The sequence below is a fragment of the Ambystoma mexicanum genome, chromosome 5p, assembly GCF_040938575.1.
Source record: "Ambystoma mexicanum isolate Mex_15411 chromosome 5p, UKY_AmexF1_1, whole genome shotgun sequence".
Taxonomy (NCBI): domain Eukaryota; kingdom Metazoa; phylum Chordata; class Amphibia; order Caudata; family Ambystomatidae; genus Ambystoma; species Ambystoma mexicanum.
Window position 1 is genome coordinate 1,120,880,340 of NC_090930.1, and position 72,089 is coordinate 1,120,952,428.

Consider the following 72,089-nt stretch of genomic DNA (forward strand, 5'->3'; position numbering starts at 1 on the left):
AGTTATCATCTGCATTCGACTGCGTCATTAGAGAAATCTTATGGGTGAAGATGAAATTGTTTCAGATTCCGGATCACTTAATAGCAATGATTGTTATGCTTCACTCTAACACCAGCTATAGAGTGAGAATCGATTGTTTTGGTCGCTTGACTGAACCTATACGAACCTACATTGGGGTCAAACAAGGGTGTAATTTAGCGGCAACCCTCTTTAATTTATACCTTGCTGACATAGGTGAGCTCTGGAGTCAGATGGTTTCCTTTCCAGCGAAATTGGGTGATCTATGCATAAATTGATGGCATTTGCCGATGATATAATTCTTCTATATCGCACTCCCTTTGGTTTACAACATAAACTACAGCGGTTTTTTAACTTCTGTGAAACCCAGAATTTGTCAGTAAATCCAAGCAAATCAAAGATACTTATCTTTAGTAACAAAAGAAAGGCGGTATCATTTAAATGGTCCATAAACAGTAATGAGATTCCTCGGGTTCCAGGACTCATTTATCTGGGATATAATCTGTCAAACACCGACTCAATATCTAAATGGCAGGCGGCAATCTCAATAAAAGCGATGCCATTGATCGGTCAGTTGAAGATTATTCACAGTAAGTTATGTGAATTTTCGCTTATTCCACTTATTGAGTTTTATCTACTTAAAGTTGAATCAATCATCTTATATGGGTTAGACCTATGCTTACTTTCAATTGGGCCGATACTAAATGCGCTGCAGGGGTTGATCTGGAAGAAGGTACTACATTTGCCCCTTTCTATGCCTAATTCGATTATCATTCATGAGCTAGGACTCAATTCTCTGGCATGTAAACTCTTGTGGCGGAGACTTGCTAATTTTGGAAAAATGTTAGATCCTGTTAAAAACTCACTATATGAAGATCTAGAATCCATGGTGATGAAAGGTATTCCTATATCTTTGCAGAAGGCAAATGCCAAATTACTTAATGCCCTGTCTATGATTGCACAGAACTTATCAGATTTGGTCCGATATCCTCAGATTGTAAAAAAAAAACTTTACGTGTGTGATTGGGCTAACACCGCTGATAAGATTGGACAATACAGCAATCATGAGGAATATGCGAAATTCCGCCATAAACAGCAACCTCTTCTTTTATATCTTACACAAGTACCCAGCAAATGGGTGAGAATTTCTTTTATGCGATTTAGATTTAACCTTGTATTGACTAAAGATCGCATGATAAGTTGGAAGAATAACATTGAACAAACAGACATGAATTGCAGATTATGTATGACAGGTGCTCAGGAAACCCTGAAACATCTTGTATTATACTGTACAGCCTTGGAATCAGAGAGGGTGAAACTTCTTGGCAAATATATATTTTCAGCTACTGGCGTTGCCTATGAATCCTTGTGGGTTCAATGTATGTGGGGAATTTAGGGTGCCGGTTGTACTTGCTTTGGTACGTCTGCTTCAAATTATAGAAAAAAGATTAGGCATAGTAAATGCTGACTGAAAAAGAAGAAATGAAAATATGGTTGTAATGATATTTAGTTATAGCCTCTAGTCTGAAAAGGGAATAAAATGTTCCTGTTCATCCCTATCATAATTTTGAATATCAAATGCGTGATAACAATTTATTTGGAAGCCTAAACTTGAATTGTGAAAATCGAACTTTTTTACATTGGACATGTCTGTCTGATTCTTTTATTGATTTTTTTATCACATATGTGTTGTTTTAGTGTTGTATCTGTTGAAAAAGATGTTTTGTAAAGCTTGAAGTGTTTTGATTAACTGAATTGTTTAAATTATATGTTGTAAAGATGTTCCATCAAACACAACAATAAAAAATAAATAATAAAAAAACAAAACAAGGATCGGGTTTCACTGTACGCTGACGATCTCCTCATTTACCTTAGTAAATTGACAACCTCATGCCTGGTGGTGTCTCAAATCCTTACGGATTACCAACGGTACTCCGGCCTCAATGTGAACACCCAAAAAACAGTGTCCTTTCCAATTCAAGGGGGAGTGAACATGATCCCCGACCCCTGCCCATACCCTGTTTCCATCTGCGGCTTTAAGTACTTAGGCATACAAATCAGTCCCTCATTAGAGGAATTCCTCCAACTGAATCTGCAGCCTGTCTTGGACAGGCTGGCCACAGACATTTCCCATTGGCAATCCTTACCACTGTCCGTAATGGGCAGGGCCGCAATTATTCAAGATGCTATCACTTCCGAGACTATTATATGTCCTACAGTGCGCCCCATTGCCGATCCCACGGGTATCTTTACAGCAATAGAAAGACCTATAAGGACTCTCCTATGGAGGGGAAAACAACCCAGAATTGCTCTTAAGACACTGCAATGGTCAATTTGGGATGGAGGGATAGGACTACCTTGCATTCGCACACATTATTTAGCGGCACAGACAGGGGTGGTAAACGACTGGCTACATGGGAACAGCGAACTCCCCCACATCAGTAGGGAACTATTGGCTATGTACCCACGCTCCCCCCTCCAGGTCCTGTAGGCTCCCCGGGACAAAACGGCTAAAATCCCACGCATGTCACTTCATATCCGCTGTACATGGGAGGAAGCGCACAAACACATCGTCTGGGGCTCCAGGCACACACTGGCCCAACCCCTGTGGCACAATGCAAACCTCCCTGAAATTCAAAAGATGGGGCCCCTGGGGCACTGGGAGAGGCTCAGGATACACACATTGGAACAAGTAATCCAGGGGGGACGCATGGTTGATTTCGATACCCTCAAGGAGCGCTTAGACCTGAGGCCTGGGGACCACTTCAGGTACACGCAACTCGCACATGCCATAAACGCTCAGTTTTCGGACTTGGGAGAGGTCCCACCTTGCTCCCCTCTAGAAATCAATGTCCTTATGGAGCGCATACCCTCTAGGGTTACCTCCACGCTGTATCAGGTTATCAACTCCTTTGTCACTCAAGAACTTACCACACTGAGGGAGAAATGGGAAAGAGACCTAGATAAGCTGGAGCAGGAGGAATGGGTGGAAGCTCTGATATTCCCCTGCGAAATAGGTATAGATGAGAAATTACGCCTGATCCAGCTCAGGATACTGCATCAATCCTATTATTCCCGCACCACGCTGGCCAAATGGAGTGGGGCGGCCGTGGAGTCCTGCCTTCAAAGCAAGCACGAAAGGGGAACCTTCTTCCACATAATATGGGAGTGTACTGTGGTACAGACTTTCTAGGAAGGCTGTGCGCGCTTAATCTCCGACACGGTGGGATCCCAAGTACCGCTTGACCCAAAGTTGATACTGCTCGGCATATGGGGAGAACTGGGCCTCACCAAACACGAAAAACTGTTAATGGCAGTAGCACTGGGGGAGGGCAAAAGGAAGATCACTGCGAATTGGGGGTCCGCTGCAACACTCGATGGTCTAATGAAGTTATCAGGTGTGCTTCCTTGGAGAGGCGAATTTACACAGCAAGGGGGTCCCACGCAAGTTTCAAAAGGTCTGGGAAAAATGGATGAACAATCGGTGAGACCCATTCCCTTTCACCCCTTCCCCTTCCCCCTCCTCCTTTTTTTTTCTCCCCGCCCCGTCCCTGCTGCCCGGGCCAACCCCCCCGTTCACCCACGACGCAGCTTCGACTGTAACATGTCTGTATGCATCACCGAGTTAACTGCCTATTGCTCACCTCACTTGTATGTTTCATGCACTTGTTAAAATTAATAAAATGTGTTTAAAAAAAAATACTGGCCTGAAGGCACAGTGTTATTAACACTTTGAAAGCAGAGCCATTCATGCAGTGATTTTTGATATGTGCACTAATTGTAGCACTCATTCTTGCAACATCAGAACAGCTACTATGACACATCTGGCAGTGGCCCAACAAAATCGCAGAAGACAACAAGGGACACTCTGGCCGACAACTAACCTAAGGCTAAGTGCTGCACCACCTCGTGTGTTTATTATGCTGCTGTGCCTTTGTATACTGCAATAGTGATATTGTATGTGTGTGAAAAGTCAGAAGCAGGGACGTATGTTTGTATGAGTGCTGTGTAACAGCTCGCTGGAAGCATGCATACTTACCCTAACATCCCCAACCTATCCATAACCTCTTCCTAAACCTCATTCCGGTTTCCCTACTTCCCCTTTCCTATCCAGCCATCGTCACTCTAACCCTCCTTTCTTGCTGGGGTTGCGGAGCCCTCTATAAGCATAGACTTGCAGCAGGTCCCAAACCCGCGTTGGGGGTTGTTGGTTCATGCCACTCCTGCGCCTCGGAGCTGTGGACCCTGTCACAGAACTGTATGCAAAGTTATGTTATTTTATGAGTTGTGTTGTGATGTAATATTTGAGCATAAACGCAACTGGAAAGGTACTTCGAACCCTCCATAAGTAGCATTTTCTGTAAAGTCGTGAATTGATGTGATTCACGGATGATGGTTTGAGGGCCATCTTTTTTTTGTTTAAGGCGAGGGGTGAGCCACTTTATTTTGGGTGTCCGGGCCTATTTCTTGTCCCAGTCCGACCCTTGACATGGAGCGAGGCTGATTCTGCATTTCTCTAATAGAAAGTTTTGTCTCCGAAATTCTGCCACTTTTCACAATAAAAATAATAATACATGTATTAATGAAGGGCTCCCTGAGGACATTTTACGCCCCAGACTTTGTGCGCATGTTATCGTCCCTGGAAAGATGAAAGGCAGGAGTTGGACCTGACATGGCGGAACTGACATGGCTCAATCTTGTAACCAGCACGTATAACCCAGCATATCCATTAATTCATGGTAGCCTCAAAACCATTTTCGAAAAGTCTCAACTTCCCGTTTGGTGAATCTGCATTTCGCTAAACGATTATTTTTCATGTCACAGATCACCTTTGCTAGCTAGGCAGTCAGGGCTTGCGGGGGGGGGGGGAGAGGGCAGGCAGGAGGGGACAAACAGGACGCGGTTGGATTACCTCTGATTCGCAATGGGAACAAAGGAAGGCCTTGCCTTGTAGGATTCTGCGCCCAGGGTCCAGTTTTAACAATAACGAGAAGCCGCCGCATAAAAGGTTGCAACTCTCTGTTACAGGCTAACTACACAGTGAACTGCCCCATTATCCTGGCACACGTTCCCGTTGAGCAGCTGCCGGCGGCAGCTGGATTCTGTGGCCTGCTCCGCTAGTGTCCTGTGGTCCCTGGAGGTCTCCTCTCAGAAGGAGGTTTGGGTTACGCAGCCCACGTGTAGGCTGGAGGGTGCCCGTGACACGCACGAGTGAGAGAGTAAGAGTTGAAACATTTAAGAGTGAAAACTGAGCGGTTTCGAAGCATTTTTTCTAAATATGTGACAAATTTAAAAAGATACTCTTTCCTTCAGTGTACATGTTTTATTGTTTTTAAAAAACACATGTATTTATTCGTCATGTAATTAATTGATATTACTTGCTCATTCAAGTACAATCTATTTTTTCCCCCGAATGTTGCTGGGTAATGTGGTGAATCATCAGAACACATTCAAAATTATACAAGGCCCCTCATTTTTGTTTTGTTTAATATCACCTATTTCTTTTTTTTTATCTAGAGCAACATATTATTCTGTTTACCAATTTAAGCAATCAATTGGTTTTTCAAACACTTCTTTATTTACGTTTAGTGGTAAAAAAAATGTGCTGTAGCTCAGAAGATACTCCACTGGTTGTTCATAGGAGCCACCTTAGTTCTGGTCTTTGTCATAAAATGTACATATGTGCGAAAAACATTGACAGAAAAAAACAAAGCAAAGAAGAAAGCGTAGATTTGTAATTTCTGTAGTTCTGTCAGAATATAGAGTGTTGTAAGCCCTACATGTTTCAGTCACCACATGGATGTGAGGCCTTTTTTTTCAGAAGAAGGGGCGTAGTGGTGGTGGGGGGGCTTTGGGTCAGGTCAGTTCAATGGGCCTCTATGAGGAAGAAGCGTCAGTAGAGTCTCGCTACAGAAAGATCGATATCCAATGATTAATATCGAGTAACTAAAGTTATGGTCACTCTTGATTATTTATTGTTGATTTGTTCTGAGCCAACTGCCTCGGAAACGAGGAATTTTACGTCTAATTGAAAGTAGCGGTCCCCTTAAAACCATATAAGCTTGTGGACGGTCCCGGGGAAACAAGAGCTACCGGTTACCTATTATGGAGAACGGATTGGCAGTGTCAGAGAGCAAATACACCCCTTTGTTCATGGACATAATACGTGAAACAGGAATATGATTTTCACATAATGTTTTTATTTTTGTTAGGATTGGCAATGGGATAAACGCAATAGTCACTGGGGGTGATCTACACATGAAAGTCTCTTCCTGTCACTGGATAGTCTATACAAAAGGTGTACGAAGGGGACAAATTACAGTGCATCAGATATCAAACATATATCAAGCATAAAGTAACGTGTATACATAGAGCCCGGGACTCTTCTTTACACAATCACAGCGATAGAGGGCCCAAAACACATTCACTTTCAAACATAGTCACAAGCATACAGGGACCAGCTCGTTATTTGTTATCCTTTTAGGCATATATTGCCTGTCTTACCTCTTTTCAGTTCCCAATGGTAAAGTTCCCATATGGCATTAGGCGAATGATCCAGAGAATGCAAAAAGGACTCCCGTATTTGGGAGCTAATGTTTGTGGTGTGATACATGCAGGGCAGTTTTTGTGTGGATAGCCAGACATTTTCACCCACTTGGTAGTCAGGGGAGGACCCTCTTCTCTTGTCCCCTTTCAGGGATAGTGCCAGGCTCACTTCTTCCAATAATATAGCGTGCAGCTCACTTCCTTCAAGGATAAAGTGCCCAGCTCACTTTCTAGTAGTTTCACAGATCCAAGAATCTCATCTATCTCAGGCCTGGCAGCCTTTCAGGCCTTGTAGGCCTCTTAGGCCTTGCAACTCTCTTAGGATCAACAGCTAACTCCGGTAATCCAGTCAGCATAACTGACCATGGGGTGCTCTTCGCTTCATGCGGTCCCCGTATTTGTCTCTTCCTCTGCTTTGGGTAAGTGCTGCACTACTACTAAGTTTCTCAGGCCTTTTTACGGGCCTCTTACATGGGCGACCTATGTTTTTTGGCCTTGTATTGATGGGGCTATCCTCTGCTTTGTTTTGCACTCTCTGATGAGCTCTAGGGCTTCACAGTCTGATTAACATCACCTGGGCGTTCGTCTCCATCCCTCCAATGCTTTAAAGGCACCAGTGACTATTTTGAAACCAAAAGTAAGACCAGTATTCCGCTCCTGGCTCCTTGTGGCTGCATAGGTGCTCCAGCTGTTTGCTTGCCCTTGCCCTTTCCAGTGCTCCTGGTCTTCTTGGAATGCCAGTGCGTTTCCATGAAGGTCTTGTCTGGCACACAGGATCCTGTGGTGAAGAGTGGTATGCCTCATTACCTTCAAGAAGGAGTCAAGTGCGCTCTGCCTTGCGCTTCTCACTGCGCCTGAATGTCTGGGAGCAAGGTGTGGGGTTGCTTGGAGGTGTTCACAATGCTTTCTGTCGTGGCGGTCCTGATCTGGAGAACAGGCTGCGTGGAAAGACCCCTACTGTAGGCCCTGCTGTGGTAACACCACCTGGGCCACAAGGAAAGCAATCTCCCAACACCACAGTTCCTGTGTCAGCCGCTATTTATGTGGTGTCGGACAGTGCAAACACTGAGAGTGGGTGATGTGTTGACTATGATCTGGAATCACGGCGGCAGGTCCATTTAGATGGAGAAAGGAGGAGCCAAGTAGCAGTCCAGAAAGGCAAAGGCTGGCCAAGTTGGCACAGAGAGGCAGTAACAGGCGGAGGGGACAATATAGAGATGGAGACAGGCCAATGGTAGGTAGAGGTTAATCAAAGAAGAATACAGGACTAGGACAGGTAACATGCAAGGAAGAAGAGGGTTGGTGAACCCACAAGTCAGGAAAAGGCAAAAACACAGCAAGCTAGGTGGACATCAGTAAACCCTTCTCACTGAGTACTGGGAAAGATTGTGATGCGAGGAAAACTGAAACATACGTGCTTTTACCAGCACTGGCATGAAAATGAGGCTCGGCCTCATCCTGTGTTTCAATGGGCATCCATCCAAAACAAGACAGATCTTTCATGTAGGGATCCAGGAAGCTGGTTGTCTGCACATGGGGGCCATCCCCAAAAAGGCAGCACCTGTTCCGAAGATGTGCTTTGCAGGCGGGTGCTGCAGAAATGGGGGGCATGTTTGTGAGCGGCAGTGCCCCTCAACCCGCCAGACCGGATAGTGCTGCCAAAACCTCCAGGTAAGGGAGCTGCGTCCACGCACTGAGGATACCATGACACGCTGCCCACCTCCAAGACCATGGGGTGCATCAGGTTTCCAAGGAAAACAGAGGAAAAACACCAGTTCAGATGAGGCGCGTGCACATGGGATGCAGGCTCCCAAGAATTATCGCAGACTGCATATCACTCCAAGGCGATCAGAAAATAGTATTGACCATTATGGATGCGTGAGTCACAGATTTCTTCTTCGATTTTGTACTCTGGGGCATTTGAGACCAGAAGGGGTAGCAGGAATTGGGTTTGCAACCTGATAGAAATCGATCAAGTAAGGCTTGAGCAGGGACACCTGGAAAATTGGATGGAAGTTCCAGGAAGCAGGCAGCTGTATGCGGACGGCATTAGGCGAATGATCCAGAGAATGCAAAAAGGACTCCCGTATTTGGGAGCTAATGTTTGTGGTGTGATACATGCAGGGCGGTTATTTTGTGGATAGCCAGACCTTTTCAACCACTTGGTAGTCAGGGGAGGACCCTCTTCTCTTGTCTAACTCTTCCTTAGCATACTCCTTTGTTACTTGTAACTGTGTCAGAGCCCTCATTGTATTTCCGGGATATGGTGGATGATTGTGTAAGCCACAGTTATCGGAATGAGTGTCAGCAAAGCAGTAGGCATGAGCTTTGGGTGCAGTCCGTAGTTGCTGAAGAAGGGTCTCAGTCCCATGACCATGTGCAAGGAGTTGTTTTATGCTACCTCCTCAATTGTCAAGAGTTCACTCCAGTTGTTTTGAAGGACATTGGTGAAGCAGTGCATGTATTGCTCCAGGGTCTGATTCGTGCTTTCTGTCTGGCCATTGGATTGAGGGTGATAACCGGACCTGAGGGCCTGGGCAATATTCACGTCCGAAAGGAGTACTGAGTTTCTCGATCAGATATGATTTCATCAGGCAGGTTGTGTAGACTGAAGACTTGGTGAAAAAATACTTCTGCAAAAAACAAGGGGGGTCCTGGGCATTCCTCTGCCGGACATTAGTCATGGTTACGAGAGACTTACCCATAGTCTTTAGCTCACTATCTTTTACAGAGGAGAAATATCTAAAACATATCAGTCTTTGTCCTGCCCTAGGGCAGTCCAGCATTGAAATGCTAAGCAATTCTCCTCTGAACAAAAGTACCAACAGCAACCCCAGACACGTGTTTTGGTCTGGTTGGGCCTCATCAGTAGGGTGGAGCTGTGCCTCTCTAAGAATAGTGAACAAGGGGTCCACGTCTGGATTAGCCTAGTAATTTAGGGTGAGAACCAAACGGACACCCCTTGTTTTTTGCATATTTAAGAAACTTTGGGTCTCACCCTAAGTTACTAGGGGAATCCAGACCTGGATCCCTTGCTCACTATTGCCACTACTGCACACCAATGCCACTTGTGTGGTGTCCAGGCACTCAGGCGGATCTGTAATGCAAGGAGGGAGGGTGGATGGTTAGTAGGGTTAAGCAGGAAAAGCGCAAGAGAGCTATGATTTGCTGTTGGGAGCTTCAGTCCGGAAACACTGTTCACTGAGCATAAATTTGATTTTCGGAGTTGGCCACCATGTGCTGTTGTGTGAAATTACATGTGGTTTGTTTTGTTGTTGTATGTGCCGACTGTGGTGCTGTAGAGGTCTGGTTGTTTTAAGTCCAGAGTTTGAGAGGTGTATGTAGAGGAGTGTTTTTAGTAGTACGGATTGTTGGTGAAAGCCTGGGAAATCCATCCAAGTGCTGCACACCTCCCACCCCGAAATCCACCCAAGTGCACCACTCCCTCCACCCCAGGGATCAATCCAAGTGCGTCACACCCCCCCCTGAAAATCCATCCAAGTGCATCACATCTTCCACCGCCGTCGTTCACCCAACTGCGCCACAACTCCCACCCCTAAAATCCATCTAAGTGCGTCACACCTCCCACCCCAGGAATCAATCCGAGCATGTCACACACCCCCGCAAAATCCATCTAAGTTCCTTTTCCTACCCCTGAAATCCACCTAAGTGCATCAGATTCCCTCCCTGACATCCCTCCAAGTCTCTCCCACCCCTGATATCTGTCTGTGCGTCACATTTCCTACCCATGAAATTCATCTAACTGCATCACTTGTTGCAGTCGTGATCTTAGTTGCCCTTTCTGGGTTTCACCTTAGTTGTCACCTCAGCGGTCATGATTCCTAAGCTTCTCCGAAATTCGTTAAGCTCTCTGATTTCTTAGTACAAACCCTATTTCTAGCTAGGTGATGTGTTCACTGGCCTAAGGGGAATCCGCAGGGAATGGTTAGTCGTCTTCCTCAATACCCTACGGGCCGTGTCTATTATCTAACTCGCACAATCCACTCACGTGTGAGATATGACTAATTGACACAGTTAGTCTAAGTTCAAATAGGCTGGAGCACAATTTGCCTAAGTGTGAGATAAGGCGAGCTTACAGTTGATCTAAAATCAAATAGGGATAAAACACAATTCACCTAAGTATGAGATATGGCTAACCAACACAATTTGCCCAAGTGCAAGATATGGCTAACTCACACAATCCGCTCAAGTATGAAATATGGCTAATTGACACAGTTGGTCAAAGTTCAAATAGGGCTGCAGCACAATTCGCCTAAGTGTGAGATATGGCTAATTAGAGCAATTCACTTGAATGTAGGTTTGGGAAGGGGCAGGCCCCCCAGGAACTTTAAAATACGGTGAGATGCATTTGAGGCACTGTGATGAGTCATGGGCGTGGGGGGGGGTAGTGAAAGGGGTGCCTTCCCGTCCAGCAGGACCCCATGCTAATATAACCAATTATAGTGTATCCATATTTTGTGGGTCAAAGCAGGGGTGGCATCGTTATTTTGCGTAGATATTAACAATCATAGTTAGAAGAGAAGGCTTGCTCCAGTCATGCCCAAGCTCCCATGATGACAGTTCACACTCCCACCAGCCACACTGTTTGTTCATTGTTCTTGGAAGTGTTGCAAAGATGTGTCTTGCACCCAAGAGGAATGTGCCCTACAAGGCCACGATCAAATGCTGGAGCCTGGTGTGCGTGTTATCTCACTTTGGCCAAAGTATGAACCGGCCCATTCCCAAGTGACCACGAGTTATATGATGTGATATTTATGACACGCTTAATACCTAGAGGTTTCCAAGCGCGGATCCGGGGATCGAACCTGTGTTGCTCCATGTTGTCTTGCTTCCAAGGCGAGCACGTTGACCCTGATCTATCCTCCTCAGACGATATAACTGACTAAACCCTAATATCCCAGAATTCCATGACACCAGGTGCCCTTTCACCACCAACCCCAAAGTAACAGGTCCTGAAATGTTCAAAGAGGATGGATAGGGTGTATTGTTTAAGCGACAATTGTGTGATTTGTACTGCAAGGTGATGGGAGGGATAACTTATAGTTCAAAACGAAGGCAGAGACCTTGGCGCCGGATGGCGCGGAGTGAGGGAGTGAAATGTGTGTGTGAAGGTTAGTGTGCCCTGGAACCTCCTGTGTGTCCGTCTTAAGGCCTGCCAAGTGCACAGTAGGAGTGATAAACTGTTTAGTAGGGGTATCATTCATTTGTTTTCTGACCTTCAACGCGAGAAAATGATGAGCCCCGCAGCACCCACGTGATGGAAGACAGATGGACTGGGCTGGGACCGACTGCCATCCGATATGGATAAAGGCAGCACCTGTATAGGGTCCATCCAATAAGCCGCACAGGTTTTTACTGTATTCATTGTGCCACTTAAGATGATGTTTCGCTTTATAGGTTTCTGCTTGTACCTCTATTTGGCAGAACATTCTTGACAGCAGAGTTATTTGCTGTTGTTCTCATTTGCGCATGAGATTAAACTTGTTACCTTTACAAGATCGACTTGGGCCTTTTTTCCCTAGCGGGTTGCATTATCTCTTGTGTGAGCATTCAGGGGCTTGCTTTCAATTGGTGACCTCGATGTGATCCCTGCACCCCCCGTACCTGTGGAGGCTTCCAGGCTGTTTATACAGAAGGAGCCTTGCCCGCCTACAGTGACCGGCCCTGAATGAACATGTGTTCTGAGTGGTTTAGCAGGAGCCATTTTAAGAAAAGTCCTCTCTGCTCTTTTGAAGCGGGGCATGGCTCCAAGGAGAGTGCAGGCCTGTGATGAAACCCTATGACTGAGGTGTTCGGGTGAGCATGCACACTTGAGTAGAGTCTTGTAAGAGATAACAAGTAAGGGCCAGATGCATGGGGAAGTGTGAAAGGTGTGAGAACGTGGAGATCAAGGCCATTGATGTAATGTCAATGTGGTTGGGGTTATTTTTGGTGAAAATGTGCATTGTTGGTTTAGTGGGTCACGGAGAAAGGAGGACAGGGGATGCCCTGCCCATGGTCAGGGCAGGGCTCTCACAACAAGAGTATTTTGGAACACATATCCACATTTTGAATAGCAAAGTATAAGGGGGAACAGCTATAGAAGAGAAAAGAGATTCTTGATCTTTGGCGTATGTTTGAAGACGCAGAGGCTCAGTGAAATGGGGTGGAGGTACAGAGACAGAGGGAGTGGATGTGTGGAAAGAGAGAAGGTGGGGTGCCAGTTGGGGGTAGGGGATTATATCCCTTAACACTGTATCCTGCAGAAGGATACACCAATCCAAGTTATGTACCCGCTGCAATAGCAAAACAAAAGAGTTGATGGCTGGAAGGTTTAGAATAAATCTTGACCTCTGGCATTGCTCTGGGCAACCCTCCAGACCATCGTTCTTCGCCTGCCAAGCCATTACAAAAGGGGAAAAACCATATGCAAATCAGGCTTGGTCCCACCCCCAAAGGGGTAGTCCAGCCCGAACTGCTAGGTCACATCCCTTTTGCACGAGACCACAAGCATCCCCAGACATGTTTCAGCCTTGTTGGGCGTCATCAGTGAGGAGTAGCTTGGGTCTCTAGGCCCAGCAGGCAAGGGACCCACGTCTGGGCATACCCTTCCCACTCGGGGTGACAATAGCAAAACAAAAGAGTTGATGGCTGGAAGGTTTAGAATAAATCTTGACCTCTGGCATTGCTCTGGGCAACCCTCCAGACCATCGTTCTTCGCCTGCCAAGACATTACAAAAGGGGAAAAACCATATGCAAATCAGGCTTGGTCCCACCCCCAAAGGGGTAGTCCAGCCCGAACTGCTAGGTCACATCCCTTTTGCACGAGACCACAAGCATCCCCAGACATGTTTCAGCCTTGTTGGGCGTCATCAGTGAGGAGTAGCTTGGGTCTCTAGGCCCAGCAGGCAAGGGACCCACGTCTGGGCATACCCTTCCCACTCGGGGTGACAATAGCAAAACAAAAGAGTTGATGGCTGGAAGGTTTAGAATAAATCTTGACCTCTGGCATTGCTCTGGGCAACCCTCCAGACCATCGTTCTTCGCCTGCCAAGCCATTACAAAAGGGGAAAAACCATATGCAAATCAGGCTTGGTCCCACCCCCAAAGGGGTAGTCCAGCCCGAACTGCTAGGTCACATCCCTTTTGCACGAGACCACAAGCATCCCCAGACATGTTTCAGCCTTGTTGGGCGTCATCAGTGAGGAGTAGCTTGGGTCTCTAGGCCCAGCAGGCAAGGGACCCACGTCTGGGCATACCCTTCCCACTCGGGGTGACAATAGCAAAACAAAAGAGTTGATGGCTGGAAGGTTTAGAATAAATCGTGACCTCTGGCATTGCTCTGGGCAACCCTCCAGACCATCGTTCTTCGCCTGCCAAGCCATTACAAAAGGGGAAAAACCATATGCAAATCAGGCTTGGTCCCACCCCCAAAGGGGTAGTCCAGCCCGAACTGCTAGGTCACATCCCTTTTGCACGAGACCACAAGCATCCCCAGACATGTTTCAGCCTTGTTGGGCGTCATCAGTGAGGAGTAGCTTGGGTCTCTAGGCCCATCAGGCAAGGGACCCACGTCTGGGCATACCCTTCCCACTCGGGGTGACAATAGCAAAACAAAAGAGTTGATGGCTGGAAGGTTTAGAATAAATCTTGACCTCTGGCATTGCTCTGGGCAACCCTCCAGACCATCGTTCTTCGCCTGCCAAGCCATTACAAAAGGGGAAAAGCCATATGCAAATCAGGCTTGGTCCCACCCCCAAAGGGGTAGTCCAGCCTGAACTGCTAGGTCACATCCCTTCTGCTGCGGTAGGGTCCCACATAGTGTCAGTAGTACCAGAAGCTACCGCTCCCCCACCCCCGTATACCTATCCGCCCGAAGTACCAATATAAACGGAGTACAGGTCTAGGGAGTTCGAGGATAGGTTGACAGGTTTACTAGCAGAACTGGAAAGTTTACTGACATCCCCAGGAACAGGAAGGGATATAAGTGCACTTAGAGAGGGATCGGGAGAGTGGAAATCAGGTGAAATATTGCTCAAGATTTATACAGAATGTATAAGACTTGTAGGTGTTGGGAAAGAAGGAGCCCGGGTGGATGGATTATTCTGGGAGAGGAGAATACGGTGTAGGGAGCAAATGTGGAGGAAGGGGATGCTGGTACGTTCACAGAAGACCTGAGTGAAGAAGAGGGTAGGGGTGAAGAGGCAGCTATATATACCCCCAAGTAGAAGGTATATGGGCAGGAGGCAGGTTGAGGAACAGGGCCGGCCGGATGGCATTAGTAAAGAGAAGAGGAGTTGTGAAGAAGGGTGTGAGAAGCAGAGCAAAAATGCAGATGCCTCTAATACATGAGGGGTGAGGGAGGACACAGTACGTTCCCTGGCCCCAAATGGATAAGAATAAAGCCCTCCCCTAACTTGCAGCAGGGGCGAGTAAGTGGATATATGAATTTGAAAAACAAACGGCAGGGGTTCCCCTAGCAATAGGGGATTTTAAGAGCCTATTGGTTGCCGTAATTGGGGATCAGGCTGGGGAGGTGGGGGTTAAGGCTGGATACTCGGGAGTAAACCTGGGGGATGACGCACATGATGGAGAGTCGTTTAATGGAGCTAGGGCAATGGTATGGGACCCACTATTTATTTATTTATTTTATTTTTTGTATTTGTAAAGCGCACTACAACCCTTGGGCAACGAGGCGCTGTAAGAATATGAAAGTAGGCTTACTTCGGGGTTTACAGGTGAGCGACCCCAGTTGGACAACAATTGCTTAGTTACATGTGTGTTACAAAGAGTCCGTAGACCCAGCACAGGTTATAGTAGTGTTACATTTTTTGGTACAATGCATGGTATGATAACAACAGAGTGCAAAGGCACGGACAGGTAAGAAAGTGAGGCTGTCAGATAAAGAGGCTGGTTTTAAGTGCCTTACGGAATGCTTCATGAGATTCCCTCAGTCTGATTTGGGCTATGGAGGGCTTTCCCGGATACTCCCGATTTGCACTCTTTGATGCAGTTTACCATGGAGGATGATGAGGACACAGCTGGATTTATTCTCGAAATGCAAGAAAAATGGAGAGTAGAGACTAGAGGGCCGTGGGACCAATCAATAGCATTGTTCTATTTTATCGTAAAGAGGGGTTTGCCGAAGGAAGTGCAGAAGGCACTGAATAAGATTGTGGGTATTGAGGCGAAGGGATGGCCGGAAATACAGAGCATATTAGTGCACTATTATAAATGGATTAAGGAGTCGGAGAGGGAAACAGCGCAAAGGCGTCAGGGGGATGAGGCAAAGTTGGTAGAGAAAAGATTGTGGCAGTTCAGATGCCTGTGCCAACGGTAGTACAGGTGGTAGGAACAGAGAGCCCACAGCAAGTTGTGAGTGCCACTATTGCGGCGCTCTGGGTGGAAGGAGGACAAGGACAGTGGGGCTGGGGACAACGGTACCCCAGCCCACAGTGGCAGCAAGGAGGGCCAAGCAAGGAAGAGGGGGATTTCGTGGAGCGAGGGCATGAGTGTTCGGACCTAGGGGAGGTGTGTTCGGACATCCTCAATGTTGGAATTGTTTAAGGTGGGGGCATTTTGCAAGGGAGTGCCAGAGCAGGTCCGCGGTGGGGTATAATTATGGGCCACAGCAGCAGGGCCAAGGGCCCCAAGGACGTCAAGGATTAGGGTACCAGCAACAGGGTCAAGGGTGCCAAAACCAGGAGTACCCACGGGTGGTAACACCAAACCTATAGTCAGCAACTACAAGTGCCGGCGCACAAGCACAGCATCTGCCACAGCAACAGCAGGGCAGTGTTGCCCGGTAATCAAGGTGCCAGGTGGGGCTGCCACTCCCTTTGGGGGAGCAGCAGTAGTAGGAGGTAGCCCCTTCTCATTCCCTGGAATGAGCACATATCCCGATTAGGACAGCCCACAGAGAGAACTCTCATGTCCTGTCGACGACTATCCACCCTGAAGAGGAACCCTTGGTGGGGGCAGAGATAGGAAACCAGCAATTCATATTTATGATGGTGTCTGGTGCAGCTAAATCGTGTATCATGGAAAGAAACTTTCCACTATCAGGAAAATATCTTGATGCGCAGGGATTCTCTGGGACTATTTCCAAGGTTCCATACACTGAGGAGCTAGATGTAAAGGTGGGAGGGAAGTAGGTATGGGCGCCCCTACTATATTCCAAGAGTTCCCCTGTCAATCTACTGGGTAGGGACCTGCTCAGTAATTTAAACATGACTATATTCTTCACAGATCATGGAGTAGTGTGTTCCACGCCTGGGATGTGTGCTGTAAGGGCGATGTTGATTCTCCACACAATGACAAGGGAGGTGGTGGTCTGCAGGATTCCTGTGGACACGGACATGTTTGTCTATGGTATTACAGTACTTGTGAAGGCGGTGCCCCAGATTGCCAAGCAATGCTGGCGAGTGCCCACTGATATTGTTTATCGCCCAGCTGTGTCGCCTGAGGTGGTGGCAGGAATGATACTATCGCTAGACCTGCAGGGGTTGTTAATTTTGGATAGAAGGATTGTCCTATTAGGAATGGATATGGACGGGTGTGAGTGGCGCACAGTGCTCTGTGTAGACCGAACATTGCAGCTAAAGGAGGTGACGGATGACAAACTGTTTGAGAATAACGACAAAGGGGGAAATAATACTGAAGATTTGCATCTCTTGTGACATAATGATACAGTATTGAAGAGTGCAGTGTCCTTTAATGGCCTTAGTAACTCATCCCCATTTTTCTATGAAGATTTACAGTACGTGCCCTCACAGTTATGGACTACAAATCCACATGATGTAGGGTTGTTGACAGATGTAACACCTGTGCGTATAAGCCTGAACACGGTGCGGTGCTGCCCAGGGTAAGACAATATCCACTGTCTAGAGAGGCGGAGGAAGACATTAGAAAAACAATACAGGCCCTAGTGGACCAGGGGATTATCGTGCCATCTATGTGCCTGTGCAATACAGCAATATATACAGTTAAAAAGTCTACAGGGGCAATTGGCGAATGATCCAAGACTTGCTCCACCTAAATGATGTGGTACAGAAAGAGTTTGCAGTAGTTCCGAATCCTATGACAATTTTGTGTAGCATCCCCAAAGACGCCACATATTTCACTGTAGTGGATCTGATAAATACATTCTTTTTGATTCCACTCCATCCTGAGTTGAGGTACCTCATGGCATTCACACAGTCCCAGATGCCGTTCGAACATAATAGGTTACCGCAGGGGTACTGCAAGATCTCAAGTATATTTAACAGAATACTGCATGCTGATCTTGGAAACATTCAGCTGCCTAGCACAATTGTCCAGTACGTGGACGATTTGCTAGTATGCAGTGACATTGAACAACAGCGCTGAAGGGACTCCATTACACTCCTACAATTACTGGCCTGTAAGGGGTACAAGGTTTACGAGGCTAGATTACAATATTGCCAGCAGGAAGTAATATATTTAGGGCAGTTCATATCAGCGAATGGGAAGAGGATACTACCAGATAGGGCAGCATCAGTATGTGCCACCCCCAGACCTGCCTCAATTAAGGAGATGCAGAAGTTGCTGTGACTGTGTAACTATTGCAGGGCCTGCATTCTAGATTACGCGGCATACACAAGGCCACTTTTGCAGGCCCAGAGGGAAGCACAGAAAACAAAGGTCCAAAAGTTACTGTGGACGACAGAAATGATCAGATGATTTAATCAGTTCGGCAACGGTACTGGCTACCCTGGACTACACACAGGAATTCTATTTGTTTTCACATTCTAATGGTCAGTTTATGACAGCAGTGTTGACGCAGAACAGCACTATGGGCCATAAGCCATTGGCCTATTATAGTGGTACTTTGGATGCAGTGATGCAAGTTCATTTCGTGTGCGAACAAGCACTAGCAGCCGCTGCCTTTGCTATAGTGTCAAGTTAATCGTATTGGGGTATTCAGTAATGTTGTATGTAGAACATTCTTTTTTTGCTATTTTAGAGAGGTTGAAATCTACCCTGACTACGCAAAGGTGATCGCCATATGAGATTATCATCTCGAAACCCCATATTCATGTGGTTAGGGTTAAGACAGTGAATCCTGCCACCTTTTTAACAGACATGCCTACGACAGAGTACTTGATGGCACACGATTGTGCTACATATGAGGGGGAGGAAGATGACACCCCAAAAGCAAGGGATTGTGCATTGACGAAGTGTGAGGTACATTTCGTTGACAGGTCATCCACAATTGAACAGGAGGATGGACAACGACGGACAGGGACAGCTGTGGTATGACTTGAGGTAGGGGAGTACAAGACGGTGGTCATGAAAAGGTTGCCTACTGTCATACTCACCTGTGTCTCTGCAGGAGCGATGGACAAGCCTCCCTTGACCCCGAGTCTTCACTTCCCCTGTTTCATCCGGAGGAATACCTGTCAAATACAAGGTGTTCACTTAGACGTGAATTCACCTGATTCCTCTAGGCCCTTCCCTTCTCATTACTATGTGCTGTGATGTCCCGCTATGGGTTTACCTTGATCTTTCGTATGGTGTGCACTCCATCCTGCATTCACAGGGGAGCAATTCACTCATGTGCTTGGTGCCAATGTCTGTAGGCTGAGTTCAGATGCCAAACGCTGTTTTATGCCTTCACAGCGAGGCAGAGTGTTCAAGGCACCAGTTTCTTCACTGGCTAGAAAGTCCTTCCCTCAAGTGAACGATGCGCGGAGAATGTTGAGTGTCGAAAATTGTCTGTATTGTCTTTGTTTGCAGGGATTTTTGTGGATGAGTAGCGCTGTGTGTAGAAGCTAGCTGCTGGTAGGTTTGCACAGCGCCTTCAATTCGAGCGTGCCTGGTAATGTCTCTCCCTTTCCCTTGCAGGAGAAAGTATGGGTATTAGCACCTCGAGTTCGGGTTTTGCGCTACTGGAGACTTGGTGGTTGGGTAAGTATTCATGGAGGCTTTTGGTAAGTATGCATCACGAGCGCAGTGAAATAAGTGTCCGCGTTATTGGGGCGAGCGCAATAAATGATGTCTCTTCTTTCTTTTGCAGGGGTTGGTGCGCTCGTACAACTGACCTGGATTCCAGCGTTGCGGGAGATCCGGTGAGTATGCGCAGCGTTACTGATGTGCACGTGCTATAGCAATTCTTCTTTGTTCTTACAGGTGCCGATGTAGAAGTCCCCTCTTGACTGGAGATATCTGCGGCGTGGAGTAAGAACGGAGCAGGTAAACTGAAGCAGAATGATCCGGAGTGGGCAAAAGTAAGACGATCCAGAGCAGGTAAGCTGAAGCAGGATGATCCGGAGCAGGTAAGCTGAAGCAGGTTGATCCGGAGCAGGTAAGAAAAGGCTGGCTGATCCAGAGCACGGTAAGTGTGTTGCTGATACAGCTCACAGTAAGCAACACAAAGCACTGGAAGAATCTTGGGTGTGGCTTATATAGCCAGCCACACCCAAACACTAGAGAGCTCATGAATCATTATGCACTTCCTGTTTGGCAACAGGAAGTGGCAACCAGGAAGTTGCACAAACACTGGAAAGGAACTAAAGGAAGGATTTGCTATGGGTTCTTTGTGTGCCTATGCCAGGCCTGCCAAGCCTCCACCCAGCTTGCCCCAACTACCTGCCTGATACCCATGACAGTCTTCCCCCTCAAGACCCCTCCCAATGGTATGTATGAGGGCTTTGGTTTCTCAGGATGGTCCCGATGGAATTTCCGCACCAATCGTGGGGCATGAACGTGTGTGCTGGGTTCCCATGATCTTTCCTGGGGTCCGTACCCCCTCCAGTCAATCAAATAATACAGGGTCTTTCGTACTTGTTTGGACTCTAATATGTTCTTGACCTCCTATTCTAGTGCTTCATCTCCCACTTGTATAGGTGCGGGAGGTGTGGAAGTTCAGGTTCCTGGGTGTGCTGGTTTTAGTAGTGACACGTGAAATACAGGATGTATACGCATATGTTGAGGTATCGCCAGTCTCATGGCTGCTGGATTGATTACTTTCTCAATTGTATACGGGCTGATGTATCTAGGCAGACATTTTTTGGGACCCTTTAAAGCAATTTGTCTAGTTGCCAGCTAGACCGAGTCTCCCACTTGATAAACTGGGGCTTTTCGTCGATGGCAATCAGCGTTTCTTTTCTGTGTTTCTTTGGTTTGCTGTAGGTTCCTACTGGCTTCTCTGGCTGCTTTCATGATGCTGGCATGTAGATTCTTTACTGCAGGCATTTCAATGTTTTCTGGCGGATTGTAGACTGACGTTCTGGGGTTTCAACCATATATTTTAAAGAAAGGTGTTGCTTGGGTTGATGAATGTGTTGAGATGTTGTAGGCATACTCTGCCATCCATAGAATTTCTGTCCAGCTTTGGCTTGTTTGGTGTAATAGACAGCGCAAATACTATTCCATGGTCTGGTTTGTGCGCTCGGTTTGGCCGTCCGTTTGAGGGTGGTGATTAGAAGACAAATGGACTTCTACTCTTGCCAGGGCACAACATTTTTTCCAAAAACGAGACACTAATTGGCTGCCTCTGTCAGAAACGATTACGGTAACCGGTGGTCTAGTTGCATAGTTAGGTCGATGTATTCACTGCAATCTTCGGGAGGATTAACTACTTGCGCCAAGATATCTTTTAGTTCTCCTCTCAGTCCTCGATAAAATAACGTTATTCGTTTCTCCTCTGGCCAACCTGATTCAGCTATTAAGCAATTGAATGTGGCAACATATGAGATAAGATCCTGACCACCCTGTCGCAGAGAGAGTAGCTCATCATCCAGAGCCTGACCTCTAGTCCGATGAGCAAATTGTTTTTCCAGTTCACGCTGAAAACCTGGGTAGTTTCTCAGTAAAGGGTTGTCCCTAAGCACTAACGGGACTGACCAGTCCGCCGTGTGCCTTCCTAAATAGGAGAGGACAAAGGCTACTTTAGCTTGGTTGTTCAGAAAAGTGTCTGGTTTGCCTATGAAGTGTACCTGGCATTGATTCAAGAACGCTCCAAATTTCTTGGGATCCCCAGAGAAGCGTTCCGGGGGTGCTAAAGTGGTGTTGCCTGGAAGCAATACCTGAACGGGTGTGGCTACAGGTGCCACAGTAAGCTGCGCCTGAGGAACTCCACCTGGTTGGGTTGCTAGACCAGCTTGGGTCTGTAAGAGCTGTCTTGCCAAATCGTCTGTTTTATCCCTGTTGACTTCCAGTTTACGCCGTAAGGCATTTGTCTTAGAGCAGGCTGCATGCACCTCAGCCCGTAGTTCGCCAACAATAGGGAAAGCTGGTCTACCTCAGAGGTTTCCATCGCTCGGGCAGAGGTATTGAGGATGGCTTCGTGTTCTGTCACACTAACCTGTGTCTCTGCAGGAGCGATGGACAAGCCTCCCTTGACCCGAGTCTTCACTTCCCCTGTTTCACCCGAGGAATACCTGTCAAATACAAGGTGTTCACTTAGACCTGAATTCACCTGATTTCCCTAGGCCCTCCCCTTCTCTTTACTATGTGCTGTGATGTCCCCCTATGGGCTTACCTTGATATTTCGTATGGTGTGCACTCCATCCTGCATTCACAGGAGCGCGATTCACTCATGTGCTTGGTGCCAATGTCTGTAGGCTGAGTTCAGATGCCAAACGCTGTTTTATGCCTTCACAGCGAGGCAGATAGTTCAAGGCGCCAGTTTCTTCACTGGCTAGAAAGTCTTTCCCACAAGTGAACGGTGCGCAGAGAATGTTGAGTGTCCAAAATTGTCCGTACTGTCTTTGTTTGCCGGGATTTTCACGGATGTGTAGCGCTGTGTGTAGAAGCTAGCTGCTGGTAGGTTTGCGCAGCACCTTCAATTCGAGCACGCTTGGTAATCTCTCTCCCTTTCCCTTGCAGGAGAAAGTATGGGTATTAGCGCCTCGAGTTCGGGTTTTGCGCTACTGGAGACTTGGTGATTGGGTAAGTATTCACAGAGGCTTTTGGTAAGTATGCACCGCGAGCGCAGTGAAATAAGTGTCCTTGTTATTGGGGTGAGCGCAATAAATGATGTCTCTTCTTTCTTTTGTAGGGGTTGGTACGCTCATACAACTGACCTGGATTCCAGCTTCGCAGGAAGATCCGGTGAGTATGCGCAGCGTTACTGATGTGCGCGTGCTAACGCAATTCTTCTTTGTTCTTACAGGTGCCGATGTAGAAGTCCCCTCTTGACTGGAGATAGCTGCGGCGTGGAGTAAGAACGGAGCAGGTAAGCTGAAGCAGAATGATCCAGAGCGGGTAAGCAGAAGTAAGACGATCTGGAGCAGGTAAGCTGAAGCAGGATGATCTGGAGCAGGTAAGAAAAGGCTGGCTGATCCAGAGCATGGTAAGTGTGTTGCTGATATAGCTCACAGTAAGCAACACGAAGCATTGGAAGAATCTTGGGTGTGGCTTATATAGCCAGCCACACCCAAACACCAGAGAGCTCATGAATCATTATTCACTTCCTGTTTGGCAACAGGAAGTGGCAATCAGGAAGTTGCACAAACACTGGGAAGGAACTAAAGGAAGGATTTGCTACAGGTTCTTTGTGTGCCTATGCCAGGCCTACCAAGCCTCCACCCAGCCTGCCCCAACTACCTGTCTGATACCTATGACACCTATACACTATTCTGCAAAAGCGGCAGAACTCGTGGCACTCATCGAAGCCCTGAGTGTGTCACGATGGCGTCATGTCACGATATATTCTGACACAGCATATGTTACAACACTGGTACATGCTGGTCCCTCCCATTGGAAGAGGAGGGGGTTCAGGAGGGTCGATGGATCTCCAGTGCAGCATTCTGCGCTGTTAGAGATGCTGATAGAAGCGTTATTACAGCCATCTGTTGTGGCGGTTATCAAGTGCACTGCCCATACTCACCAGACAGGCAAAATTTCAAGGGGGAACACAGCCGCTGATGCGGCAGCTAAAATGGCGACCTATCAGTCAAATGATACATCCACTGAGTACGTTGTGACTGTCCCACCGACAAACCTTGTGCCTTTTACTGCATTGTCCATCTACCAGATTATTGAGTTACAAGGAAAGGCGCCTGAGTGGTAAAAGGAGTTGTGGTTACGGAGAGGATGCAAGAAGTCTCTGACAGATCTGTTATGGAGGCAGATGAGCTCTGGGAAGACAGTGATGCACCAGGAATTGCTAGCAGTGGCATTTGAACAATTGCACTACCCGTCCCATAGTTCGACACACCACATAGCCGCAGACATACAGGAGGACTGGTTCACACCGAATATCCAGGACAGCATCACTGATATGGTCGTCCGTTGCACCACATGTCAAAGTTTTAGCAGAGGGATGACACAACTAATGTTACGGGGCACGTTGCCTCACCCTACTGGGCAGTTCCATGAGCTAGATATAAACTACGCTGATATGCAATGGATCTAGGTACCTTAATTTTGTGGTCTGTCCCTTCTCAAGGTGGGTGGAAGCAGGGCCATGTGCACACCCAGATGCCAAGTGTGCTGCAAGGTTTCTAGTGTGGGAGTTTTTTCCACGCTGGGGTGTGTACAAAGCTTTGAGGTCAGATAATGGCACACATTTCTTCAATGCATTATTCCAACATGTTACAGCACTACTTGTTATCAAGCATCGGATGTGTTTGATTTATCACCCACAGGCCAATGACATTGTGGAGAGAATAAACAGCCTCCTTAAGAGCAAGTTATCCAAATTGTGTACCACATTAAAGAAAAACTGAGTGTACTGTCTGCCCCTGGCCCCTTTTAGTTTACCTACAGAGCCAAGCAAAGACAATCATCTGCCACTGGTCGGCGCATGCATACCCCTGTACCCCCTGTGAAATTAAATGTGTCTCCCGGCAGATTGCAACTCCCAGGACCGTGACTACAGAGACACCCGATGCTGCACAGACAATGGGGACAGATCCTGAGCATATAACAGATGGGGAGCAGGTGCAAGTGGATCTAGGTCACCTAAGCCCCGCCCACCTGGTGCCTTCCTGCCAGTTGCTCTTTTTCACCACTTAGCAAGCCCTGCCCAACTGGTGCCTTCCTGCTTGCTGCTCTTCACTTAGCAAGCCCCGCCCACCTGGTGCCTTCCTGCTTGCCGCTCTTTTTCACCACTTAGCAAGCCCCGCCCACCTGGTGCTTCCTGCTTCCCGCTCTTTTTCCCTACTTAAGGAGCTCTCCAGCTATCCTTTGCAGATGGGGAGCAGGTGCAAGTGGATCTAGGTCACCTGGCCTAAGCCCCGCCCACCTGGTACCTTCCTGCCTGCTGCTCTTTTTCACCACTTAGCAAGCCCTGCCCACCTGGTGCCTTCCTTCACCATCACTTTCTTGTGGCCAATGCTGGATTTGACTTTTATGGACTTAATTCATTCACAGTGCGTCACTCTTTCTCAACTCTCATGCTGAACTTCCTTTGCATCTTGTACTCATGGTGGCCCTGAATCATGCTGTTCCCATCTTATCTTGTATCCTGGCTTGCAACATTATGTGTTACTACTGACTTCTGCAATTGTATTCGCTCTCCACTCTTGCTTCTCCACTCTTTGTGACTGCTTACTCTCTTTTCTCTCCTCCTTTCCCTTCTCCCTTTTCCCATCTCCTCCCCTTACTTTCTTCTATGCACTTACTCTATCAGAATTGTCCCTGGACCTAACATGATAGCAACCTCGTCTGTTTCCTCCACCCTCCCATTACTGTTTTTTTTCTCCCCACAGCCCTTCCAGCACTATCTGAAATGTCGTCAGGCCTAGTATGATAGTCACTTGTTTTGTTCCTCCCTTCCCTTTCTGCACCCCTCTCCCTCACCTTTTGTTTTTCTCCGGCTATACCAGAAATGCTGTCAGGCCTAGTACGGTAATCACCTGTCTGTTTCCATTTCCTTCCCACTCTCCCCCTCTCTTCCTTATCTATGTCTTAGCTCTTGCACTATCTGAAATGTTGTCAGGCCGAGTACAATAGTTAATTTCACATCCTTACTGTTCATGGCCTGTAAAAATGTGGTTGTATTTTCCCTTGTTCCCTCCCTTGCCTTGAAGCGCTTTGAAACACATTGTGTATAGGCGCTATATAAATAAACGATCATATCATATCATATCATAACGACTATACCACTGCTGCCGGGGATCACATCTATGTTTGCAATTTTGTGCACCGGTGGAACAATCCTCGGTTCCAAGGACTGTACAAGGTGGTGTTTTAAACCCCCCTCGCTGTCAAGGTTAAGAAGCTGTGCTATTTGGTCAATTTCTCTGACGTTCGTAGGGCACCTCCAGAAAGCACAATGGTGCATCAGTTGTCTTGAGACCAAGGGTAACAGTACCTGTATCCCAAGTACCTTACCGGCCTGGCCAGAGGAGGCACAGGTGTGGTGGCATGTCCGAGTGGCAGGCCGAAACTCTGCACTTTTCTTTTTCTGGGAGCGCTTCTCTCTCTCGCTCTCTCTTTCTCTCTCACTTTCTCTCTCGCTCTTTCTCGCGCTTTCTCACTCTTTCTCTCTCTCTTACAAAACACCCATTCCCAGACCACAGATTCGCAGTTCCATTCCTCCTGAAACTCCCATTCAGCGTTTACCTCGTTCCTTGGGGTTGCCATGGCGTTTGAATCACGGCTATGGCCTCAGGCAACGTTCCGTTCCTCGTCGGCTGTTCCTCTCTCTTGTTGCCATGGTAGCACGACGCTCAGCTAAACGCTGCTTGCATGTGTCTACGTCATCTCCCCGGGTGACCGACACTGCAGCATAAAGGAGTCAGAAACCATTTGGCGAGCGCTTCTGATTGATGTAAGTTCTGCGCTCCTATTCTATAGTTGCTTCTTCCTTGATCTTTGCCTTGCTATGACTTCTGCCTAGAATCCCGACTTGCCTTTTGGATTACGACCTTTTCATCCTTGTTGCCAACCTCTGTCTGAAACTTTACCTTGCTTGTGGATCATGGTATTCTGTTTGTTGCTTCCTATTTGTTCTGTCTACGGCTTTCGTGGGATTACTGTTTGTTTACCTTTGCTGATTTTACCCTTGCTGATTTCTTTTCCTCTGAACTGTGGGCACCTTGCTGTATTCCTTGCTCCTCTGTTTTCCCTTAGAGCGCCCTCATTCCGTTCGGGTCTACAGTTCCCTACTAACCATATTAACCCCTCTCTCCTTTCACCCTACCTGTTCCCTACACCAGTTTCCTGTTCTACTATCCAATCTAGGAGATCCATCGAACAACATCTATCCCAAAGAAGTGTTTTGCCACCGTTCCTGCATCTTCTTTAAACCTCGATTCACAGTCTGTCCAGGTGAGTTAGTGCATGTTTCCTCATTTTTTCATGGTTTTGTCACATTAAGTTTCGAATTCTAAAGCCTTCCCTCCTTTTTTCAGCCTGGTGAATATTTGATGGTATTTTTCTCTTCCATGTAAACCTCTTTCGTGTCCATCTATTATTATAACAGATAGGCTGGTAGTTCACAGGGAAGGTCACCCTCTGAGAGGGGGCCCAAGTTGGGCTAATTGACAGGCTACATTTCGCGCCCTCCCAGATCTCCACTGCACTCCTTTTCTTATTTGTGAGTATCAGACTCTGTAATATTTCGGGCTCATGTGAGTATTGACGCTCTCTCTCTCTCTCTCTCTCTCTCTCTCTCTCTCTCTCTCTCTCTCCCACTTGTTCCCTCCCATTTCTTTTTTGTACGTCTTGTGCGTCTCTCCCTTTTTCATTGTTCTGAGTCTGTGCTTCTATTGCGAGAAGTAAAGGAGGGACACAACCAATGTACATAGTTTGTTAAGTAGGGACCCGAGGCGTAGAGGCACGACTGAGAGATTGTGGACATATATCTATTATTGTGGGTCAGCACTTGCTGGAGGATTGTGTGTGATATTGCTGGTACTACTGGGAGTGTATTGGGGAGGGTATTATAGAGAGAGGTCCTATAAAGGGGGAATGGGGAAGAAGGATTGTATATTATCCAAATGGAACGATACATATAAATGTTCATGACAGGAGTGGAGTTGCATACATATATCAGAACTAATGTGAACACTAATAATAATAATGGAAATGGATTAAATGACTCTGCAGGTTACGTTTGTAAAAGAAGCAGGGAATAGGTTATTTACAGGAAGGAGGGGACGGTCTGCCACTATGAAAAGGTATAATGGTATTTCTGACGGTACTACTGAAGCAGCTGTTCTTAAGAATGTGTGTCAGGTTCAATGTTTGGGCCAGGAGGAGGCATGTGGGGCTGAGGAAATACAGTGTTATTCCTTGTGGGAAGGAACTACAATGTCCAGCAGCATTGGGAGGGAATTGTAGTCCCTCAGTGCACACGCTTCCCCAGCTGATCTTAATCATCGGGTCTATTTACACTGCCGGCGGCCCGTGCCCAGGTGTGAATTATTGAAGCGTTAGGCACGGGCAGTCACGGCGGCATGCAGGAAGCTTTTTTTATGATGTTGCAGACACGAGGACTGCTGGCTTTCACCCCTGGGCTGCGGGCGGTTAAAGAGAGGCCGGAGGACTTCTGGGCAGCACAGCTTACATACTGCAGCGAGCGCAGTGAAATTACATCAGCCTGGGTTGCGGCGGTGAGGTAGCACTGCTGGGCATTTCACTGCATCATCCCTTCAGGTCCGGGTGGTCCCGCAGGGCATCCAGACAGCAAGATAAGTTCCTTTGCATTCAGTAAAGAGCTGGTATAGAAGGGGGCGCTGTTGAGCAGCCGACAAGATGGCCGCCTAGCTACATTGATCCGCAACCCACAGATTCCCATCTGCGAACAATGCAGTATCTGAAATGTTGTCAGGCCGAGTACGATAGTTAATTTCACATCCTTACTGTTCATGACCTGTAAGAATGAGGTTGTATTTTCCCTTGTTCCCTCCCTTGCCTTGAAGCGCTTTGAAACACATTGTGTGTAGGCGCTATATAAATAAACGATCATATCATATCATAACAACTATACCACTGCTGCCGGGGATCACTTCTATGTTTGCAATTTTGTGCACCGGTGGAACAATCCTCGGTTCCAAGGACTGTACAAGGTGGTGTTTTAAACCACCCTCGCTGTCAAGGTTAAGAAGCTGTGCTATTTGGTCAATTTCTCTGACGTTCATAGGGCACCTCCAGAAAGAACAATGGTGTATCAGTTGTCTTGAGACCAAGGGTAAAGGTACCTGTATCCCAAGTACCTTACCGGCCTGGCCAGAGGAGGCACAGGTGTGGTGGCATGTCTGAGTGGCAGGCCGAAGCTCTGCACTTTTCTTTTTCTGGGAGCGCTTCTCTCTCTCTTTCTCTCTCACTTTCTCGCTCGCTCTTTCTCGCTCTTTCTCACTCTTTCTCTCTCTCTCACAACACCCATTCCCAGACCACAGATTCACAGTTCCATTCCTCCCGAAACTCCCATTCAGCGTTTACATCGCTCCTGGCTGTTGCCATGGCATTTGAATCACCGCTATGGCCTCAGGCAACTTTCCGTTCCTCGTCGGCTGTGCCTCTCTCTTGTTACCATGGTAGCACGAAGCTCAGCTAAACGCTGCTTGCATGTGTCTACGTCATCTCCCCGGGGGCCCGACACTGCAGCATAAAGGAGTCAGAAACCATTTGGCGAGCGCTTCTGATTGATATAAGTTCTGCGCTCCTATTCTATAGTTGCTTCTTCCCTGATCTTTGCCTTGCTATGACTTCTGCCTAGAATCCCGACTTGCCTTTTGGATTACGACCTTTTCATCCTTGTTGCCAACCTCTGCCTGAAACTTTACCTTGCTTGTGGATCATGGTATTCTGTTTGTTGCTTCCTATTTGTTTTGGCTACGGCTTTCGTGGGATTACTGTTTGTTTACCTTTGCTGATTTTACCCTTGCTGTTTTTTTTCCCTCTGAACTTGGGCGCCTTGCTGTATTCCTTGCTCCTCTGTTTTCCCTTAGAGCGCCCTCATTCCGTTCGGGTCTACAGTTCCCTACTAACCATATTAACCCCTCTCTCCTTTCACCCTACCTGTTCCCTAACACCAATTTCCTGTTCTACTACTCCAATCTAGGAGATCCATCGAACAACATCTATCCCAAAGAAGTGTTTTGCCACCGTTCCTGCATCTTCTTTAAACCTCGATTCACAGTCTGTCCAGGTGAGTTAGTGTATGTTTCCTCATTTTTTCATAGTTTTGTCACATTAAGTTTGGAATTCTAAAGCCTTCCCTCCTTTTTTCAGCCTGGTGAATATTTGATGGTATTTTTCTCTTCCATGTAAACCTCTTTTGTGTTCATCTATTATTATAACAGATAGGCTGGTAGTTCACAGGGAAGGTCACCCTCTGAGTTGTAAAGTTGGGCTAATTGACAGGCTACATTTTGCGCCCTCCCAGATCTCCACTGCACTCCTGTTCTTATTTGCGAGTATCGGACTCTGTAATATTTTGGGCTCACGTGAGTATTGACTCTCTCTCTCTCTCTCTCTCTGTCTCTCTCTCTCTCTTTCTCTCTCTCTATCTCTCCCTCTTGTTCCCTCCCGTTTCTTTTTTGTACAAGTGTACGTCTTGTACGTCTCTCCCTTTTTCGTTGTTCTGAGTCTGTGCTTCTATTGCAGGAAAGTAAAGGAGGGACACAACCAATGTACATAGTTTGTTAAGTAGGGACCCGAGGCGTAGAAGCACGACTGAGAGATTGTGGACATATATCTATTATTGTGGGTCAGCACTTGCTGGAGGATTGTGTGTGATATTGCTGGTGCTACTGGGAGTGTATTGGGGAGGGTATTATAGAGAGAGGTCCTATAAAGGGGGAATGTCCTTAAGCGTCGTCCGTTCGGAGGAGTTAAAAAGATGCTAAGAGAAAGGAAAATCGAGTGCGCAATGCTCTTTCTGGCTCGCCTAAAATTTACCCACCGCAACAAGCTATATTTCTTTACGGTCCTGGACGAGGCAGTCAAATTCATCGAGGCACAAATCCCGCTAGCCGATCCTACAGATGAACCAATGAACGACGACTGAGATCTTGCGTGCACGACCCCACTAGAGGCCGTGCCAGCTTTGCCTCATCCAAAGACTGCCCCCCCTTGGGGGTGAACTGGCCCCCCCTCCTCTGTACTATTCTGGGCTTAACACAGCCCCATCGGCTATATCCAAGAGCATAATATGCAGCGAGGGGTACATCCCTAAAGTGCCTGGCTAGAATGGCTCATACTGCGCCAGAACCTCGATACCTTAGCCTACCGGTTAGGCACCAGACTATGCCAATAATTGCTCATTTCCCATGATCTAATACTATACTTGCCTTTTTTGTAACCCTAAGTTTCATCAGCCGTTCAAAATATTAATGATGTACCGGCAAGCACACGTTAACAATGTGGGTCAGACGGTAGCAGTAGCCCCCACCGCAGCTGCAATGCCTTCTAAGGCGAAGTGTTTAGGGTTAAGCCCCTGTTGGGCTATTAGTCTAGCGTTGCCAAATCGGGAACGGCACGCAGTTGGTTGTTTCGGGGGTGGGTATTATCACACTTCTAGTATTTTCCGGGCGGTGAGTGTGGGGGGTGGTGAAGTTGGGGAATGTTATAAGAAAATCGGCAGGAAAGGAATAACAGGTTTTAAAGTGAGGTGCATCCACGCCACAGATGCACATGTGTTGGTAAACAGACACAGATCCTCTAGCTCTTTCAGTTGGGATGTCCCATAAAAATGTCAGCATGGCTATTAAAATGATGACCTGGAATATTCGGGGGTTGACAAATTTCACAAAGTCCCGTAGGATCACGGCATATGCACAAAGACACGGGATCAAGGTGCTCCTGTTGCAAGAGACACACGCTCAGAAACTCCTATCATCCAACATTGCACAGTCCTGGGGTCCCAACAGATTTTATACCCAATTCTCCACTCAATCCAGAGGAGTCCTGACTCTCATCCACAAATCGGTCAAATTCACACTCCACACATCCCACATCGACACAGAGGGCAGATATGTGATCCTCCACTGCACCCTGGCTAACGAGGAATGCTTACTTGTGAATTCATACGGCCCTAACACCGATTCCTCCGAATTTATAGATGCTGTGACCGCCATTCTCATGATATATGTGGAAGTTCCCATTATATGGGGGGGATATGAATCTCATACTTGACAATGTCCTAGATAGAACAACCACGACCCGTAGGGTCGCGTCCCGAGCCACCAAACGACTCCTTACACATATGAACTCCCTGAATCTACACGATGTGTGGAGAATGCTTCATCCACAAGACAGAGATTACACCTTCTACTCCACAGTACATGACAGCTCTTCAAGAATAGACATGTTCTTACTGTCGGGGTGCCGAATGGGCAGGGTGTCAGACGTTAAGATACTTGCACGCACGCTCTCTGATCATTCCCCCGTGTTGCTACAGATCCAACTGACTGGATAATGCTCTGGCCGCTCGGCCCGCCTGGCGCTTTAAGTCTGAGGCTCTGTCTGACATTGATTTTAAAGCTGAGATACTATCGGACATAAACACCTTTTTCGAGAATAACAACACGGAAGACACACCCGAGGGGACACGTTGGGAGGCATTTAAAGTATACATTAGGGGGATGTGTATCTCGAGAGAGGCCTGGGTTCTAAAAGCCTTAAGAGAGGCCCTACCCTGCTCCGAAACAAAGCTCAAAACTCTAGAACAACAGCATGTTTCCGTGCCAGCTCCGGCAATCCTAGCAAAAATCAGAACAGAACTGGAAGCGTTTGAATCCCATGCCCTGAGCGAGGCATGATATATTGCTCGCCCAGTGGCTGCCCGATGGTATGGTGAGGGTGACAGACCCGGTAGAACCCTAGCCAAATTAGTACGTGTGGAGGGAGGCAGGTCCCGAATAGATAGTATTCTAGACAAACAGGGCCAACGACACTGGTCTGATCAAGCCATAATCGACACCTTCGCTGGCTTCTATGCCAGTCTCTATGGCCCCCAACCAGAACACAATGCTCACGACCTAGACAACCTGCTAGAACGCATCCCCATGACCCTTATCTCCCAGAACACCATGGAACAACTCTATGCCCGGTTCACCCTGGAGGAGATAGTCCAGGTAATCTCTGACCTTCCGAAAAAGAAAGCTTCGGGTCCTGATGGGCTCACAGCTGAGTTCTATCGGGAACACGTTGCCATTCTAGCTCCCATATTCCTCGGGGTCTGGACCGAATCTCTCCGGTTAGCCTCCCTTCCCCCCTCCTTAAGGGAAGCCCTGATCACAGTTCTCCCCAAACCAGGGAAACCCCCAGACGAATGTGGTTCCTATAGGCCCTTATCGCTCATAAACACGGACATGAAAATCTTTGCTAAAATAATTGCGAATAGATTCCTCCCATTTATGCCCCACCTGATCCACGCAGACCAAAGTGGATTTGTTCCTGGCCGCTCTGCTACACTCAACATCCGCTGATTATTCAATGTAATGTCCAGAATTGACCCGAAGGCGGACACAGTTGTGGTCACGCTAGATGCCCAGAAGGCGTTTGACATGCTTTCATGGAAATACCTATGGGCCGTGCTGGAGAAAATGGGAATAGGTCCAAACATGATTTCTTACATACAACTGCTATATACTGATCCAATGGCCAGAGTGCTTGTCAACTCCATCGTCTCCTCTCCCTTTGTGCTACACAGGGGTACCCGCCAGAGATGCCTGTTCTCCCCATCCTTTTTGTGCTCGCCATCGAACCCATGGCAGACCATGTTAGGGACCGACACACCCGCAAAGGTATTCGCCTACAGGATACGCCTGAAATCATCTCATTGTATGCTGATGACGTACTCCTATATGTCAGAAACCCCTCCACACATCTGGACCCGATCATCCGAGACATTACAAAAATAGGAACGTACTCGGGCTTTACCATCAACTACTCTAAATCCGAAATATTCCCCCTCACTCCGACAACCCAGTAACTAACATGTGAATTTCCCCTACGCTGGTCCCCAGGGGGCATCAAGTACCTGGGGGTACAAGTGTCACTAACCAAAACCTCCCTACTGGTGGATAATTACGAGACAGCTGCACAGCACATTGAATTCAAGATGTTTAAATGGCAGAGCCTCCCTCTGCCCCTGGCGGGCTGACTGTCACTAATGAAAATGATTGCGGTCCCTAAGCTTCTCTATGTCTTTGCAAACGTTCCAGTGTGGCCGGGAAGCAATATTTTAAGAGGCTCCACGCAGCGTTTGCCCAATTCCTTTGGCATTCCGGGGCAGTCTGCAAAAAGTGTCTGCATATGACCCCTCCCCAGACCTAACCCTGTACTGGTCTGCGGCACAGGCCCAACACACCACGCACTGGTACGCACACTTGAACCCTCCCCTTCACGTCAAATTGGAGAAACTGGCAGGGGATGGACCAACATCATGACCCTGTTGCCACACCACACATTCCAGACGGATGCCCCAGCAGACCCTGTGGCCACCATGATCAGAGCATGGAATAGGATTTTGAGCCAGACACAAGGGCATTACCCATACTATAAATGGCTACCCATTTGACAATTCCCAGGACTCTCCCCCACGCACGACCATCATTTCATTCAACACTGGGAGGCCCTGGGGTATCGAGCACTAACTGACCTATACCCCGACGGTAAATTCATCACCCCCCAAACATGGCGGCCGAGCACTCTAACTTGGCGATTGACCTACTGCAATACTTCAGACTTAGAGCGGCGGTCCGTGCACTAAGGCCAGCCTACCCAGACGAGCCCCCAGACTTACCTGAACTCCAATACATAGCAAACTCCACAGGTGGCAGGGGCAAAGTATCTTCTTTATACAAAATGCAGCTGGTAAAACGTGAGAATACATCCCTCAAACCACGGGAAGCTTGGGCTAGAGACCTGGAAATGGAAATCACTGATGGGATGTGGAACAAAATGTGTGCGCATACGCGCAAAGTCTCCCTTAGTGCCAGATTCCGCTGCATACAATATAAACTACTCAACAGACTCTATTACACACCGCACAGAGTAGCAAACCTTACACACACCCTGAACCACACATGCCCGAAATGTACTTCTGAGGAGGCAGATCACATGCATATGTTTTGGTCCTGTACTGCGCTGAGGGCGTTCTGGCTGGCAGTGGTGAAAGCGCTTACAGAGATAATTGGGTCCCCAGTCGACCTTCACCCGTTGGCCCTACTGTTTGGAATATGGTCCGGAGAAAATGAAAAAAAAATGTCTACATTTTTAAATGTAAGTGCTATTGTTGCGAAAAGATGTATTTTACAAGGTTGGAAGTGCCGCTCCCCCCCCCACCCTCGAGATGTGGTTGAAAGCCCTCACCTGAGTACAAACATGTGAGGAGGAGTATATTGGATCCCTGCCCACGCCATCTCGTCCAAAGAATGTATGGACAGCATTCTGCAGTTATCTGAACAATAGAGATGCGATTGAGTGGAGCTCCGCCCCCCCGCCGGGTCCGCCCGGCGCATCACCATAAGTACTGAGCACCTTGACCCCCCCGTGTTGTCAACACCCCCCATTCGTGAGCTCTCTCAAAAAGTGCATGATATAATGCCCAAATGCAACATTGTGATTACTATGTATGTCTGTGCAAGATGTGCTGTACCTGTCTTAATTTTCTGCCAATAAACAAAGGTTTAAAAAAAAAAGTAAAGAGCAGATATAAATGACTGCATACTTGTAATAAAAGTTTATAAGGGTCGAGAGAGTTTACTGGTGATACATTTGCAAACCTTTTAACAGGCCAAGCTCGCTTTCTCTGATTTCAAGGACTTGGCAAGACAGATGCACACAGTTTATGTTTTCGGTCTTACTGAGAATGTTATGTAGTCGGCAGAGGCATGCCAAACCCTGTATGCCTTATTTGAACTGTTTGCGAAACTAACACATAATGGGGTCCTGTTTATGTTAACAGCTTCCATGTCAGCTATGTTTGGCTTTGCTTGTCCAAAGGGCCATGAGTATGTTTTTTCATGTAGGGTCATACCCTCGTTTGTTCCATTTGCTATGGCTCTATGTGAGCTTGTGCATTTTTGTTTCATCATGCCGCTTGCAATTAAGACACTGCTACATGTCTGAAAGGTTATAGGAAGGTGCGTTGGGTTTCAGGTTTATGGTAGGAGTTAGGAGTCAGGCAGGTCAGGAGGTAGGAAATTAAGGTATGTATATGTATGTTTCTTTCCCCATCTCCCCCATACCTATCCAAATATGCTTACCCTTAACCTTTTTCTGGTTTTCCTAATCTCCCCCTCCCTATCCACAACCTCTCTCTAATCCCTCTTCTCCCCCCCTCCTTTGGCTGCCAAATGGTTTCCTGTTATTTCTGACTTCAGGTGCCCGTGCCAACCACAGTGGGAGGGTCGAATCTGTTCGGCTTCTGCGGTTCGGGGGAGAGTGTCGATACCCTTACCCTCTTGGGTTCGTGACAATGCGCATAGTAGACTGAAAGAGAAGTAAGATGAAAGTATGACACGTATCAACGGTTGGGCTTTGATGTGATCAAGAATATTCATCACCCCAAATTTTCTTATTCATGGTACTCTGATATGAGTGGTGTGGGTAGAAATGCTGTGAATGGGATCTGTTATGTGTGTTCACTCATTCTGCATGTGACAGGGGCTCCCAAGGTGTTAGTGCCACAAGCAGTCCCAATTATAGAGGCACAATGCCCGGTTCATCTTGCACTATGCAGAATAAAAGGAGCGTTCCAGGCGCACAGTGTGGAACTGCAAATGGTGGGCCCAGATTTTGTAAAAAGCACTGATGACCCAAGAAACATCAATTGTGTGGAGTTACCTTACCTGATCCTGAAGGGATGGAAGTACATCAATAATAATTGGCATGACAGCCCACTACCTTCGCTGGCAGAAGGACTGGTAATATATAACAAGGAAAGAATAGCCCGAGTGTTCAACTTATGTGCGCCAATCTGGACAGAGTATATCACCAAGCTGACATGGATTGCAACAATGGAAAAGCCGGTGCAAGTGCACAAGGAAGAAGAATATAGACTCTGTTCCAACAACCACAGAGGATGAAAATATCAAATTACATTTCTAAAGACTTGTCCACATAGCTTGCCGGAATACCAGAAGAATACAGACTTGTTAGTTCAGCAGGATAATTTTTTACCTCCTCCCTGTTGCTGGGAGTGGAGACAGCAGCCAATGCCAAATGGCTGCAGATCGTGAGGTGTGAACTGGTCCAGCTCGCAAATGACACCGAGAATGGGTTCAACATGATAAAGGTTGAGTTGTGGGTGCAAAGACTTAGGACAATGCAAAATCGATATGCGCTCGACATGTTAACAGCAATGGAGGGTGGGGTTTGCCAAAAATTTGGCAGTTCCTGTTGCACATTTTTATGCCGAGAAGATTATCCCACATCATTGCAGCTGTCCATGGCCTAGGTGTCCATATGACGGAGCGAGGAATTGAGGACAGTGATTGGCTGAATATGGCATTTGTCTGGGTCCCTTCGTGGCTAGGAGCAATCATTAAGATGTTAATGCCCATCGTTGTGTTCATCTTGGTCATTTTCTGCATGTGTCAGCTGGTTCTTCTATGCTGTGCCACTGTGGCACCTGATAGCACAAGAATTATGGTATCAATTAGAAAAACATTGAAGTACAAACCAATGTCCCACTAGGTGGCCCAAAGTATGAAATGTTCCCCATCCCGTATGGAGATGAAATTGATCCTCTATACCACACCATCGTTTCCCCACCTCCTGACCCAGAAAATTACACAGAGGTTTGGGTGGACCTGGTGGGGGAGGTGGGATGCATTTACATGACCTGCTCACCTGAAGAGTATGCGCATTGGGGGGAGAGTTTGTGATCAGTTTACAGGGTGCAGGTGCCAGTAAAACGGAATATGCCATATGTGGATGTAGAAACTGGGATTAGGAGTGCAAAAATATTCCAGAATTCGTTGCTGTCGAAGTAACGAAAGGGGGGAATGTTGGGAAGGGGCAGCCCCATCCCCAGGCACTTTAAAGTAAGGCATGATGCATTTTAGGTGCTGTGATGAGCCAGGGTGAGGAGGGGCACTGAAAAGGGCACCTTCCTGTCCAGCAGGACCCCATGCTAATATAACCAAATCTAGTGTAACCATATGGTGTGGCCCAAGGCTCGGGTGGCATCGCTATTTTGCGTAGATAGTAACCATCATAGGTAGAAGAGAAGGCTTGCGCGGTAAAGGCGTCATTGCATGCACTTGGCCCAAATCCATGAGGCCACAGAAATCTCCAGTTATGTCGGAGCACCCATGAGGACAGTTCGCACCCCCACCCGCCGCACTGTTTTTTCATTGTTCTTGAAAGTGTTGCAAAGATGTGTCTTTCACCCAAGAGTAATGTGCCCTACAAGGCCGCAATCAGAGGCTGGCGCCTGGTGTGCGTGTTATCTCACTTTGGCCAAAGTATGACCTGGCCCATTCCCAACAGACCACGCGTTATAGCCCAAATAACTGACTAAACCCTAAGAGCCCCGAATTCCAAGACACCAGGTACCCTTTGACCACCAACCCCAAAGTAACAAGTCCTGACATTTTCAAAGAGGATGGACAGGGCATATCGTTGAAGCGACAATTGTGTGATTTGTATTGCGAGGTGCTGGGAGGATAAATTATAGTTCAAAACGAGGGCAGAGACCTTGGAGCTGGATGATGCAGATGGAGTGAGTGAAATGTGTGTGTGAAGCTTAGAGTGCCCTGGAACATCCTTTGTGTCTACCTTAAGGACTGGCAAGTGCACAGTATGAGTGATAAACAAGCTGTATAGTAGGAGTATAATTCATTTGTTTTCTGACCTTCAACGTGAGAAGATGGGCCACACAGCACCTACTTGATGGAAGACGGACGGACTGGTCTGGGACCACTAACCTGCAATCCCATATGGATAAAGGCAGCACCTGTATAGGGTCCATCCAATCAGCCACGCAAGTTGTTACTGTATCTATTGCGTCACTTATGACGATGTTTTGCTTTATAAGTCTCTGCTTGTACCTCTCTCTGGCAGAACGTTCTTTGCAGCAGAGTTCTTTGCTGTTGCTCTCATTTGCACATGAGATTAATCTTGTTATCCTTACAAGATCGACTTGGGCCTTTGTCCCCTAGTGGGTTGTATTATCTCTGGTATGAGCGTTCAGGGGCTTGCTTTTAGTAGTAACACCTAGATTTGAGATACCTGGATAGAGAATGGCCTAATACCAGGCTAAAAGTTAGATATGGCTAACTAAACACAGTAAGGCTAAATGTGAGATATGGCTGATTAAACCCAATCAGTCTAAATGCGAGGTATGGCTAACTAAACACAGCCAGACTAAATGCGAGATATGGCTAACGAAACAGAGCCAGGCTAAATACGAGGTAAGACTACTATACAATCTTTGGGTTGGGTGCATCAGACAACCAGCTAATAGAGAATAAGATGGTATAAGAAGGTTGGTCAGTTTAGTGGGGAGCACTGATGGCTGCAACCCTTGCCCAGAACCTCACTTACCCTGTACGTAGCTGCTGGTTGATGGCTACAGGCTAACATGGGCCAACATAGTCTAGAGCTGCTTCTTCAGGTGCTGCCCCTTGTCTCGCAGCACTTAGCTGGAGGGGCTGCCAGGCCAGGTGGGCTGCCCTATGTAGATGTGGCTATATACTGTGCTAGGATGACACCCAATCTAACCTTTGAGGCACCTGTTGGAAGAATAAACTCTTTTACAAAGTCGGGTGTGATAAAGATTGGAAAGCTACTTTCTCGATCTCTCCTGCTTGAGTTTCTAAACCTCATATCAATGAGTGGTCCGACCTTTGCTGAAAAAGATAGACTCAATCTCCAGAAATAGCCTACTAATTTGCGGCCTAATCCTAATGATTTCTTTGTGGTTAGTAAATATAAGAGCTTATGGTTTTACTATGTCACTGCCTATGTGGAATCCTTAATATTTCAGATAACATTGGTCAAGCTTATGTTTGCTTGGATTAGCCATAAAAACTGCTTTCTCTACAGTCGGGCATAATAGGTACAAGTGTTGCATGTGCTCCTTCTATCTTGCTCAGTGCATAACAATGTAATCGATTTAAATCTAGAAATTATGGTATGGTCTTAATAGATGGTTCCTCAAACTTTGGATCATTTCTGGCATGCTGCAATGGTTGAAAGGGAGAACCTTTAAACTGGATGAGACCCAGTGGAGTAGAAAACATTTTCTTTTCTTTGGTCATCTGCAAATATCCTTTATGTCTACGATAGAGATCAATCTGTTGATCAGCGGCTTTGGATATGCTTCAAATTCTGGTAACATGCTAATTATTCTAATGTTATTGAAGAGGGAATAGGCTTTTTCCGGTTTGGATACTGACAAGATGGAGGGTGAATTTTCACTCCGATCTCTTGCCAAGGTTTGACCTCTTCTCGACCTCCTTTTTTATGACTGCCCACCTTGCTTCACTAAGTCAGTAAGGCCTTAGGCATATCAACTTCCCATGAGATGTCCATATCTAATGATAAAGGCATGAGGATGCTCTGCCTGAAATCTTGAATAAAACATCCGAAACATGTTCCAGGATGTCTTCTAGGTCTCTCTTGAGCAACTCTGATAGAACATCCATTGTTTTATTTGTAGTGACTGGAAGATTCTGATTTGTTGTTTGCGCACAAGCCATCAAGGTGTGGTTGCTTTCCAAGACTTGAACCTGTTCACATGGTAGAGATATCTAGGTTGCATTCAGTAGTTCAGGTCTCCTAACACACCAGTCACTAGGGTCCGTACTTATGGGCCAAGGGTTTGTGTTCTTTTGTATGTAAAATGACCATCATTTTATCTCCCTTCTTAATGGTCCTCGACTTGTTTCAACTGACTTTATGATTCACTTCCAACAGATTTGTGGGGACTATATCATGAACTAGGAACATTCTCTCCCCAGTCTTTTGGACTAACTGAACAGTGCTCACAGCATTGTAGAGGAGGTGCCAAGCTTGATTCACACTCCAACTACCCATTTTGAAGTACCAGGAACATTCACGCCGAAATATGTGACATATGATGAGCAAATAAACCAGCAGAGAGCTGCAGTTGGGCTCTGTCCAGTCCCTATTAGAAGAACAGCACATGCTGAAGTACCGACATCTAAGAAAACCTGGACAGTAAGGTACCCATTGAGGAAACCATATCGACACAGGAGACAGAATGACGATTGTCAGAATGAAATCCCTGAATAAGCTAAAAAGATACTGAAAGAAGACGAATGGTGACGTCGCAAGACCCCGTACTGACGCACATATCAAAGATATGACGACCTGTGAATGATGAAAAGAGAGGAAACACCATGGATAAGTGACATCCTGAGCCTAAAGTGAAATAAGTGATGTCAAGATGTCAGAAATGATGCCAAATGCGCGATGAAGATATTCAGTTAGTTTAAACGTGTACACATGCAAGGAACCGCAAGAAGCAAGAAATCGCGAGGCTTGCTTATGCTTAGTAGTAAAATAGATTGCGGCAAGCACCACCTATACATATCTACCTCAAAAGGAGCACTTTATGTAAGTATACTTTCACTATGCCCAAGAGCAGAATCAACTAAAGGTTACTAAAGGTCTCAAGAGGAGAGCTTTGCAGCAAACAAATCGAGAATTAAAGATGGAGAGAAGCTCAGACGAAAGTAAATCATGCCAAGAAGCCAAGGTCATATCGGCTGAAATAGACCAACAGTGGATACAATTAATGAGAAGAAGAACAGAGTATCTGTTATGCAGGGAAGTAACACAGGCGGAGACTGGATCACGTCGTTCAAGTCTTTTATTAAATCCTCGCTCAAGTCTTTTATTAAATCCAGTTGTACTTGAAACGGCCCCCGGCAGGAGACTGCACTACTGTCCTCTTAGACTTCTTCCTTCACTCTCCTTAGAACATAGAGCTTCCAAATAATGCAGAGTCTATGTTCCAAGGTAACTAACAGTGATGGAATGCTGGTCGCTAATGCAATGTTAAGGCACACAACATTCTACATGTACTGAACAGAATATACAAGTGATACCTTTCATGACAAGTACACAAGTACCTACCCCAACACCTCCTCTCCTTAATCATAAAACAGAACTGATATGGCGAATGACATTAGAGTTGAAGAATGAGCAAAATCCTAAGCCGCCTTAAACACAATTTTAAAGTTGTACTTATCCTAAGCACATATTTACAATTTTAAGATGCTAAGTTGAACAAGAGCAACTAATATAGAATTGCTGTGTATTTGACCACCTGGATGTCCACAGCCCTATGTCCACTAATTTCCCTGAATCATCCACTCTCGTTGGTTGACTTAAAGAGAGCCACTCTCTCTTTGTTCCAAATGCCACCTCCCTTGACTAACACTGAAGAGCCCAAATCCTTTACCACTTGTTTGGGCTCAGAAAATAGCAAGGCTCCTTTACGAACCTTGGTGGGGAGTTTGATCTTAATCCAGTCACCCTCTTTAATCTTAGGTTCTTTACAACAGTTCTTTTGGTCATATCGCTCTTTGGATCTGGCACCTGATTCAAGCATTTTCATTCTCACTGCTTCCAGATCCACTCCAACCATTTTTGACTTGCCCATCCAACCCGGACACAGGTGTGAATTGGGCTTCCTACCTCTCAAAATCTCGAAAGGAGTTAAACCTGTGATACTGTGGTGAGTTATCCTATACTGGAACGTCTGTTCCATCACTGTCCTCACCCAATCCCCTCCAGTAGCTACCGCAATCCTAATGGCTTGCATAAGGGTCCTGTTGAATCGTTCTGCACACCCATTACTTTGGGGGTGATATAAGGATGTGTTGACTTGTTCTATCCCATGCCTATCCAAGAAATCTGTAAACTCCTTAGACACGAGTTGGGAACCATTGTCCGACAAACACCTCCTGGGAAGCCCTTCTCTCCAGAATAACTGTTCCAAGAATTTCATAATGCTACCGCTGGAGATGTCTTTAAGCACACATATTTCTGGCCATTTTGATAATAAATCCATAACTACCAATAGGTAGCTATCTCTAGCACCTCCAATGTTAAATGGACCTAAAAGATCCAGAGCAATTTCATCCCATGGGACACAGGGACATTCTCGTATTATCATGGGGACCTTCTGTACTCTTAGTACTTTATTTCCTTCAACACACACCGAATAACCTTTAACCTGTTCCTCAGTATCCTTGTCCATACCAGGCCACAAGAACCCAGATCTCACCAAACCCTTGGTTCTGGCCAGGCCTAGATGTCCAACATGGGCCAAATCTATCACATGTGTTCTCATTCCAAATGGAACAACCATCTGATGTCCTCTATGTAAATAACTATTGTGAGCCCATAAATCCTCCTTCACTCTAGCAAATCCACCCATGTCACCACTGTAATTCATTATCTTAACTTCCCTCAGGAATCTCAGTATCCTTTGGTAAACAACGTCTTCACTACAAGCAACGTCCCAATCATCCTTTTTCAATGTATCATGTACTCGAAATATCTCTGCACTCTCCTCTGGACCTAAGTGGCCCTCACTGGTATGACCTTCTCGCTGAACCGACCTGGACAAGGCATCTGCGATAACATTGACCTCGCCACTGATATGAAGCATGGTAAATTGTAAGCCTTGTAGCGTTGTGACCCACTTCATAATGCATCTTGATACACCTTCCAACCCACCTTTAGTAAAAATCCCAACTAATGGTTCATGGTCAGTGCAGATCGTAAACTCCCTGCCCCACAAAAACCTTTTAAACTTTTCAACTCTCCAAATACAGGCATGAGCTTCTTTTTCTACCACAGAATATCTACTTTCAGGCCCCTTCAACGACCTGGAAGCAAATGCCACAGTATGTAAACCAAATGGATCTTCTTGCATGAGAATGGCCCCAACGCCATAATCACTGGTGTCTACAAAAAGCAATGTACATTTCCCTTCTTCGAATGTTTTCAGAATGGGTGCGTTGACGATGGATTCTTTTATCATCTCACATTCTTTCCTACAATAATCACTCCATTTAAAAACCACCCCCTTGCGAGTGAGCATTCTCATGTGCCTAGACATATCTGATAAGCCCTTGATAAATTTGCCATAAAACTCAACTAAACCCAAAAATGATAAAACATCTGCCTTTGACTTGGGTTCTTCCATCCTCCTTATGGCCTCAATAGCTTCTTCTTTGGATTTGACACCCTCACCCGTAATCTCATGACCTAGGTAAACTACCTTGTTGGCCTTAAATGTACAATTTTAAGGCTAAATCAACAGTGAGACCAGTCTCATTCAAAATGTGCAAAACTCTCTTTAGTCGTCGATCATGTTCCATTTCATCACTGCCACACACTAGTACATCATCCTGATAGCACATGACTCCTTTTTCTCCCCCAAGTAATCTGTGCATTATGCTCTGGAACACACTTGCCGCCGAAACCAATCCAAACAGCATGCACACATATCTAAATAGGCCAATGGGTGTGATGAATGCCGTGAGGTCTCTAGAATCGGGGTGTAACTCAATCTGATGGTAGGCAGATTTTAGGTCCAAAATGGAAAATACATTGGAGCCAGACACACCCACAAGTAGATCATCTATTCTGGGTAAAGGAAACCTGTCTGCCACTAGCATACTATTCAGGTGTCTTAGGTCAATGCATAGTCTCAACGATCCATTGGTTTTCCTGACTACCACAATGGGGCTAACCCACTCAGAATCGTCTATATTCTCAATAATTCCTTCGCTTTCCATTCTCTTTAATTCTTTATGTAAACCTTCTTTAAGGGCAAGAGGAATAGTATGCAATTTTGCAATTTTCGGTACTGCCCCTCTCTTCAGCCGGATATTATGGACAAACCCCTTCAAGCATCCCAATTTGTTGGAACCATTATCCACTTGTACGTCTGTGATGTCCTCCCCCCTCACAGACAAAACTTGCTCAGGATGGCTCGCTTCAAGTCTGATTTTCAACTCAGCCTGGTCACTCTATGAAAGCAACTCTCCCCCTTTATTGGTAACATATATGGTACCTGTGGATTTCCTGTCTTTAAACTGCAGTTCAGCATTAAAACACCCTATGATTTCTATAGGTACATCACCATATGCATTTGCTCTGACACAGTTCTCGCACAGTGTGCAACAATTGAACTTCTCCTTCCACACTTGCACACTTATCAATGTATAATCAGCTCCACTATCCATGAGCATTGATATGGGTATACCCCGAATTAACACAATAGCATAAGGCTTCCTCTTTTTTACCTTCCCATCAATAGCATTCACCATAAACACAACCTCCCTACCAATCTCACTATAAGATTCATCCTCATTGTTTGTACTGACATCAAGCACCTGACCTGAACTAGAATTGAAGTTTCTACAACATCTGGCAATATGCCCTGTCATGCCACAATCATTGCATATAATATGTATTGCGAAACATTCCTTGTCAGAAGCTAAATGCGATAAGCTCCCACGTCTATAACACCTTCTAGCTGGAGAACCTCTAGGTGGTCCAGCTTCTCTGAAGCCTTTAAAGGAATTAGATTCCATAGGCAATCCTCTATTGTCTTTTGAAGGCATCCATGGTCGATTCCAGCCCCTGCCAGCTGCTGGCTTGCTCTCCTGTCGATCCTCAAATCTTTTACCAAACTTCATAGAGCGTCTTGGAGCTCCTGAGCCCATTCTCTGGGCAACTTTTGAGACTTTCTGGATTGCACCTTCACACTCCTCTATTTTGGGTTTCTCAATACCCGCCTGACTGTCTGCTTGGAGCACCTTTATGCATTTGTCAGTATGTTCCACCATCTTTGCAATCTCGATTGCTCTATCTAATGTGGGATCCCTCTCTTTCCATAATTCTTTCCTGATGTTGTCATTGTTGCATTTGATCATTAATTGATCCCGTAAGTGCTCATCTTGGCACTGGTTAAACCTGCACTTAACTGCCAACCCCCTCAAAGCCGTAACAAAGTCTTCAATACTCTCTCCATTCTTCTGACCCCTGGTGGCAAATCTATACCTCTCCAGTATAATGTTTTCCTCAACCCTATAATGTTTGTCTAATTTTGCTAACGTTTTCTCATATGGACCTGCATCTGGCATGTCTATGGGCTCTGGCAACTTCCTCAAAACTTCCTGCCCCGCAGTCCCCAAACAATGGAACAGCAGCGCCTCTTTGCGCTCATTGGAATAATTGGTACCAAAGACTCCTAGCGCATATTTGTGGAAACCTTCCTTCCAGTCCACCCAGCGCACTCTGGGTTCACCTGGAACCGGCAAAAAGAAAACTGGTGCAGGTACATTTGCCATGTTTCAGAAGGATTGAGTGAGTGTCAAAGTTGCAGCAAAACAGCCCTATTTATTCAAATTCGCATTTCACCTGATAAATTGATGCTCAAGAACACTCCGTGCGGAGTATGACACCACAACACTCACCACCCAGCTCTTTTCACATGAAAACAACTTCTCCAAACAACCGATGCAAGAATCAGTTGTCCCGTGTGGACCACGTAATGTATTCAAGGGCCGGCGTATTAATGGAGCACCGAAACACGGAAGTCACAAGAAAACAAAAATGGCCACCACGCTGTTGTGTCCGCTTTTCCAATGCGTGCAAGCGACCCAACGTAAACAAATGCCTCCCTCGCAGCGGTCGCATCGCTGGGTTCTTCTTTCCAGAGCTGCGACAGCCTGCGGCCGCTACAAGCATCAGAACGCCTGCAGTAGTGGCGCTGCCTCTCCCCACCAGGTACGTACGAGCCGGTGGTGTGTCCCTTTCAAATAAACACAAGTCGCGTCATGCAACACGTAGGTCAGCAGGGCCGCGAGGATCGCAGGATCCAAACAGAAAAATAAAGCAGTCAAAATGTACTATTGAGAGATAACTTCCCTTGGGGTCGGCAACTACCTTCAGTTCCTCTGTTCATCAGGCAGGTTTCACGCTGTAACAACACTCATAGCTGGTCTGTAATACCAGTCAGCGTCTCCCTTCGAGCTCTGCACACTGCGGTGGCCTTTCACACCAGGGAGACTGCGTGAGCGTGCCTTGGGTCGTCTGGCAGGTTCAGTCCTCTTAATCCTCGTCGCCAACTGTTATGCAGGGAAGTAACACAGGCGGAGACTGGATCACGTCGTTCAAGTCTTTTATTAAATCCAGTTGTACTTGAAACGACCCCCGGCAGAAGACTGCAGTACTGTCCTCTCAGACTTCTTCCTTCACTCTCCTTAGAACATAGAGCTCCCAAATGATGCAGAGTCTATGTTCCAAGGTAACTAACAGTGATGGAAAGCGGGTCACTAGTGCAATGTTAAGGCACACAACATTCTACATGTACTGAACAGAATATACAAGTGATACCTTTCATGACAAGTACACAAGTACCTACCCTAACAGTATCCTGTTCAGAAAGGTCAAGATAAGCCACAGATGGCAGGCGAGTGGCAGAATTAAATCAAATACACAAAATTGCATGAAGAATAAGACGATTTCACAGTGTCAGAATCACATGACAGAGCAAGCAGAAGGGATGAGACTTTCACACCTACGCATGGACTCTTGCCATGGTCATATGTCTTAAACATTTCCAGACCAAGAAGCAGACTTGAGGCCAACCACAAAGACATAATTGACACATGACCACTGAAGTGATAATTGATTGTAGCAATAGTTGGAGGGAAACTGGGGGTAGCAGACAAACTCCCTGCACCTGGCCGGCTATTCTGCATGCTGCTAAGCAAGTGGAAAAGTGTGAGTGGGGACGATGCCAACCCAATCATAGTGGACCAAGTAATCTAGGGTCCTATAATTAGTAGAACCAATGAGACGTCGTACTTTTAATGACATCTAGAGTAGCCATTTTGAAGGAAGGGCTTAGATGCCCCACCTGACAGTGTTTATCAATCCCCACTCCCTGTTACCATAAACAGATATAGTGCCTATATTGAAGTTACCTTCCTAGAACCAATAGGGTCGCATGCTAAAGTTTTAAGTGATGATGTGTTTTTGTTATAAATACTATGTTTTTTCTGAAATTAATTGGCGTTGAAGCAAGAAGGAAGATCGAGCAATTGCTGATATTCATGAACTCCCTGTTTTTTGTACTTGTCATTAAACAGACTCTCTTTGCCAAACTATGGAGTTGTCATTATTGATTTGATGCAAGAGTATTAATCTGCATCACCATCCATCTCAAGGGTGCTGCTGCTCATCTTAAACTGCTGTTGGGAAACCCTGAGTCCTATGGGCCGGCTGGGGACCTACTGCACAGCATCATTCTCCTGTTCCCCCCGATCAGGTGCAAAGTCCTCTTTGAATCTGATGTGGAAACACTGTCTACCTTTTGCCAGATTCTTTGGTTTATGATTCTTTTTCCTCCCAGCCATAGTTAGTATAAAGGCTCTCACAGAGAGTGGACATCCATGTATTTTGGTGCTCTTCCTCATGATTCCTTCCGACTCCTAATGAAAAGGTCCCCAAAGGCTCACAGGGCGGATTTAAGCTCCCTGTTAGTCACATGGGGAGGCTGTATTCTTTCTACAAAATTGACCCCACTTGGTGTAACCGTTTTGTCTAGCTGAGGTTCATTTTGATCCACTCCTCAAGGTACTCAAAATGGAGGTTGTCTTCATTCACCTCACAATCCTGAGTGACTATACATGCCCCTTTGCATGTATGTGCTTGGCTAAGTGGCTACATATGGACATCAGAAGTCTGTTTGTCTGAGCTGGGGGCTGTATCAGCAAGAACCGGTTCTGACTGGCTTATGTAGATGACTGTCGGTGGAGAATGTGGATTTGACCCTTTGTTTGAAATCTCTATTGGGATTCCTGAGTTGGAAGTAAGCAACTTGCTGGCTGTGAAATGTTTGAATGTAACATTTTTTGCAACAGGTGTGACGAACAATAAGATGGTGTCACATCTTGCCAGAAGGAAGCACCTTTCTCAAACCCTAAACCCCACAGGGCAGTAATAATGTCAAATCCTTCTAGGGATACAGAGTGCCATCCCATGATGGAACTCCTTTATTCTTACTCCCTTTAGACTCTGATGCATATAAGATCTATAAAGAGTTATTTGGAAAGTGCTAATGTATATTATGATCATATCCTTTCTTCTAAGTCTGTTATTCCTTGATTTTGTTAAAAGCCCAAGGTAGACCAATTAGCTAATTATAGCCCTTCTTTTAACAGTACTGGAAGGAAGAACAGTTAAGGAAAAAAAGACTACCCCTTTATTGAATATTGAAAAGACTGAGATGAAGAAGAGCACAACAACATTATAGAGAAGCATGAAGAGTGTCCCCACAGCTTATATCAATCAAAACAATGTTACACTGGGGAGGACAAAACTATATAAAATAGAAAGAAAAGTGTGACTAAAGAGAGAACAAGGTGAAAGGGTAAACCGGAAGGACTCCAGCGAGACTCAGAAGATTGCAGCCTCCCAGCCTGAGAGTGGAATAGGAAGAAGGGGTTCTTTGTCATCCACTGACCCATCCAGCAATGGCCCGTGGGGTTCTAGCAAGCTGTGATACAAACAGAGGGAGAACCAGGTGACCGAGGAGGCCTCTTCGAAGCCTGAATAGCTGGCGCTGGGCTTTGGGCGACTTCAGCAAGGCTTGTCTCCAAGACTGAGAAGAGGAATAGCGGGACACCTGAGAAGTGTCTTGTGAGTCAGTTGTGTGGTGGCCAAGAGCAGGCCCCTTCCCAAGGGCTCCCTCCGGCATCAGCCTCAGGTTGCAGCAAATAAGACGATCAGACACAGACTGGGTATCTTTGATTGAGATTATGCACCAATTCTGCTCCCTGTGGTCTATGCCCTATCTCAGGGACGACCACACAGGAGGTTGATGTGGCAGGATTTCTATGCTATGCAGGATTGCTATGATATGTTATGCAGGATTATAATGTTATGGTACTTTATGCAGTGCTATGTTATGCTATGCTGTGCAATTCTATGGTATGCTACATTAGGCTCTCCCCTACAGTTAGGCCTCAGACCCTCCATGTCACCTCCTTCTTCCTCTGCACGCAGCACCTGGGACAGACCCAAACCCCTCAGAGGGCAGAGGACACGTCAGACCTTCTCTTCTTCTTATTCTCTATAAGTATAGCATTAGCCCCATATATGGGAGATAACAGTAGGTTTTCTACGAATGTCGATTATCCATAATACAACACAATGTCCCCGCAGGACTGGTTCACAAAGTCACAAGTGAGATGGCAACAGTTCTTGCCAAATGTGTGCAATATTGTGCCAAGAAACACCCACCATTGTGAAAGTGCTATATCATATTAGCAGTTGCCTATGATATGCTATATAACCAGCACTCTAGGGGTGGGACCCTAGAGAGCTCCATGTGCTGACTGCCGGGACACATGTCCTTCTGTATTCTCTGCTTCTCCGCTGATAATGTCTCTGTAGGCTGTGTATTTTCTGTCTAATACAAGAAGCTTAATTTACCACCAGCCTGTGTCTGATCATCCTATTTGCTGCAACCTGAGGCTGATGCCGGGGTGTGAGCCCTTGGGAAGGGGCCCGCTCTTGGCCTCCACAGTTGGGAACAGATGTGATAAACTTGCAGCGACTGAGAGGTGGTGGCACGACCTGTAGTGGGTGGACCGTTTGGTCTGACAACACTGCCGAAACCACCTGCTGTAGCCTACAGGAGAGCCGAGTAGGTGACTATCCGGAGAGAGCGAGAGACCCTGGAGGAGGTGTAGCCTGTCATTGCAGACCGACGGGCCGGACGGCTAAGCTGAGGTGGTTCACAACAACTCACGGTGGAGATAGGCGAGACGCACAGAACTACTAAAGGAAAACATTGAATTAAGAAGTGTGGACCTGCGACCCCTGGGAAAACCAGTGAAGAGTTCCCTGGGAGAAGGTAAAGAGAACACTCACAAATCTCAGCAGGTGCCAGGAAGTTTAAAAACTGTGGACCATAAAGGAGTAGAGAAAACTGAAAATCATTTTGTGATAGTTCCCAGGCCAGTTCCACAAAAGTGTGGTACTGGAGAATTAAGAGGGATTCCAGGAACAGCTTCATCATCCCAGTGGGGCCAAATCAAGAATTGTGCAAGACCTAGAGATTGTGAAATCCTCCCTAAGGGAGCTACAAATCTTTTTAAAAACTGTAAAAGACATTGGGAAACCAGTTAGGAAAAGGGAGTCGTTCTCCTAGCCCCACGGGAACTTTGTGTGATTGTTTACTTTCTGTTGGGTTACAGAGAACCCAGAACTTTTATGGAACTTTTATTTTGAACAATCTGAGAGCCGTTTGGATGGTTTACATCCAGAAGAAGGGAGCCATTCTCCTGGATGTCGGAACAGTAACGGAACTTTATGGGGTTTTGTTGTAGTGACAGGGATAGAGCAGGAGCCTATGTAACCTGGACAGTGCCTTTTTGTTTTGACTCACACAGACTTCCTGACGAGCACAGAGTTTCTTTAGTTTAGGTAGAGAAATCCCCTTACAGTTAGGGATATATAGGTTTGGTTTACCATTTCATAAAAGTCTGTAGCAACCACTATCGCACCACTTGGTCAGTCTCTTCATTCCTTGTCAGCACACAGGACACTGAAGTCACCCCTAGTCCCAGGGACTCGTCTTCATTTTCTGTCCCAGAAGTAAAAGCCCCTTTGCTCCAGATGACCGAATGCTCACATAGTCACTCGTTCAGTATGACTTCTGGATCATATTCTTTTCATCTGGGGACACCTAACAAGTGCCTGTTTCCTTCTTAACCCACCTGGGAATCTCTAGGGGCTTGTACTTCAAGTTGTTGCATAACCACATTACCAAACCTGCAATCTGAAGATTTAGCGATCGCTGGTTCCTCTCTGGTTCCTCTCTGGTGCTGTCCTGAGGACAAATAATTATAATCCTTTTGTTGGGGTCTGCTGACACGTCCCCGATTGTTGGAATCCTGCTCCTGAGAAGTGGGTGATCGAGTATCCGAGAATCCTGAGTGAGCACCAACCAAAACCCTGAAGACCTGGCAACCACTTTCCGTGCTGCTCGCTCCAACCCATGGCTGAGTCGGATGTTGCAGTGTCTTTCTTACAGCAAACAAGGTACCTGGAAAGAGTTGTGTTCAACATTCATAATATTTTCTAACATGCAATGCACCCTTTGCCATTACATAGGACACTTTGCCTAAGTGGCAGCCGCAAACCCATTTTTTTCCTTTTCTCCCCATCACTGATGGACATAAAGACAAACTAATTCCACCTCTTGCCGCAATGTTGTCTGTATCTGCCATGTGTACAGATTCACATTCACATTAGCTTCTTCTTATCGGCCTCTTAGCTTTATGTGCAGTTTCACACTCCCGGCTTCTCCTGATTAGCCTCTTGGCTTTGCCACACTGTGTCACACAGCCTATGCCAGTCTTGGGCCTTGTCACACTGTATTTATTCACAAAGTTCACTTTTCAGTGGTCTTAGTTTATTCCCCACCTTTCTTTGTACTTCATATGTTGCTTTCAAAAGGTTGCTTTGCCATTTAACTTTCATTAATTCCTAGCTTTGCTCTCAATGTTTTCTTGCATTTCGGTATTCAATATCACAAAGTTTTAATTCATTTTGGTAGTCAATATTCATGCCTTTTCCATCATTATTTACTTTGCCACTTAATTTCCAGGCCACCCATGACTTTGGGTTCGTTCCCACTCTGTGCATGCTTTTTGGTTCACTCTGCATTCGTTCTGGTTACATCCAGCTCCCTCAGTCTCGTGTGATGCCTGCTTTCACTTACAAGTCTCTGGCAGTCTTGTCGGGTAGCTGCACTGGACTCCTGCTCCGCCTGCCGGCTTGCTTTTGCTTGCGAGCTTTGCTCGCACCTTTTGATGCTGCTCCGGGATCGTCGACACCTCGATCTGCTTCCGCAGACACTGCCCGCGGTTTCCATTATTTTCTCTTGCTGGCAACTCCACCTGCATTTTCCGGCCCCCAGAGGCTCCCACACCTGAGGATTTTCAACTGCTCCATTTTCCATGGGCTCCAAAGGTCTCCGGGATCATCTGCCATCGTCATGGCGCCACTGCTGGACCCACCATGGCTACCTCCTCTTGAGCAGGGTCCCCTGCTTTTCTCTGGCACACAGGCCTCCCTGTTGGTCTCTTTGCTGCTCTCTTGGTCTCTTTTTATACACCTGCAACCCCTTGACAGGTTGCAGGTATGAGTTCTTAATTGAACTTGCCTGACTGTAGTTAGAGTGACACGCCTGACCTTCATAGTACTCTGCAGGCATCTTCCTCGTTCCAGTACTAGAGTGGTGAAAGGAGCTACTGGTGTTCACTTCTCCGTATCACCTCTTCCTCGTATCAGTATTGTCATAGGAAATATGTTGGAAAATGAGGTGAGCTGTTTGACAGTAGCCCATAAAGGCCGGGGGAGGGTTAGGCTGGTTTTCAATTGGGAAAGGGGGATACCATGTCTCACCTGTGGGTACCCCGCTCCCAATCCCCAAAGACACTCAATCCAGGTGATCCTCCCTCGCTTCTCCACCACCAGGGTCGGGATGCAAGAGCAATGGCCTTTCCCTGGCCACTTGAGAAGAGGATCCAGGGGGAGTAGGAGTGGGGATATGCTCAGGGTTCTCAGGGTTCTCACATACTCTTCCCCAATGCGGGTTGGACCGGGGTGCTGCACAGGGAAACCGGGAGAGCAAGTCTACATTACCTTGCTCTCTTCCTCATTGCTGAAGGGTTGGATTCCTTCCTCTGACTAATCCAAACTAGAGGAGAGTGGCCTGTTATTAGGCAAAACCTACATTCCCAGAGATAATACCTAAGGTGAATCACTGCCCACTTAATTGTCGATGACTGAGTAGTTCTTTTCTCTCGGGAAGAGCTTTCTGCTGATGTACAGAATGGGATGCTCCAAATTATCGTGGTTTTGCTACAGAACAGCTCCTAACCACATTAAGGAAGCATCAGTCTGGAGGATTAATTCTTTGGAAACATCTGCAACCTTCAAAATGGGGCTTTGGCATAGGGCTTGCTTCAAGGTCATGTAACAGATCTCATCTTCCTCTTCCCATCTGATCTTTTGGGGTTCGACATTTTTCAATTGGTCTGTCAGTCTGGATGTTTTTCTGGAGAAATTTGGAATAAACCTGCAATAGTGCCCGATTAAGCCCAAGAAGGCCCTTAGATCGTTTTTGGAGTGGAGTGGGGGTATCGTAAATAGCTCTCACCTTCTCTTGCTGTGGTTGGCCAGTGCCATTACCCACAAAGAACCCCAAATATTTACCCGCAGATTGGGGCAGTTTGCATTTTCTGGGATTAGCAGTCAACCCTGCTTTTCTTAACATTCTCATGACTGTGTTAAGGTGGTACAAATTGCCTTGCTATGTCCTGTTATGTATCACAATGTTGTCTATATAGGCTCTGCAATATTCGGAGTATGGTTGTAAGATTTTATCCATTAGTCTCTGGAATGTTGCAGGAGCCCCATTAAGACCAAAAGGGAGGATGTTAAAATGAAATAACCCTATGGGAGTAGCAAAGACAGTTTTTTCTTTATCTGGCCAATGCGAAGGGACTTGCCAATACCCTTTCGTTGTACTATCATCGAAAGGTAGACAGAATTACCCAGCCGGTCTATCAGATCTTCAATACGGGGCATTGGGTAAGCGTCAAAGGCAGATATGGCGTTCACCTTTCTAAAGTCTAAACAAAATCTCCAGCTTCCATTGGGTTTTGCCACCAACACGATAGGGGAGGACCAAGGACTATTAGACGGTTTGATGATGTTAGCCTCCAGCATGTTTTTAACTTCTTGAATGATGGTAGCCTTTCTAGCCTCAGGTAACCGATAAGGTTTCAAGTGGACCACTTTGCCTACGGGAGTGCGGATGTGTTGATAAATATCCTTCGTTCTTTCAGGCTCTTCTCGGAACACATCAGGAAACTGTCCTATAAGGTCATACAGGTCTTACTTTTGATTGTTACTGATATCTGATGAGATTAAGGTTTTGTTTTCTGTGTCTTCTGATAAGAGACAGGATAACATTATCGCCTGGGACTCTGAAGGAATTTCCTTTCATTTCTTCAATAAGTTTACAGGGTAAACTTCTGCTTTAAGGCAGCGGTCTGGTTGTGGGATCTTGTAATTACAGGGACCCATTTGTTCCAGTACTTCATATGGTCCATGCCATCTGGATAATAGTTTATTTTCAGAAGTAGGCAAAAGCAGGGGGGGTGCTGTTGCGTGGCTGTAAAAATGGCCGCTGCCTGAGAGAGCTTGTCCTCAGAGACACCCAACATCCTGAAATATCCTGCACCACGCTGCCTGCCGCCGGATACTAACACCAGCACGGGACCTGTGACGCATAATCGGATGTATTTTTTCTGACATCAAGTGGCCGGCATCCGCGTTTATGCCCCGGGGACCTGGGCCTGCTCTGAACCCAACGAGTGCAAAAATATACACCCCCTGCATGTGCATCCTAGAGTCGGGCGCACTTCCCCATGTGACGGATGTCACTGCACTGCCAAGGCTTACTACGGGGGTAAGCGGAGAACGAGACACCCACATGACTGAGCCCCTGCTGGTGCCGGCTGAGACGGAGCTCGGGGTCAGACCTTTACCCTTGCTGAATCTCTGGTCGCACATGCAGTGGACCTGGACCAGCTGCAAAGGAACATGATAGGAACCGGATCTCCACACAGTCCACTGACCCAACAGGGATTGCTGAGGCCTGGCAATCTGGTTCGTACACCCCGACGATTGCTCCTCAGCTGTCACCCACGTGGAACACCGAGGGCGCTGTGCTCTGGTGGGCTTGCTCTGCCGCTGTCATGATGCTTGCCCCCGGGCAGCTGGACCAAGCCCATCCGCCCCAGAAGCAGGCATCCGGACATCTGTTTAAACCTCAGAAGCCCCGGCTAGGGGCTATCTGGGTTCAGTCCTGGCACCTTAGGCGCCAGGCTCATAGTAGAAATCAGTCCTGGCGCCTAGGGCGCCAGGCTCATAGTCATCACTTACCTCAGGCAGACCATGCTGCACATGCACCCAGGCCAACGTGAGACCTGGAGGGACTACTTTTCACTCGGGTGTGGTTCTAGGGACTTCTTACCTGGGACTACTTTCAAAGCTATTTAAACCACACTCGATCTTCAACACACGCTTGCCGTTATTCTGCATTTAGCAGCGTAACGCTCAGCGTGTCTGCAAACCTGCATCCAGCCTTCTGCCACGCCCGCCTCGAACACGGTGCCGGGCGAGAATCGAGTTCTGGTCAAACCACATGTTACCTCCAAAGGATCTGATACATCAGAACCCATGCAGATCGGGGGGGGGAGTTAAGGGACCCTTAACGCAAAAAGAGAGAGAAAGAAGACGACAAATGCAATTGTGCCTTTATTGTGGGGCTTCAGGACATTTCCTAAGAGATTGCCCAATTAAACCATCCAAGAAAGTAGCCAGAGTTGCTGTTAGAAATCAAACAGAGCCTAAATCGGGAAACGACCACGCCCGACAAGCGTAGAGGTCCGCTTGACGAGCTTGAAGAAGGATACTCAGACCTCGCATCTAATCATACCAATGGTCCTCATTGATCCTAGACTCCCATCACGTATGCACGCAGCAAGGGCATATATCGATAGCGGGGCCGTAGGAAACTATATGGACCATAAATTGGCTTCTAGGATGAATCTCTCTCTCTCTGCAAAAAGACCGCTCCGGATGTCGTCACCACAGTCGATGGACTGAAATTGCCTCAGGGCCTGTAACTCATTCCACTACAGAGATGACATTGCTGGGTCAGGACGGCATTGAGAGACTATTGTGTTTGACTTAATCAAAGCCCCACAGTTCCAAATAATACTGGGGATACCTTGGTTAGAAACACATAATCCTTGTATTGATTGGCGAGAGAAGAGAATAACCTTCCTGGATTGTGCACACACCTGCTACCCGGAAAAACCCTTGAACAAAGGCCTGGCCACAGTCACTACTCCAGTCGTGCAGTTACCTCAGGAATACCAAGAATTCCAGGATGTTTTCCAAAAAGAACAGGCAAATACCTTACCGCCACACAGATCATACGATTGTCAAATCGACCTCATCCCCGGTGCACAACCCCCATGCAGCAGAATCTATGCCCTCACGGAACCCGAAAATCTGCACCTACGACAATATCTAGACCAATACATTGCTAATGGTTTCATTTGTCCATCCAAGTCCCCTGTTTCCTCAGCTTTGTTCTTCGTACCGAAAAAGGAAGGTGACCTTAGAACATGTATAGACTACCGCGCATTAAACCAGATTACTGTAAAGAACCGATACCCATTACCTTTGATCCCCGAGTTACTAGCCCAGGTAAAGAATGCTTGCATTTACACTAAATTAGATCTCAGAGGGGCATATCATTTGGTACGTGTAAAGAAGGGCGACGAATGGAAAACTGCCTTCCGCACCAAATATGGATTGTTCGAATATCAGGTGATGTCCTTCGGGTTGTGCAATGCACCAGCAGCCTTCCAGTATTTTATGAACGATGTCCTTCGTGAACACATCGACGTTTGTGTTGTCGTTTACATTGACGACATTCTAGTGTACTCTTCCTCAGAATCAGATCATGTTGAGCACGTTCGAGCAGTCCTTCAGAAACTACGTCAGCACAAGTTATTTTCAAAACTGGAAAAATGCGTTTTTCATAGGATTTATCTTGACTCCAAAAGGAGTCCGAATGGACTCTCGAAAAGTGGATGCAATCCTCAAATGGACATCACCCAATTCAGTTAAAGGAGTACAAAGCATGCTCGGATTTGCTAATTTCTACTGCATATTTATTCCAGACTTCTCACAGGTGGTACACCCCATCACAGCACTTTTGCGAAAAAACAAACGCTTCTTGTGGACCGAAGAGGCTGAAAGAGCTTTCCAAGAGTTGAAGTCGAAATTCACATCAGCACCTGTCTTGAAGCATCCACGTCCCGAACTTCCATACATAGTCGAAACAGATGTGTCCAGTTTAGCCATGGGGGCTGTCCTGTCCCAGAAGGATCCCGAAACCGGTCAACTTCACCCTGTAGCCTTTTGGACCAGAAAGTTTTCGGCCCCCGAATTAAACTATGCGGTTACCGATAAAGAATTGTTAGCCATCAAATCCGCCTTCAAAGCTTGGAGACATTACCTTCTCGGTGCTAGGCACACCATCACAGTAATCACTGACCACAGGAACCTGCAGTATTTAAAAACAGCCAAGGCCCAATCATCCCGTCAACTCCAATGGGCGCTATTCTTCGTCGAATTCGATTTCGTGATTACTTATCGACCTGGTTGCAAGAATAGTAAGGCAGATGCCTTATCCCGAATAGGAATGGGAGAAGCATTTTCGAACCCAGAACCAGTACCCATAATTCCAGGACAAAGAATCCTCGGCATAACTACTTTACAGACTTTGGAAGATATTCATTTAACGATTCAACAACTTTTCGATTCAACAGCCCTGCAGGACTGGAACAAAAGAGGCCCAGATTATTCAGTCATTAATGAGTTACCCTACTATCAAGGGTTTCTGTTTTTACCACTCAAGGAACTGCAAGAACTGGTAATCTCCAATTACCATGATGCTTTGATGGAAGGACACCCAGGTATTGCCAAGACTGAAGCTAAAATTAAAAGACAATTCTGGTGGCCCACCTTGCAAAAGGACATAAAGTAATTTGTGTTGTCTTGTGGGATCTGCGCCCAAAACAAAAGCCAGAAGAAGAAACCAGCCGGTCTTTTACAGCCTTTGGATATTCCGCCTACACCTTGGCACACTTTGTCCCTATACTTTATTACAGATCTACCTCCATGTAATGGGTTTAACACCATTCTAGTAGTTGTTGACCTTTTTTCCAAGATGTCTCACTTTATTCCTTTAAAGGGATTACCTTCCGCTTCAGTTTTGACCAAGGAATTCCTTGAAAACATCGTTCGAGTACATGGATTTCCTTCTGTATTGGTGTCAGATCGAGGTAGTCAATTCATTTCGCAATTCTGGAAGAAATGTTGTCAACTAGCGTAAATCGACGTGAGGTTATCTACTAGTCACCATCCCCAGACCGACGGTCAGACGGAAAGGACCAACCAGACTCTGGAACAATACCTACGTTGCATGTTACATCAGACCGAGGGCAATTGGAAGGATATATTATGGATTGTCGAATACGCATACAATAACTCAGTACATTCAGGAACCGGACAAAGCCCCTTTTATACCATTTATGGTCATCATCCTCGAACCTCAGAACTTGATTCACCCCAACACTTGGAAATGCCGGCAGTGACCCATCTGCATTCTACTATTACTCAAGCCTTTAAGGAAGCAACTGAACATTTGAAAAAAGCAAAGGAGAAATAAAAGAAGAATGCTGATCAGCATAGGAGTGACACTCCCCATTATCAGATTGGAGAACAAGTTTGGCTGGCAACCAGACACATACCCCTAAAAGGGACTCAAACTTTTAATCCTAGATATTTGGGGCCTTACACCATTAAAAAGATTATCAACCCGGTAGCAGTTAAATTAGAATTTCCCTCTAGTATGCGGATCCATCCCGTCTTCCATGTTTCACTTCTAAAACCAGTTCAACCCGGAACAAGATTAGCCAAGCCACCAGACCCCATCCTAATAGATGGAGAACCTGAATTCGAGGTAAACTATATCCTGGACTCTAAGATGGTTAAATCTAAACTTTTTTATTTAATCGATTGGAAAGGTTACGGACCACAGGAAAGGTCATGGGATCCCAGTGACCACGTCCATGCACCTCGATTAGTGAAGAAATTCCATCAGAACTTCCCAGACAAACCAGGGCCCAGAGGAAGAACAACCTTAGGGAGGTCTTGGGGGTGAGTGCTGTCATGATGCCTGCCCCCGGGCAGCTGGACCAAGCCCATCCGCCCCGGAAGCAGGCATCCGGACATCTGTTTAAACCTGAGAAGCCCCGGCTAGGGGCTATCTGGGTTCAGTCTTGGCGCCTTAGGCGCCAGGCTCATAGTAGAAATCAGTCCTGGCGCCTAAAGCCCCAGGCTCATAGTCATCACTTACCTCAGGCAGACCATGCTGCACATGCACCCAGGCCAACGTGAGACCTGGAGGGACTATTTTTCCACAAGGACTACTTTTCACTCGGGTGTGGTTCTAGGGACTTCTTACCTGGGACTACTTTCAAAGCTATTTAAACCACGCCCGATCTTCAACACACGCTTCGCGTTATTCTGCATTTAGCAGCGTAACGCTCACCGTGTCTGCAAACCTGCATCCAGCCTTCTGCCACGCCCGCCTCGAACACGGAGCTCCTAGGAGAGAAAGGAAAATAGAAGAAGAGGTTAGATTACAGACTTTAATCTGATTCCTCACCTGAATTCAGATCCTGCATCACTCCGAGTCTGAAGGGACATTCTTCCGGCACGCGTCGCATCCCAGCTGCAGCGCCGCTCCATTTTCACCAGCCCACAGCATCTCCGACTTAGCGCTGCCTCTGTCACTTTTTCGGTGATTTTCAACACCTGGCGAAAAGACAAGAAAAAGCAAGGTGAGCCTAAAGAGACTAAAAACACAATCACTTATATTACAAGTCTTACCTGATTATCACCAGAGGCTTTATTCTTCAATACGCCACATCCAGGAAAAAAGGAAAAGACAGTGAGCTAATCTCACGCATCTTTAAAGGATAGTTTGGGTAATACAGACTCTTACCTGAACGCCGCCAGCAACAACCAGACAGAATTTGTCGCCGCAAATCAACAAGGTAGTGGAGTGCAAGAGTGAACTTTGGACATTTTGAACTCTTTAAAAACTTGGCAAACTCCGGACTCAATAATCGTCCAGAACCCCAACACCTAAAACAAGTGAAGTAACTGGTATCTACGCGCCTCTGCATGCCACGCAGGATGGAGAGATCACCAATCAAAAACATAAGGTGAGGACACTGACCGGGAATATCGGAGGTGGCAAGTGGGGAGATCGGGAGCAGGGAGGGGGGTCTGCATTCACACCCACGGGGCTAAATACCTTTCTCCATCTACAGGAGAATATTTCTACGAGTCAAGCATACAAGACTGAAAGACTGAGGGGGTCCGTCCAGACGGTCATCTTTGCCCTACGCTTCACGCTAAGGAGACCGCAGCTGTCTGGGTTCGATCTACGCCCCTGTGGGAACCAGGTGAGCGTAACAGCCTCCCAGTGTCCATACAGCTTTGGGTTGCGTCGGGCGCCGTACCCAGGGATATGCAGCCCAGCTCCTCCCCATGAGGCCCCTGTGACAGTTCAGGTCCCTGGCATGAGCTGGGCTGGCCACACACGGAGTGTGGGCTTGGGCACGTGGAATATGGAAGTGGAGACACATAGAAAGATACTACTGGAAACCGCGCTGGGCCTCTGCAACACCTCTGCCCCTGCTCTGTGAGACCGTGACTCCTCAGCCTGCACGCACTCCTCAACCCCCAGATCTGTCCTCCATCTGTGCTTACAGAGTACCTGAGAGCGGCGCTGAACTACATAGCTATATTCAAGTAAGCACAACCCTTCTCCCTCTTCTATTGCGTTGCCGGTAATCCACAGTAGACCACAGGAGAGAACTCCATCCTAGACCAGTGGGGAGAAATCCACCCAAGAGTACTGGAGAGGTTCCCAACGGAGACCCATTCATGTGAGAACACTGGTGCGGAACTCTTCTAAGATCTGAGGAGAGGAGCCCATTCATTGTCACTCAGGAGAAATTAGCCTGGGCCCATAGGGGAGAGATCCACCCAGTGTCGCGGGGGTAGAAACCCGCCCAGAACTGCTGGGAAACAACCCACCCAAGATCACAGAAGGGAAATCTACCCAAGATACCTGCAAAAAAGCTCATCCAACATCACTAGTGAGATACTCACATAAGATAATTGGGGAGAAAGGCAAAATCTGCTGCTGATACATATCCAGAACTCATCTTTTCGCTTCAGGCATTGAGCAGAGGGATCAGGGACATACTCGGGTATTCTAAACACCCCCCTACATCCAAGAGGTCCTTAGGTAAATACCTCCACCATTCCCGGGGAGTCACCCAAACGACGTTGGTGTTCCCTCTCCCAGCAGAGAGGGCGCGGAGGGAGGGTGCCCAGACGGGGGCTACTCTATAACGACATAGCCCTGGATCCTGTCAAAAAATGGAAACAACCGTAAGCAAGCAAAAATTGAGCAGTTCACAAGACAGGACCATGCACCTGACGCTCCCCCCTCATCCTTGGCCCGCAGCGGTTGATATGGCCACACTGAATCAAACATTGTTGAGCCTGAAGAGCAGCGCAGACTCTCTCAGATCAAAAATAGACACGCTGACCTGCAGGGGGGAGACATCTGCTATACAGATCGACAAACTCTGCGGCCGTATGGCGGAGGCGGAACAACAAATCAGGGACACAGGACAGGTTGGAATCCCTACAAAGGGAGGTTCTGTTCTTGCAACAATCAGTGAGATGGGTGGAGGTAAAGAACGACTACTTGGAAGGAAGGTCAAGGAAGAATAATATCTGCATCCTGGGGGTATCGGAGTCCACCCACATAGACAATATAGAACTATATATGAATTGGGATGGGGATTCAGCTGGTATGTTTATGTTTCTGGCATGGAAGGGGGAATTTGGGGAAGTTGTTTTTTGTTCATGGTGCATAGGTAATAATGATTCGAGAAGGTATAACAATTGCCCTTTTGAAGGTATAACAAAAGACTGTGTTTAAATTGCCCTTTCTCAACGGGCTTTCCAACCCAAAACACCATGTAATGTAACTCTTTAACTATAATGTCCTGGAACATTAGGGAGCTCCCTAATCACAAGAAGGTGAGACTGGTACTGAACCATGCTAAACTACACTGCGTCAATGTGCTCTATCTGCAGGAGACACACCTTCCCACAGGGGGTAGCGATTTACTTACACCAGTCCCTCCAGTTCTGATTTCATGAACAACTGACCGATGTAGAAGGTCGATATGTTTTGGTGGCTGGAGAGTGCTTGAGCATGAAGGTCCTATTTGTCAATGTGTATGCCCCTAACACAGGCTCACCTGACTTCTTCCAGAACTGCACTGCGCTAACCCACAAATTCCCCTCACACGAAGTTATATGGGCTGGGGACTTTTTTATGGCACTGTCGCTAGACATGGACCGATCCGTCACTACACAAACAACTCCCCCCTAAAGCTGCGCTTGCCTGGCGGGATATAGCGGAATCCATGGGACTAGTGGACATATGGAGGCACAGGCACCCAGATGTGCAGGAATACTCATTTTACTCAGGGGTACATGGTACGGCGTCCAGTATCAACTATATAATGCTCTCTCTCCCCCTGGCCCATTCCACACAGTGCACCCAGATATTACCCGGGACACTATCTGACCATTCCCCGATCCTAGCCACCATTCAGCTCCCGACATCCCTCCGTCCCCCCCTCAGTGGCACTTCCGCCCCATGCTCTCGAGGATGCCGTCTTCCGTGACGGGCTGAGGGATAACATCGACGAATACGTTCGAAACAATGTTGGTTCCGTCCCGGACTATCGGACATTGTGGGAAGCCTTCAAGGTGGTCATTAGAGTCTGCTGTATCTCTACAGAGGGCAGTGTCCTAAGGTCCTTGAGGGCGACTCTTTGCAGACTAGGGGGGGACATACGGGATCTAGAAAACGTGCAACCTGCAGGTACACATACACAAATCTCTGAGAAGCTCAGGGATAAGCGCTATACATTCTTGGAGGCGGCACAAAGAGAGGATACGTTTTTGGTGGATCCCGCATTGGTGATCAGTTATGCTGATGGGGGCAGACCTAGTCGCACCCTACCATGGGCGATAGGTAGGGAGAAGGAACAGGGGGGTATACTAGAGATAGTAGACTCCAACAGGGCACTACTCTGTGACTCAACCTGAATAAACACAGGATTTCATCAGTATTACAGTCAGCTGTATTCGTCCCAACTCGCTGCATCCTCAGAGGGCATTCGGCTTTACCTAGACCGTATCCCCCTGGGGTGGTTAGACCCCCTTCAAGCAGATCTATTGAATGCTTTGATTACCGTTGAAGAAATATGCAAGGCTATGCAGGACCTTCCCAACGGCAAGACCCCGAGTCAGGATGGTATCTCTGCCAAGTTTTATAAGGAATACATAGGGATTCTCGCCCGCACTTGTGTAGTATGTTCGAGGCATCCATGTCCTCTGGTCTCCTACCGAATCCACCAGGACGGCCGTAGTCACGCTGTTGCTCAAACCCAATAAAGATTCCCAAAAATGTGCCTCATCTAGGCCCCTTTCATTGATTAATACGGACAACAAGATATTGGCTTAACTCCTGGCGAACAGGCTTCCCCCTCACATGGGCGCGCTTGTCCTGCTGGACCAGGCAGGCTTCATTCCGGGCAGGTCCACACAGAACAACTTACGATGCCTCTTCTCTATAATGCACAACATCAACGAGGTCCCTATAGTAGCTGCAGCCCTCGATGCAGAGAAGGCCCTCGACTCTGTTGAGTGGCCATTCTTATTCGAAGTACTGCACAGGTCGGGACTGGGTTTACAATATATAGAATGGATCCACCTGTTATACTCCTCCCGACAGGCATTCATTCTTACAAACCAACAGACATCGGAGACGATATATTCCACTAGAGGGACGCGATAGGGATGTTCATTCTCTCCCATCCTCTTGGCTCTGGCAATTGAACCCCCCTCCTGTGATATCAGGGAATACCACTCGCATAGGGGAGTACAACTATGCTTGCATGTCTCCATTATATCCCTTTAAGCAGACGATATGTTACCATACATTAAACATCCCAAGCAGAATCTCCAGCCACTGATGCAAGAAATTACTGAATTTGGGTCCTTCTCGGGCATTCACATTAATTGGACCAAGTCCGAGATACTACCGTTAACCCCCTCTGTCGCCACTGCCGATGTCGGCGCTGACTTTTGCTGGTCCCCCAAGGGCGTGAGAAACTTGGGGACTGTTGTCTCCAGGTCTCCATCCTGATTACTTGAAGATAACTACGTAGCAACTCTTTCTTAATTGGAACACAAGGTTGAGGTCTGGATCTGATTGCCCCTGTCCCAGGCCACACTTCTAGCCCTAGTCAAGCTGGTTCTGGTGCCCAAAATGCTATATATATTCAACAATGTCCCACTCGTTGCCCCGTCATGGTTTTTGAGACGTACGCGCTCTATGTTGATCAAACTTGTCTAGGCGGGTAAGCACACCCGGGTCGCACTCAATACGTTATCTCTTCCCTATGAATCCGGGAAGCTGGATTATCCGGACATATATGCCTATTACTTGGCCGCCCAACTGCAATATGTGGTCTGGTGGCGGCACCCTTCTATAGAATTCCCCCATATCAAATTGAAAAAAGCAATAGCTCAACCACTTGAATTGAAAGGCCTACAGTGGGGGACTCCCAAGCGTTTAGCAAAGGATGAAATCCAACCTTTGGAAGTAACTCGATGGGCATGGGACAGCGTGAACGAGCTGGCCGGTACCCCTGGCAACTATCACTCAGATTTCACAATATTTGAGATTCATGGTCTCCCTCTTACTTCTGAGAAGTCCTTTAAGGTACTTCTACAGAAACTGGGGGTTTGGTCTCTGGGCGATATTGTGCATGACGGACAATTCATTCAGTGGGATCTCCTTAAGAGCCGGGGTCCTTGGAACGCAATCTCTCTCTTACTCTATTACAGACTGAGGGAAACACTTAGGGCAGAGTGGACAAACCTTCCAGTGGCACCCGACCAATATCCTTGGACACACTTCATCACTAACCCTCCTAGTCTTACAAAGATGGTGTCTGCACTTTATAAACTGGTTAAATAATTTTATCCTGCTCCCCAGGTATTGTACAGGACTAGGTGGGATGAAGCATTGGGGGCTCCCCTTCTGGAGGAGCAATGGCTATCTGTCTGTAAAAGACAAGGGACATATCTTTGAATGCCAGGTTCTGTGTGATCCATTTCAAGTTCCTTCATCAATTCTATCTGTCCCCTACACGATTGCAAACATTTTACCCAGCGCGAAGTGCGTCCTGCCCAAGGTGCAATGGTAACGATGCAGACTTTGTACATATGGTGTGGAACTGCCCTTACATGCAGACGTTTTGGGACTTTTTGGTATCTGGCGCAATTAACTCAATGGTCCCTGGGTGCCTGTGTGACTCACCGGCAGCCTGACTGCTGGCGTTATTTACTGCTCCAACCAAACCTGAAAGGAAACTGTTAGCCACGGCTTCAGTAGTCGCAAGAGCAGCGATTGCTAATTCCTGGATGAGACAGAGATCACCCACTGTTAAGGAATGGCTGAATATGAGGAAGATGTGTGAAATGCATGAATCTTCCTTTGCATCCACACTCCCCCCTAGTAGTAGACCAGTGGACTATTGGGCATCCTTCCAGTGGAGTAACCTTTGCTGAAAATGTTGGGGGGGACATGGCATCTGAACAAAAGATCCCCCAGCCAAATGAATGGGGACAAAATGGTGTGCCATGAAAGTTGGGGGGGAAAAACACCCCTGTTCCCCCCTAAAACTACGCCCATGCATCCTTCCGTTTGTATATTGTGGAGGGAGGGAATCCTGCAGATGCTTAGTCAAACATGGCCCAGTCCCCTGGGAGATTCATCAAAGCTACTCTCTGTATCAGCTCTTCCATCTCTTAGAAGTCAATTACTTAGCAACCATATGAATTTATGACATGTCTGTATTGTGAGATTCCCCCCAAGTAAGGGGAATATACCGAGTTGGACAATCCCTCCCCCCTAGGATAGGACTTAAATGTGCGGTTGTATTGTTTCAATGGGCCTCATTACACGGAAGGCGGTGATCCAGGGTGCTATTAGCACCCTGGACCATGCCGGTAAATTACCGGCACCGCCTTGGCGGAAAGGGGATTTACCGCCCCATTCCAAGGTTGGTGGGGCGGTAAATCCCCCTTCCGCCATTGCCCTTCCCCATTCCCATTTCTGCCCCATAGGGCTCTATGGGAATGGGGAAGGCGCTAATTACGGCACCGCAATTTTGCGGTGCCGTAATTAGCTCCGAGGTCCCTTAGCGGGTTGGTTTTTAACGCCTGTAAAAAGCAGGCGTTAAAGCACCAACCCGCTAAGGGACCTCGTAGTAAGGCGGTAATGGTTAACGGTCACCGTTACCATTAACGGTGGCCGTTAACCATTACCGCCTTCCGTGTAATGAGGCCCAATGTCTACAAGAGAACAATGGTCTTGTACTTTTCTTTTTCTTTGTTTTCTTTGCTTCCTTTCTTTTTCCTCCTTAAATGTACTATGTGACAAACATCTTTATGCAATGTGCACTGGGGTTTGTTTAGGGGGAGGGAAGTTACTGTGGTTTTGCAATGTAACGTTTATTATATGATAAAATTGAATAAAAAGAGTTTTAAAAAAATTATTTAAAAAAGAAATAGGCAAAAGCACTAGCACCCTTTGACCTATGGAAAAGGACTTTAAAGAAACCTGAGTTTGTACTTAAGATATAACAGCTGCCATGTGTTCTTTCAACCTATTTGCAGACTGCAATTGGGTCCTCCTCTCTCTCTTCTGTGAGAAACCAAAGGGTGTCTCACCTGCTAGTCTCCGGGGATCTCTCTCTCAGGTGGCCAGTGCACCGCCATCACCTTTCGATCAGGACCCTGGGGGTGGACTAGTGCAGGAGGATCACCTGGGTGAGGAGTCTTAGGGGGAGTGGGGGTGAGGCAGCCGTTGCTGAGATGCAGTATTCTTTCCTTTCCTGCACCCATGATCCCTCCTATTACATAGGATTCTCTGGTGTCCCACTCCCACCCTTTCCACACAAACACTGGGAGGAAGAGGACGATTTAGAGTAATAATGTTAATTCTTACATATCGCATTTCACATGTACCGCTAATTGGGTCAGGCAAAGTCAGGCACTTGACTCTAAGTGCATACATCTGATACCAATTAGCACTCCTCACACAAATAAAATCAGAACATAGAGACACACTCTGAGCAAGGTGGAACACGAGTAAGAACAGAACTTCTGGGGCAAAGGCAAACCTACTGGAGCAGAGCAACGGACCAAGGGGCGAGAGCCATGAGTGGAGAACCTCAGGAGTACCCTGCAGGAGGTTGTTGCCTCCAAAAGGCAACAAAAGACATGTGGAGAAGGCCGAATCCTAAACAAGCAGGCGGCAGTGTTGGGGAGGCGAGGTCAACCCCGTGCTACTAACCTTGACTCATAAACTGAAAGACAGTAAAGACACGAAAGAAATGCATGCAGCCAGTGAGTTGACCAGCGATGTGAGAGACAGGTGTGTGCTAAAGAGGGATCGTAGTGGCAACATAGTACCGCACAATTGAAGGCTGCACGCTTGTGGAAGAGACGCAAAGAAAGGCAGACCTGCGAATTAACCTTGAAGTAACGATAGCTGTAAAGTCAGCGATAGTGAGTAACGGAGTGGTCCGGTGAAAAGAAGTAGCCCACTCACAAGTATAAATGAAAGGTGAAAAGCTTGCAGCGATAAAGTGAATGAACTGTAAAAGTGAGGTGATTGAACTTTGGTGCATAATACAGTGAACTATCCAGACCAGGATGCACTGCCCATAACCAATAGCTTGGTTAACGGAGAAACTGCTGTCGGAGGCAACCACTCTAGGGGGTGCGGCCTGATGTAGCTTTCTCCCAGTGTAGGGTCCCTTTCTCGAATCCTGCGCGGCAGTGGAGGAGCGAGTTCGGCGGTGAGGCACGCAGGGCTGCAAGGACGTCAGACGAGGACGGTGCAGGACCACAACGTTCCACACCCTTTCAACCCCTTGAGCCCTTAGCCTTCACCCCTTCAAGTGGACCTTAATTTGCAGTCTCATAGACCCGAGCTACCTCCAGGGTTATTTGAGTTACTCAAGCTGCTTCCAGGGGGTTTGCCCTACGGCCCATATTGGAGGGCGCTATGGTAGCATTTCACTACGCACCATTATAGCCACGTGCTTTGTGATCCGATGGGCTGAGCGCAGTGTTTGCGGGTAAGCACCTGTCATTTCCTGCCCCCAGCTGTATTCTGCCTCGCCTTACTTTAGCATTTTAAAACCACTTTCCTTTTGTGGTATATCAGTAACAAATCTGCAAATTATGTCTAGCAGTGACAAGGGTAGAGACTTGTTTACTGCACCTGAAACTGCGTATAGTCATGGGTCAGTGCCCGCTAGTACTCAGTATGACGTTGTGGGCAGGGGGATCCTTCCCTACAATTACCACCCCCCGGCTCTTCACAGGAGTGGCAGCCACCTATCAGAAGTTTTAGCACTAGGTGCTAAAAGGAGACAAAAACTCCAGAAAGAGCATCTCTTGCTCACTAATCTCTTGCTTACTAATAACAAACTCAAGAGTGATGCCTGCTCCCTTTTACCCACCTCTATACAATTATGTCTAAAGGTACCAGATCCTCATGCTGTCCATGGAGGGATAAATGGGGTGTTATCAGAACCTTTGGGCGACCAGACTCTGATAGCTCAGCCAACAGATAAAGCGGAACAGGAGAAGAATCTGTAGAAATAATTTATAGGTGTTTAGGGGACCCCAAGGCACCAGAAAACTGGTGGATTCTTAAACACATGCTGCGGGACCTTGCAGCATGCTTAAACTTCGAAGAATTTCAGTCTTGGATGGTTTCCGTAGGTCCAATTTCACCCAATGGGCAGAGAGCAGGGAGAGCTACCTTCAACTGCAAGGACAGTCCTTTTTGGGAGAACTCGGTGGGGTCTGTATGACAGCTCTGATGCGCCCTCTTCTGAAAGAGAATAGTGTGGGAAGCCTTTTCCGTTCCTTTGAGTTTGACTATGGGAAATAAGGGGTGTCTCCTCTGTAAAGAAGTCCCTGTTTCAAGAACAAAAAGGTCCCCCTTTCTCACGACCCTCAGGCTCTGAAATTACTTGCAAAAATGCTTCAGCTAACAAGGGGTTATTCCTTTGGACAAAGGCTAAGTCTGGGAGTGTTTCAGGTTCTTTCTCTTTAGTTTTTCTGGATTCCAAGTTGGGAGGGCCATCAGATGCTTCACTGGCCTCCCAAGAGACTTGAGTTCCTCTATCTGTGCTTTCCTTCCCTGATTCTTCCTTGAACTTAGGGAACACTGCATTCTTAAGCACTCATTGAACAATGTTATCCCCTTGATGAATTTGGAATAGATCCTTTCTGTGATTTTGTAACCTTGGTCTAACATCACCTCCAAAATCTGGGTATATAACTCCCGCTAATACATCAATTCCAAACCTTCATGCCAACCCTGATTTGGGTGCTAGTCTGATGTATCTATCAGGGGGTGGAGTTTGTATCAAACCAGTGGGTATCAATCGTCTTTCACCTGGAGGAATAATCTCATCCCTACTGCTACTGAGATTAAATCCAATAGAGCCACTGGTAGCCATGGAGGGGTCTGATGCTCTGGCACATAGCTTTTCAAATCTTATGGTCCCTCAACTTGTATCAGTTGAGCTGCATCCTACCTCTGACACCATTTGTGAAGGCATCATGGAGCAAGACACAGACAACAGACTTAAAGTTCAAAATAAGATGGTTTATTAAATCAAATGTCAGAATGGTTGAAGGCCCAACTTGCCCTATGCTAGGTGGGATTTCCCTACCCAAACGAAACTAAGGAAAGTCTGAGTCAGAAAATTCCACTTAAATGTCTGTCTGTGTCCTAAAGCTACCCTTACCCTCACAACTAAAACTAAGCAATGTGTAGGGATGTCAATAATAAACTAAATGGGGATCAACACAACGTTCTGAGCTTCTTCCAGCTCCTAGCTTCCTCTTCAGCTCCCCTTCCCCAAGTTCCAGTAAATTCCACAAACCCTTGAGGTTCCCTTCCCCAAGTTCAAGACAATATAGTTCCACACAATACTTCGGGTTCCCTTCCCCAAGCTTAAGGCAGCACAGTTCAAAATAAAATGATCTTGAGGCGCCATCCTCAAGACAGTATTGAATTTCATCAAATCTCATGGATCCCTTCCCCAAGACTTCAACATAGTGACTCATATTAGTATAATGTTTCAATGTTTAACATAACTCCATATCAACTTGACACTTTCTTTGTATTGCATTAAAAGTTCATTCACAGTGCTCATTCTTGGTTTGCTTCATTATGTCTTTAACTTTCACAATGGATTGTTCTCTGGTCTAGTCGCAGTTGTCAGACCACATGGTCCTGCGCAACCAGGAACCCTAGGCTCTTCAGTCCACACAGGTTCTTTCGTATCTGCCCTGTACACAGATACACATTCACTTTAGCTTCTTCTTCGGCCTCTTGGCTTTATGTTCAGTTTCACACTCTCCCAGCTTGTCCTGATTACCCTCTTGACTTTGCCACACTATGTCACACATTCTATGCCAGTATTGGGCCTTGCTGCACAGATCTCTTTCTTCGGCTAAGGCCTCTCTCTGGAATAGCCTCCCTGCCTCTCTGAAACTTGAGGAGAACCATCTCCAGTTCCGGAAGTACCTCAAGACCTTCGTCTTTGCTCCTGCTTTCTCTTCTCCTCTCCCCTGCTGATCTTCTGTCTGAATCTGATACTGCACTGGCTACCTGGCTACCCTCTGATCTCGGGCCCAGGTCCCCTCCCTTTCCAGTTGTACACCTTCACTGCCCCCTGGCAACCCTTGCACTCGGGGACTGTTTTCTGTATCGCTACAGCCCCTACTAGCACTTGACACCCTATGTCTGCACTTACCCTTGCACTTGCCACCAGCTGGCTGTACTCCTATTTATTGCCTCTATTTATTTTACTGTTATCCTATGTACTGCACTGACCCCTCCCCTTTCCCCCGCACTTCTCCCCTTCCCCCCTCCCCTACACTTGCGCGATGTCAATTTCACCTGGCCTAGTAGGATCGTTGTCTCTGCCTTCCCTCTGTTTCCCCTCCCTTTCCTCGTCGCGCCTTGAAAAACTTGAGTATAGACGCGTTATAAATGCCATATCATATTTATTCACAAAGTTCACTTTGCAGTGGTCTTAGGTTATTCCTCATCTTTCTGTCATGGTCTTTCACACTTGCATTCATATTTTATATGAATCAATCCATATTTTCATATGAATTTCATATGAATCAATTCATATTTTCATATGAATTTCATATGAATCAATCCTTCCGCATAAACAACATCCAAATCAAGGTGGTAGACAGAGTAAAAACATTATGGATGTACATGGATTCGTCCATGAGTGTCGAAGCCCATGCTATCCAATTAAATAAGAAATGCGCAAACCACCTTTGTCTCCTCAAGTCAATTCACCGCTACCTGAGCGAAGACAATTGCTTAACAATAGCCTGAGCCACCATCCTATCACGGCTGAATTACGGCAACCAGGGACGTCATTTCACCAAAATGCCAGGGGTAGTGGAAGTGACATCACACAACCCTTGACCCCTGATGACATCACAGGAAGTGATGTAATTTTACCCCACCCCGAAGTGATATCGTGGGAAGCGATGGAACACGCCCTTTCACCCGTTGACAAAACAGGAAGTGACATCACATAGCATTGAACACTACGAAAAATATGGTTACGATATCACTATAATGTGATGTACATTTCATGCAAGAATGGATTGCCATATATAGCGTT